The sequence below is a fragment of the Lytechinus variegatus genome, chromosome 13, assembly GCF_018143015.1.
Source record: "Lytechinus variegatus isolate NC3 chromosome 13, Lvar_3.0, whole genome shotgun sequence".
Classification (NCBI taxonomy): Eukaryota; Metazoa; Echinodermata; class Echinoidea; order Temnopleuroida; family Toxopneustidae; genus Lytechinus; species Lytechinus variegatus.
The window spans coordinates 19,696,512-19,762,360 of record NC_054752.1 but is presented as its reverse complement, the minus strand read 5'-3'; the positions used below and the strand labels follow the sequence as shown (position 1 = coordinate 19,762,360).

Here is a 65,849-nt window from a genome sequence, read left to right as displayed (position 1 = left end):
ATAGAATCTAACATATGCTTTAACTCTGATCTTCACCCAGTAATTTAGTACAGATGAAAACAGGATTTCACTATCATCAGAACTCAAGGACTCACACAAAACTTGCCAGCATCGTATGACATTTTCATTACTTGATACGGTTTTACAAAGGACATCTTTCAAGTTTTCGTTTTTTGCGATAATCATATTCAAAGTTTTTTGTGTTTCAATTTCCACGGCCCGAAATAGTTTGAAGACCTTGTCATTAACTGTAAACAGACCACCTCTGTTCACTAAATTTGTCCACGTGCAGGTATATTCCAGAAAGGACTCTGCTTCAATGTCCTCTTGTCCACTTTTCCAGCTTTTGAGAATGCTCAAAAATTTCTTTGCTTTTTCTGATGTTTGTTTCTGATATCTCTTCACAAGAGCATGAGGAATATATCCTGCCACATATCGAATAACGTTTTGGTCATGGTCAGTTAATGTCGCTTCTCCTCTAGCTTGGTCACTATCCTGCTGTATCCTCCTTTTAGTAATGATGAACAATATCTTTCTCATCAAATATTGTTGAGTGAGACGAATGACGTCTAATGGCACAACTAAAGTGGTTGCAGAAATGAGATCCTCCCATACTCGGCAAACTTCTGGATCAATTCTCAAATTGTGGAAGGTTGAGCACATCTTACTACTGGCGAAGGAACCAATGCGAGCGTTGTCTCCAGCACTTGCTGCATCGTAGACCTGTTCTATGATTACTCTTATGGATGCAAGAAGTGTTGTCGTACTCAAGATTAGCAGTATTCCTCGACAAATCCTCAAGACACTTTGCCCACGCTCTGTCCCCTTCAAATGCTCCTCTTTCTCAGCTGCATGCAGTGCCTCTTGGAATATTGCAGTGCTGTCTCTCAGCAAATCCTCCTTGGACATTTGGACCTTTGACCTTTGTGCTATAATAAGAACACAAGTGAAACACAACATTAATGAATAAATTAATTACATAGCAAATATAAGGCATGTCGAATTTCACATGTAACTTAAAAAAGGATAAAAAATAAATCTAAAAAAAAATAATTCATACTCTATGTACACTTTAAAATTAATGCTATCTGAGATTGCCACCAGCCCCCCAAAACATGTGATAATGGTGGTAATGACAATAATAACTTAATGATTATTTACTGATAATAAAATATGAATAATTAATGAAAAAGGTCAAGAGAGAAAAGAAGATCAATGTTGCCACAATAAGATCAGAAAATAATGCATCTTGCAACAAGCCAACATCATCTCTCCTGTTGCAGCGCTTAATATCCCACCTTTGATACTAGAGATGTAAATAATAGAGGGAACAAAAATGTGCACAAGCCTGTTTTATTTGTTCTTTGATCTGGACATATCATGGACATAGACTATCTGTAAGAGGTGTTCCTTGAGCATAACTATTGCTTGAAGCTGTACTTAATTAGACTGATTCAATATTAAGATCTACTTACAAGGAATTTTCACCCTCTTCTTTCCAGTTGTGGAGGTGCCTGCATGGGACCCATCATCAATTGCTGTATTTTGCTCAGCTGTCGGTTTTCTTTTAGGATCTGTAGCAAAATAACAGAAGAATAAACAAATAAGAAAATGTTACTGCTCCGTTAACTACATGTATATGTGAAAACAAAAATTGTGCACTTATCACGATATGGATGAAGGTCTATTGTATGGCATTATCCTGGCATCGAGGCACAGACTAGAACCTAAAAAAAAACAATGAAAAGTTCTGTCGCGATTATTCTCCTTCTACCCCAGTCTCGATAAGCCATTTTGTTATGAATTTTGAAAAAAAAATTAGGAGGTACGTATCGCAAAACAACTTTTCGTTTTCTTGAGGTTCCAGTCTTTGCCTCGATGTCAGGATGCTGTCGCACGATAGACCATCATCCATATAATCGTGGTAAGTGCATAATTGCTGTTTTCGCATTTTTAAAGTAAGTTATTGAGAGTGAGACCCCAATCTACTCAAGTCCTGTGTTTATGTCTAATTGCTCTGTGGACTCCTGGGCTCTGGCCCTGGGTTTCATTCTGGGGTGGTCTTGGGATACAGGGAGTGTCTGTAGCAGTCTTTATTTGATCTTACATGTAGAACGTTATTTAAGAGTTCCCTTTAGTCTAGTTTGATATCCCACTCTGGAAACAATGAGTAACATGTATCAAACTTCCATTCATCAGATCAGTGCCCTGGCCTGGGAACAATTTTTCAAGTAAAGGGGGTGCCGGTTTTCATGAAAGCCCCCCCCCCCAAAAAAAAAAAATGAAAATAAAACTTTTAGAAGAATAAAAAAGATTCCACTACGTACATGTAGAACCCAAGTCTGCGCACCAACCAATTTGAGTGAAGATTTAACATGAATTTCTTCTTACATGTACATGTATTTCACAAAACATTTCAGTTAATAATGTTCCTTATATTATTTTGAGTAAGCGTACCAAATTTCTCATTAAAAAATGAAAGAAAATATACAATTTCCTTGAAGAAACCTCGGGCTGTCATTTTCAGATTGAAAAAAAAAATGTAACCACATGTCTGCACACTCATTTACTATGCACATGATTTGGGGATTTTAATGAGAAAGGCTGCACTTTGAGGCCGTGACACGAAATACCCTAAATTCATTATTTTCCCATTATTTTGAGTCGAATTTTTTAATCAATATCTGTCATGTATTGCGTGTGTAATGTTCGTGCTCGTTGCATCTACTTTTACCAGAATAGCGCAGATAACGCATGTGCACAGACAAGGGGGGACTGCGCAGATTTGGGGGAACTTGCCACAATTTAGTTCTGGAGAAAAAAAATTGACAAGAAAAACAATTTCTGGCCCATTTTTATTTTAATTTCTTGTAGGAAGTTTTTTTTTAAATTCTGCTCTACTCTTGGAAAAACAAATAAGATTCTGAACTAGATCTAAAGCTGAAAACTTAAGCTTTTGCTTAGATCCTTCTTGGTTTTTTCCAAGAGTTAAAGAAAAAAAATCCTAGTTCATATGAGAAATTAAAAGAAAAAAATGGGCCAGAAAATACATGTACTAACATAACGTAGATCTCCTACGATCAGACCATATGTGAAAGTAAAAATACTTTTGTTAGTTTATTTTAATGTAGATAAACCTAGTAAAAATTTGATCATGACAATTTCAGAATTTATTGGATCAGATTCAGACATGTTTGAAGTCATAGTCCTATAATAAAAGTGATAGCATCCTATTCCTAACGTTAACTTTAGTTAAGAGAGCAAAATTCAATTACCGTCAGTTTCAGTGTCCTTGGCATTGGAACAAAATTCGCAATACCATGACCATAAATTCCGCTTCAATGTCCCCCGCGTCGAACCACTTCGGCTCCCAATACCAGCCGCTTTCCCCGCCTTGGCCATAGGGGTCCCGGCAGCGGAGCTCTCGTCTTCAACTCCGAGTTCACTGTGACCCTCGGCGGGATCACAATTCAGCTGAAGTCCGACACACTCCGCATGATACAGGCCTATTGGGCAAGTTTCGGACGAACAAGCAATCAATTGATCTGTTTTCGGCAGAGAACAGATACAAATGCCCTCATACGCCTCCGTTTCCCAGTCCACTGCATCCAAAATAAGATTTTCTTCGGTCGTAGAATCCTCCATTTCACTGACACTCGGTACACTAGTAAAAGCCGCATCCATGTTTGTTTACGGAATTCACAGTCCCATAATGCATTGCGCGGTATCGCTTCCGCAAGTTTTACGAGCGGCAGTACCGCCGCGGGAGATTTGAAAAGGGATTTCGCCAGATTACTTTTCCTGCTGATAACGATCGCGGCATCAGAGTCCAATCAAAGGAACAAGATGCGTTGTTCCTCCATAAAACGCGACGTGAACATACATCCAGTGGTTATCGGTCCATACCAATCAAGTTTCCGGACAGTTGTCCAGCCACCTTATTTATACTTTCAATTTTATAAGAATTACAACCAATATATTTAATTTATTTATGGTAACAAAATACTATAAGGAACAAATATCAATCAGAATCAGCACAATTTAGGCTATACTTTCAAATTATTCTTGAAAGAAAAAGAATACAAGTGCGAAGAACTTTAAGTGCGAAGAAGAAGCATTTTGATATTGTGGACGAACAACGAATGCCATGGAATAAGCTTATCTGAAAAATTAAACAAAAGGAAAGAGATTTTGTTACCTTTCACTGCCTTCAGCTTTGCAGAATCAAGTGCAGGCCGTACCGCATGGTCTTTGTACCTGTTGCACGTCTGCCCAGTTACAGAACTTTCCCTTAAAAGAGGCGTTCCAAACACTGCTACTGCGAGGTTTTTCACCATGAGGCTATTCTTAACCTGCCCAGTGATCGCTTCCATTTTTTCTGCAGGTAGGATTATACCTGCTCCTAAGGACACCTTGAAATGAGAATGAACATACAGCAGGAGTTACCTTGATTGCAAACAAATAATAAATTTAATACCTATCATTGTTACTTGATTTTAAATTCATTATAAGCCTATCCCACTTTAAATAATTTTTTACATGAAAGATTGCTCCAACCCTCATATCTGAATCTGAATATGCCATGTGTAGTTAGGTCATTATTATCAAAGACATGATAACTTTAGTAATAAAAGCTTGCATGTTACACTTTACACATTATGGGCTTGACGCCAACATCGGCAGTCAGTAGACAGGTCCTCCAAAAGTAGCTTCTTTCATCTACGTGATATTCATGACTAACAAGATCTTTAGTATAACTTGGTCATTGCTGCTCTAAATATTTATCAAATTTCATGTTTCTGGTATCTTTGTAAAGAGGAAGAATTATTCTTTCAGATGATTTGTTTGAGTTTATTAATAAAAATGTAATACTATAAGGAACAAATATCAATCAGAATCAGCACAATTTAGGCTATATACTTTCAAATTATTCTTGAAAGAAAAAGAATACAAGTGCGAAGAACTTTAAGTGCGAAGAAGAAGCATTTTGATATTGTGGACGAACGACGAATGCCATGGAATAAGCTTATCTGAAAAATTAAACAAAAGGAAAGAGATTTTGTTACCTTTCACTGCCTTCAGCTTTGCAGAATCAAGTGCAGGCCGTACCGCATGGTCTTTGTACCTGTTGCACGTCTGCCCAGTTACAGAACTTTCCCTTAAAAGAGGCGTTCCAAACACTGCTACTGCGAGGTTTTTCACCATGAGGCTATTCTTAACCTGCCCAGTGATCGCTTCCATTTTTTCTGCAGGTAGGATTATACCTGCTCCTAAGGACACCTTGAAATGAGAATGAACATACAGCAGGAGTTACCTTGATTGCAAACAAATAATAAATTTAATACCTATCATTGTTACTTGATTTTAAATTCATTATAAGCCTATCCCACTTTAAATAATTTTTGTCTCACCTGCGAAGCAAAGTGAGACTATAGGCGCCGCTTTTCCGACGGCGGCGGCGGCGGCGGCGGCGGCGGCGGCGACGGCGGCGGCGGCGTCAACATCAAATCTTAACCTGAGGTTAAGTTTTTGAAATGACGTCATAACTTAGAAAGTATATGGACCTAGTTAATAAAACTTGGCCATAAGGTTAATCAAGTATTACTGAACATCCTATTAGAGTTTCATGTCACATGACCAAGGTCAAAGGTCATTTAGGGTCAATGAACTTAGACCATGTTGGAGGAATCAACTTCGAAATCTTAACCTGAGGTTAAGTTTTTGAAATGTCATCATAACTTAGAAAATATATGGACCTAGTTCATGAAACTTGGACATTAGGTTAATCAAGTATCACTGAACATCCTACATGAGTTTCACGTTACATGACCAAGGTCAAAGGTCATTTAGGGTCAATGAACTTTGGCCGAATTGGGGATATCTGTTGAATTCCCATCATAACTTTGAAAGTTTATGGATCTGATTCATGAAACTTGGACACAATAGTAATCAAGCATCACTGAAAATTTTGTGCAAGTTTCAGGTCTCATGATTAAGGTCAAAGGTCATTTAGGGTCAATGAACTTTTGCCGAATCGGGGGTATCTGTTGAATTACCATCATAACTTTGAAAGTTTATTGGTCTAGTTCATTAAACTTGGACATTAGAGTAATCAAGTATCACTGAACATCCTGTGCGCGTTTCAGGTCACATGACCAAGGTCAAAGGTCAATGAACTTTGGCCGAATTGGGTGTATCTGTTGAATTACCATCATAACTTTGAAAGTTTATGGATCTGATTCATGAAACTTGTACATAAGAGTAATCAAGTATCACTGAATATCCTGTTCGAGTTTCAGGTCACATGATCAAGGTCAAAGGTCATGTAAGGTCAATGAACTTTGGCCATGTTGGGGTTTTTTGTTGAATAACCATCATATCTCAGTAAGTTTATTGGTCTAGTTCATAAAAAGTGGACATAAGAGTAACCATGTGTCACTGAACATCTTGTGCGAGTTAGAGTAGTATTCAAAGTCAGCACTGCTGCTGTATTGAACCGCGTGATGCAGGTGAGACGGCCAGAGGCATTCCACTTGTTTACATGAAAGATTGCTCCAACCCTCATATCTGAATCTGAATATGCCATGTGTAGTTAGGTCATTATTATCAAAGACATGATAACTTTAGTAATAAAAGCTTGCATGTTACACTTTACACATTATGGGCTTGACGCCAACATCGGCAGTCAGTAGACAGGTCCTCCAAAAGTAGCTTCTTTCATCTACGTGATATTCATGACTAACAAGATCTTTAGTATAACTTGGCCATTGCTGCTCTAAATATTTATCAAATTTCATGTTTCTGGTATCTTTGTAAAGAGGAAGAATTATTCTTTCAGATGATTTGTTTGAGTTTATTAATAAAAATGTGATGTACATGTAAGTGAAATTTCAATCTAAATCATGGTCAAAAATAATTATTTTCATTTGACAAGTTGTTGTTTTAACACTTCATTTCTGTTCGAGCCCAAATGATATTTAAACAATGACAAAGCTGATGATCTAAGCTTTAATATGATATATGATTCAAAGATTTGGTTTAATCGGGTCAAAATCACACTTTTCATAGGCCAAACATGTATAGAAGCTTGAAAACAAGAATACTTCACTCTTTATGGCCAAAGATACCACGCTGCGCACCCGCCAAAGGTTTGAAAGCTGGGGCCTATCCAAGGTCACACTCTCAATGTAAATGTAATCTTAAATTACATGCGCCAATTGTTTTGAAACCTTATTCAACCAATCAGAATTATGGATTTCCTGCTACTCTCAAATGTCAGAAATCTTGTCTTGTATCTTGATGGAAAAGTGTGATCTTGACTCAATTAAAAGTTCCCACATATCAAGAGTGATATTGTGAGAAAGTACAGAATCTCGGCTTTGTGATGATATAAATATCATTGAGGCTCAAATTTCCTCAAAATAAAAAGCTTTACACCATTTGCAAAAGAAAACAGGGAGAGAAAATTCAGTTTTGAGACATTTTTCACACCTGAAATTCACTTATCAAAATAGTTTAGACAAAATAAATTACCGATATAAAAGAGTAACATTTACTCTTTCTAATGGTACAATACTATCTAATTTTACTTGATGATAAAGTGGTTAAATTCTTAGAAAGAAAATTTCACAATTCACAAAATTTTGTAGGGAGGACTCAGCCACGAGAGGATCTGGCCTATTTGCTCATCACAGGTCACTGCCGCCTGACTGTAGCCAGTGTAGGTAAAAGCCACATTTCACCAAGACATTAAGTCGCTCATTACTACAGTGCACATTAAAACTTACTTGACCATCTTCAGGCACATATTTATCTTCGAGAACTGTTGGTGTTGGTAGTTGTTCAGCTGGTGGGGGGGGTCTGGATTGGTGTGGGTCTAGGTTGCGGAGCCTTGAAAAGGGGCGTAGTGTGTTGTACAGAAGTGCTGGAGGGGGGCAGTTTCTTTTGGTAAGGAGCGATGAGAAGATGAGGATGAAGATGGATCAGGGTGGATTCTGAGACCAACTTTCTTTGCCAGGTTGCTGACTACCTCCTTCTTTTTCCTGGGTGACCTGGGTAGAAGTTTTTCAGTTTTCTTGGTTGCTCTTCCAAGACCCTGAGGACTCTTGTAGGCCTTCTGAAGTTGCGCTGATTCTGTTTTGACTTTATTAGCACGTGACTTTTGCTTTCTTGCAGCAGCTGCTTTGCGAAATGCAGTCAGCTGAGTTTGCGTCATTCCTCTTACGTGTTTCTTGCGTAGTGCTTCCACTCGTTGACTTTCTTTGGAAGAAAAGTCAGGATCTTGTTGCTTTCTTTTTGCTCGAAGTCTCCTCATTTTCTTGAAAGCAGTGAATACATGCTCTTACTCTGTTGAGAACTGACTCTTCTGTTCATGAATCAGGGTTGCAATATCCGGTGAAGGTCTCATTGCACTGGTATGGGTGCAATCTCCGGATATCAACTTTAGCCATTGACACATGCTAAAAGAGGTGACCTTCACCTGATGCCCTCTTCTGAAACACTCCCTTGATCATCATCAGCTCTGGTATGTAGGTCTTCTGCTCCATATTGGGTGTACCACAAATTGCTTGGTAAACTTTTTCCATCTCTTTGCCCATTTCAGTTTGCCATCCTTTGTCTCTGCCTGTTCCTCTCATCAGAATTGAAATTGAAGTCCAGTACAGCCAGCTTCGTCTTTGTGGTATAACCAACAAACTAAAATGATGATCATCAGCTCTGGTATTGGGTGTAGGTCTTCTGCTCCATGATTGGGTATACCACAAATCGCTTGGTACACTTTTCCCATCTCTTTGCCCATTTCAGTTTGCCATCCTTTATCTTTGCTTTTTCCTCTCAGAATGGAAATTGAAGTCCAGTACAGCCAGCTTCGTCGTTGTGGTATAACAAACAAAAAATTAAAATGATCTCTTTAGAGGATACATTAGAAGTGTTCAGTGAAAGGACTCCAGCTACCCGTGTGGAGGAAGTCCCGATAATAGGGCAGGGTCTTCATGAAGCGCTTTATCCATGACGATAGTTTTTCATGGGCTGGGCTGCCTGGCCGCAACCATGACACATCCTGTTCACGGTCTAATGGTACATGTTCACATGATCCTGCTCTCCCATCTAATGTAAATAGCCATTCATGTTCATTGACAATGTGATGCAGGATGGTTACAAGACTCGGTGAGGTTGCTTGCATCACCACCACATGACTTCGCGCAGTACCAATAATGGTTTCTGTGGTATACATGGCAACAATTCATGCCCACTCTTGTTTTGGACTGCAGCACTGATTTTTTTCACCAAGTTCTTGCTGCCATGCCACACCTCCCGCTGGTGTTTAATACCCTCATATTTGAGAGTGCGCTTCATCATCACTTAAATCTGGGAGAGTGCATCCGTTACTATCGTTTGAACCTCCACCTTTGTCCTCAGGAAATTCAGCCCCCTCCCAACTGCTATTCGCTTGATATTCGGATACTTTCCACTGGCTTCCTGCACCATAATGTCGTTTTGTGTGCAGGATTTTCTTAGTTCTCTCACTAAAGAAAGAAAGTTGCACTATGACCCAGAGGGTCAGCCCTTCCTTCTCCAGACGGAAAAACGAGCATTGTATTGAGGACTGCAACTTTTCTTGTCTGCTGCAGTACAAATCCTGGACAGCAGGAGCAATACAACTTCTGAATCCTGTTTAATGCTGTCCTGCTTATCATGCGTAGCTCCAGAAGTTTTGATATTGTTGCCACCTTCTGAAAACTATTTCTAGAGAAGATTATTGCAATGTGTAGATTTCCATCAAACATTCCACTGTATCTTGCCCCTAAACACCCTTTCTCACACTCCCAAGTTACAATTATTACATTACCCTTTGACACTAACCGATAGAGAAATGAGTATTGCACCTACCACAGGGCAAACTGGACTTTCTGGAGGAGTTCAACAGCTTGTTCTCATTAACGACGCACTTCTCCTCCAATAATCTCCACTGTTTTCTCCTTTGCACTGTCCTCAAAGTCCATCCCTGGCACATTCCTTCTCATCAAATTTGGTATGGTCTCTGACTTGTGAATCTTTGGTCATCTCATGTTCAGTAACTGTTGATAGCCTTTTCTAGTGAATGAAGTATGTGGGCGTAAGGGGTGCTGTCTACAGCCCTGTTGAGTTCTCTGCCCTTGTCTAGAAATATCTCTGTTTTGTAATGTTGTTTGCCAATTTCCTGGATTGAGGTCCTTTAATGCTTGTATCTTTCCTCCTGGCAGAACTTCATCACATCAACACATGTTGATGTGATTACTTGGCTTCGACCTTGTAAGTTCTTACATGATAGGACTTTCTGATCACTTGATCATTATCAAATCCAACAAGGTTTCTGAACAATGTACAAGCGTAAAAACCCTGCTTGCACTCCTTTGATGCAACCAATAATTTCTTGGTACCAACTAGTACCAACTACTGACCTGGTTGACATTTCACTTTGTTGTCATCAGCTGGTAAAGATACTTGTTTCCTATGTCATCAAGGGTAAGAGTAATTTTTTTAGGTACAATGCTCACCATGAAGATCTCCAAGCAAACCAGTCTTCTTGCTTCACAGCAAGGTAGGCCACTCTCTCTGACAAGATGTACTCGTCATTTATTCCAGCCAAGGCCTTGGTTACTAGAAGTTCATTCATTTGGTGATGAGGGACCTCCACCCAAACATTTTTCACAGAGCAAAGCTTTGTAGTAAGGATTCTGCTTTTTTGAACTTTTGACATCACTTCTTTCTGCCTGGTAAGAATGTTATTTAGGCTCTCAGATAGGTTTGTGTATGGCTTGTCTGGCAATCCAATGTGGTTACATGGCATCTCTCCCTCTTCTCTCTGACACTTTATCATGTTGTTTGCTAACATATTTTTTTCTTTTTGATGTCTCTCCAAAATCCTGAAGTAGCCTAGATCTTCTTTCATGCCCCAAACCTGCCTTTCATACATGTCCAAAGATGTTTTCCTTGTTTTGAGTATGGCCCTCAATTCAGCTGGAGTGTCACATTCAACCAGACTGTCTTTTCCACACAAACGTCAGTCTATTGATAGAAGTATGCTGGTCATGTTGTGATTGTATTCTGATTTCTCCTTGCTTCTGTTTTCAGTTTGTGTGCACATGATGAAAGCACCTTAACCGTGTAGCTTATGGAAAGCCTTTGACGAGGCTGCCCCACCGTGAACCAGAAAAGACTTCTTCCATATGTATTACTGAATGTTGTATGACTGTGATTGGAGATCTATCATTCTTTCTTAAAGGTTATTTTGTCTCTCCATCATGGCTGTCATTGCCATTTTGAAATCTGTATCCTCTCTCCTCCTGTGGTCCTCCAGGGTCATCCTCCTTTGCCAATCTCCATGATCTCCTCATCTGCCTTCTGCTGCCTTTCCTCCTGTTCTTGCACAACTTTCCTCATCTGGTCTAATGTAGCATGGATCTTTGATGCCCTGTCACCTGCTCTGCCTTTCTTTTTATCTGAAGCAGATTTCAATTGATAACAGAAATGTACAAATGTGAATTTAAACATAATAGAGACAACCATACAAAAAACCACATACAACTAATTCAATATTACCTGCAATACCTGCTAGTAGAGACATTAAAATGAAAGAAAACCAAAAGGACATCACTTGTTACTGCCTGGTTAGAAAGTTATTTAGGCTCTCAGATTGGTTTGTGTATGGCCTCTTTGGCCATTCGATGTTGTTACATGGCATCTCTTCTCTCTGAAACTTGGCACCATCATGCCTCAATTGGCCACAAAGCATTCAGCTCTCCTGTGTTTGAGTTGCAAACTTCTTCTGGCTGTGTTTTGGTCTGTCAGCTACAGTTCTTTGTCTTTCTTGTTCTACTGGGGCAACATCATGCATGCTTGATGGAATCAGGGTACTAATGGATAATTCGTTTTTCATACCCGTTCAGCGTACAGCGAAAACGGAAAATCAGTACGTGGTTCGGTCTTTGAAAACAAAAAACGAAATCACAGCGTGAAAACCCGTGCTGTGATTTCGTTTTTGTTGATCAAAAACAGAATAGGAAATCAGAAATGTTTTGGGCTCTCTCTGATTTCTCATTTTATATTTGTGTTTTTATGTATCAAAAACAAAACCAGAACACGCTCTCCGCTCCGTGATTCCGTTTGTAAATACGAAAGCAGCGAAGACGAGATCAGAGACTCCCTTTTCCAGTCCCTGCAACGTGATTTCGTTTTTCGTACAACCTACAGGCATATTAAAGAGCGCCCTCCAGGAGGTGAGGCAAGTTTCAATGGAGATTTTAATAAACTGTACCACACATATTATGTTGAAGCCAGTTTAAAAGGAGGTGAGGCAAGTTTCAATGGAGGTTTTTATAACTGTACTCTAAATTATGTTGAAGCCAATTTAAATGGAGGTGAGGCATGCAGGTTTCAATGAAGCTCAGTTATTTAAAAAGAATCAACTGTACCACACATTATGGTGAAGCCAGTTTAAAAGGAGGTGAGGCAAGTTTCAATGGAGGTTTTTTTCAAAATAATAAACTATGTAGGCCTACTACACATTATAGTGAAGCCAGCTAGTTTAAAAGATGGTGAGCTAGGCAAGTTTCAATGGAGGTTTTTATAACAGTACTCTAAATTATGGTAAAGCCAATTTAAATGGAGGTGAGGCAGGTTTCAATGGAGGTTTTTTCGAATAAACTGTACTACACATTATGGTGAAGCGGCACCAGTTTAAATGGAGGCGAGGCAAGTTTCAATGGAGGTTTTTATAACATACTCTAAATTATGGTGAAGCCAATTTGAATGGAGGTGAGGCAAGTTTCAATGGAGGTTTTTTAAAAAGAATAAACTGCATGTACCACACATTATGGTGAAGCCAGTTTGGAAGGAGGTGAGGCAAGTTTCAATGGAGGTTTTTTTAAAAAGAATAAACTGTACCACACATTATGGTGAAGCCAGTTTAAAAGGAGGTGAGGCAAGTTTCAATGGAGGTTTTTTAAAAAGAATAAACTGTACCACACATTATGGTGAAGCCAGTTTAAAAGGAGGTGAGGCAAGTTTCAATGGAGTTTTTTTTAAAAAGAATAAACTGTATCACACATTATGATGAAGCCATAAAAGTAATTGAGGCAATTAGTTTCAATGGAGGTTTTTTCAAAAGAATAAACTGTACACATTATTGTGAAGCCAGTTTAAATGCAGCTAAGGCAAGTTTCAATGGATCGAGGTTTTTTAAATAGAATAAACTGCACATTATGGTGAAGCCAGTTTGAAAAGAGGTGAGGAAAGTTTCAATGGAGGTTTTTAAAAAGAATAAACTGTACCACACATTATGGTGAAGCCAGTTTGAATGGAGGTGAGGCAAGTTTCAATGGAGGTTTTTTCGAATAAACTGTACTACACATTATGGTGAAGCGGCACCAGTTTAAATGGAGGCGAGGCAAGTTTCAATGGAGGTTTTTATAACATACTCTAAATTATGGTGAAGCCAATTTGAATGGAGGTGAGGCAAGTTTCAATGGAGGTTTTTAAAAAGAATAAACTGCATGTACCACACATTATGGTGAAGCCAGTTTGAAAGGAGGTGAGGCAAGTTTCAATGGAGGTTTTTTAAAAAGAATAAACTGTACCACACATTATGGTGAAGCCAGTTTGAAAGGAGGTGAGGCAAGTTTCAATGGAGGTTTTTTAAAAAGAATAAACTGTACCACACATTATGGTAAAGCCAGTTTAAAAGGAGGTGAGGCAAGTTTCAATGGAGGTTTTTTAAAAAGAATAAACTGTACCACACATTATGGTGAAGCCAGTTTAAAAGGAGGTGAGGCAAGTTTCAATGGAGTTTTTTTTAAAGAATAAACTGTATCACACATTATGATGAAGCCATAAAAGGAATTGAGGCAATTAGTTTCAATGGAGGTTTTTTCAAAAGAATAAACTGTACACATTATGGTGAAGCCAGTTTAAATGCAGCTAAGGCAAGTTTCAATGGATCGAGGTTTTTTAAATAGAATAAACTGCACATTATGGTGAAGCCAGTTTAAAAGGAGGTGAGGCAAGTTTCAATGGAGGTTTTTAAAAAGAATAAACTGTACCACACATATTATGTTGAAGCCAGTTTAAATGAAGGTGAGGCAGGTTTCAATGGAGGTTTTTTTTTTAAAGAATAAACTATACCACACATTATAGTGAAGCCAGTTTTAAAGGAGGTGAGGCAAGTTTCAATGGAGGTTTTTTTAAAAAGAATAAACTGTACCACACATATTATGTTTAACCCAGTTTTAAAGGAGGTGAGGCAAGTTTCAATGGAGGTTTTTATAATTGTACTCTAAGTTATGGTGAAGCCAGTTTGAAAGGAGGTGAGGCAAGTTTCAATGGAGGTTTTTTAAAAAGAATAAACTGCATGTACCACAAATTATGGTGAAGCCAATTTAAATGAAGGTGAGGCAGGTTTCAATGGAGGGTTTTTTTAAAGAATAAACTATACCACACATTATAGTGAAGCCAGTTTTAAAGGAGGTGAGGCAAGTTTCAATGGAGGTTTTTTTAAAAAGAATAAACTGTACCACACATATTATGTTTAACCCAGTTTTAAAGGAGGTGAGGCAAGTTTCAATGGAGGTTTTTATAATTGTACTCTAAATTATGGTGAAGCCGATTTAAATGGAGGTGAGGCAGGTTTCAATGGAGCTCAGTTTTTCAAAAAGAATAGGCTGTACCACACATTATGGTGAAGCCACTTTAAAAGGAGGTGAGGCAAGTTTCAATGGAGTTTTTTTCAAAAGAATAAACTGTACTACACATTATAGTGAAGCCAGTTTAAAAGGAGGCGAGCTAGGCAAGTTTCAATTGAGGTTAACTGTACTCTAAATTATGGTGAAGCCAATTTGAATGGAGGTAAGGCAAGTTTCAATGGAGGTTTTCTAAAAAGAATAAAATAAACTGTACCACACATTATGGTAAAGCCAGTTTGAAAAGAGGTGAGGAAAGTTTCAATGGAGGTTTTTAAAAAGAATAAACTGTACCACACATTATGGTGAAGCCAGTTTGAATGGAGGTGAGGCAAGTTTCAATGGAGGTTTTTTCGAATAAACTGTACTACACATTATGGTGAAGCGGCACCAGTTTAAATGGAGGCGAGGCAAGTTTCAATGGAGGTTTTTATAACATACTCTAAATTATGGTGAAGCCAATTTGAATGGAGGTGAGGCAAGTTTTAAAGGAAGTTTTTTATAACCGTACTCCAAATTATGGTGTAGCCAATTTAAAAGGAGGTGAGGCAAGTGCCAATGGAGTTTTTTTTATAACTGTACTACACATGAGTGTGAAGCCAATTGAAAAGGAGGTGAGGAAAGTTTCAATGTACGTTTCTTAAAAGGAATAAACTGTACCACACATTATGGTGCAGACAGTTTAAAAGGAGGTGAGGCAAGTTTCAATGGAGGTTCCACTTTCTGCACCATGATTTGTTTTTTTTGTATGAGCTACAGGCAATATTAAAGAGCACCCTTCACGATAATTATACACGTGAACGCAGCGCTTGCATCGAGTCAGTACATACAGTGCAGGCATTTTTTTATACTACCACGTGCGTGATTGTGAATCAAGAAGTTGACAAGAAGCTACAAGATGGCTTTTTCAAGTGTGTCCATTGAAACTTGCCTCACCTCCTTTTAAATTGGCTTCACCATAATTTGGAGTACGGTTATAAAGAACTTCCTTTAAAACTTGCCTCACCTCCTTTAAATAATACCAGTACAGTTTTTTCTTTTTAAAAATATCCATTGAAACTTGCCTCACCTCCTTTCAAACTGGCTTCACCATAAATTATTCTTTTCAAAAACCTACATTGAAACTTGCCTCACCTCCTTTTCATTTGGCTTCACCATCATTTGTAGTAAGGTTATAAAAAACTTCCTTTAAAACTTGCCTCACCTCCTTTAAAATTGGTTTCACCATAATACCGGTACAGTTTATTCTTTTTAAAAAACCTCCATTAATTGAAACTTGCCTCGCCTTCTTTTAAACTGGCTTCACCATAATGTGTAATACATTTAATTCTATTAAAAGAAAACCTCCATTGAAATTGCCTCACCTCCTTTTAAATTGGCTTCAACATAATTTAGAGTACAGTTATAAAAACCTCCATTGAAACTTGCCTCACCTCCTTTTAAATTGGCTACACCATAATTTGTTCTTTTTAAAAAACCTCCATTGAAACCTGCCTCACCTCCATTTAAACTGGCTTCACCATCATGTGTAGTACAATTCATTCTTTTTCAAAACCTCCATTGAAACTTGCCTCACTTCCTTTTAAACTGGCTTCAACATAATTTAGAGTACAGTTATAAAAACCTCCATTGAAACTTGCCTCACCTCCTTTCAAACTGGCTTCACCATAATGTGTGGTACAGTTTATTCTTTTTAAAAAACCTCCATTGAAACTTGCCTCACCTCCATTTAAATTGGCTTCACCATAATTTAGAGTACAATTATAAAAACCTCCATTGAAACTTGCCTCACCTCCTTTCAAACTGGCTTCACCATAATGTGTGGTACAGTTTATTCTTTTTAAAAAACCTCCATTGAAACTTGCCTCACCTCCTTTTAACTTGGCTACACCATAATTTAGAGTACAGTTATAAAAATCTCCATTGAAACTTGCCTCACCTCCTTTTAAAGTGGCTTCACCATAATGTGTGGTACAGTTTATTCTTTTTAAAAAACTGAGCTCCATTGAAACCTGCCTCACCTCCATTTAAATTGGCTTCAACAGAATTTGTGTGGTACTGTTTATTCTTTTTAAAAAACCTCCATTGAAACTTGCCTCACCTCCTTTAAAATTGGTTTCACCATAATATACCGGTACAGTTTTTTCTTTTTAAAAACCTCCATTGAAACCTGCCTCACCTCCATTTAAACTGGATTCACCATCATGTGCAGTACAATATATTCTTTTTAAAAACCTCCATTGAAACTTGCCTCACCTCCTTTTAAATTGGCTTCACCATCATTTGTAGTACAGTTATAACAAACTCCATTGGAACTTGCCTCACCTCCTTTTAACTTGACTACACCATAATTTGGAGTACGGTTAGAAAGAACTTCCTTTAAAACTTGCCTCACCTCCTTTAAAATTGGTTTCACCATAATTTAGAGTACAGTTATAAAAATCTCCATTGAAACTTGCCTCACCTCCTTTTAAAGTGGCTTCAGCATAATGTGTGGTACAGTTGATTCTTTTTAAAAAACTGAGCTCCATTGAAACCTGCCTCACCTCCATTTAAATTGGCTTCACCATAATTTAGAGTACAATTATAAAAACCTCCATTGAAACTTGCCTCACCTCCTTTAAAACTGGCTTCAACAGAATTTGTGTGGTACAGTTTATTCTTTTTAAAAACCTCCATTGAAACTTGCCTCACCTCCTTTTAAACTGTCTGCACCATAATGTGTGGTACAGTTTATTCCTTTTAAGAAACCTACACATTGAAACTTTCCTCACCTCCTTTTCAATTGGCTTCACCATCATTTGTAGTACAGTTATGAAAAACTTCATTGGAACTTTCCTCACCTCCTTTTAAATTGGCTACACCATAATTTGGAGTACGGTTATAAAAAACTTCCTTTAAAACTTGCCTCACCTCCTTTAAAATTGGTTTCACCATAATACCGTTACAGTTTTTTCTTTTTAAAAACCTCCATTGAAACCTGCCTCACCTCCATTTAAACTGGATTCACCATCATGTGCAGTACAATATATTCTTTTTAAAAACCTCCATTGAAACTTGCCTCACCTCCTTTTAAATTGGCTTCACCATCATTTGTAGTACAGTTATAACAAACTCCATTGGAACTTGCTTCACCTAGCTCCTTTTAACTTGGCTACACCATAATTTGGAGTACGGTTAGAAAGAACTTCCTTTAAAACTTGCCTCACCTTTAAAATTGGTTTCACCATAATTTAGAGTACAGTTATAAAAATCTCCATTGAAACTTGCCTCACCTCCTTTTAAAGTGGCTTCACCATATAATGTGTGGTACAGTTTATTCTTTTTAAAAACTGAGCTCCATTGAAACCTGCCTCACCTCCATTTAAATTGGCTTCAACATAATTTAGAGTACAGTTATAAAAACCTCCATTGAAACTTGCCTCACCTCCTTTTAAACTGGCTTCAACATAATATGTGCGGTACAGTTTATTAAAACCTCCATTGAAACTTGCCTCACCTCCTGGAGGGCGCTCTTTAATATGCCTGTAGGTTGGAGGTTGTACGAAAAACGAAATCACGTTGCAGGGACTGGAAAAGGGAGTCTCTGATCTCGTCTTCGCTGTTTTCGTTTTTACAAACGGAATCACGGAGCGGAGAGCGTGTTCTGATTTTGTTTTTGATGCATGAAAACACAAGTCACAGAGCGAAAATCGTGTTCTGGTTTTGTTTTTGATACATAAAAACACAAATATAAAATGAGAAATCAGAGAGAGCCGAAAACATTTCTGATTTCAATATTCTGTTTTTGAGCAACAAAAACGAAATCACAGCACGGGTTTTCACGCTGTGATTTCGTTTTTTGTTTTCAAAGACCGAACCACGTACTGATTTTCCGTTTTCGCTGTACGCTGAACGGGTATGAAAAACGAATTATCCATTAGTACCCTGATTTGATGGCTCACAATTCCCTCAAATGACTGGTCTGTTCGCCTTGCGAGCCTCTGCCTGTCTGCTCACTTGTACAACTTTTTCCAATGTCAGATCATCCTTTGCCTGCAATTGATCCGACAAGCCATCCTCTAATACCCCCACAATCACGGATCAATTCATCTTTTATGTTTATTGTACTCAATCTTTTGATGTCTCTCCAAAATCCCGAAGTATCATCTTTCATGCTCAAAACCTGCCTCTCATACAAGTCCAAAGATGTTTTCTTTGTTTTGAGTATGGCACCCAATTGAGCTTGAGTGTCACATTCAACCAGTCTGTCTTTCCCACGCAAATGCACAGTCTGTTGACAGAAGTATTGCCAGTTATGTTTTGATTGTATTCCAATTTCTCCTAGCTTCTGTTTAAGATTGTGTGCACATGTCGAAAGCACCTTAACCCTGTAGCAAATAGAAACCCTTCTTTAATTGACTTCAAAAGAATAGGGCATAAGATTACTCTTATACCAATTCATTGGTTCCACGTGAAAAACACAAGTATAACTTTTATAAATGATATTTATGTATTTATTTTATGATCAAGAACAAATTACAAAATATTAACAAGTGATCAAAAATTAAAGAGACAAACACAATAACAATACTAAAATTTTAATTCGTCATGAGGATGAATTAGGTGATCTGTCTCTGATTCTCATGATCAATACAATCACCATGTTAATTTAGATTAATATGATCATCATGATGAAAACTAAACTGTCATTCTGAAAAGAATGTGTTGATAACTTGAAAAACGGGAAAAGGGAAAGTTATGTGACAGATATATACACACATGTATTTTATATTTTAATATGCAATATTTTAACTTTTATACTGAAACGGGGGTTGGTTATATGATTGAATGACAATATCCAAGCACCATTTACCGACTTTAGGCATGTAGACAAATCTAAGTAGAAATCCTCCAATATATTCAAAATGTTCCAATTATTGTACGATCCTTATATTTGACACAAAACCACCAGATGTTATAAGAAAACTGACTTGACTAGCACAAACGTTCTTTTGGACTTTTCTCTTGGTGAATAACAGAAAAAACGGTAGTACAAAACTTGTATATGAGATGAGGTGGAAGATACATGTGGGTTATTCCACGGTTACTCACGTTACATTTGGAGACACCTTGACTCATACTTGGAGCTGTAACTCCATATTGATAGGAACTAAACATCCCCTTATCACAACAAAGTACATGTACACAGTCTGACTATCCTTTGTATAAAAACAAAACTTAGACCATGTTGGAGGAATCAACATCAAAATCTTAACCTGAGGTTAAGTTTTTGAAATGTCATCATAACTTAGAAAATATATGGACCTAGTTCATGAAACTTGGACATAAGGTTAATCAAGTATCACTGAACATCCTGCATGAGTTTCACATCACATGACCAAGGTCATTTAGGGTCAATGAACTTTGGCCGAATTGGGGATATCTGTTGAATTCCCATCATAACTTTGAAAGTTTATGGATCTGATCATCTGATTCATGAAACTTGGACATTAGAGATCACTGAACATCCTGTTCGAGTTTCAGGTCACATGATCAAGGTCAAAGGTCATGTAAGGTCAATGAACTTTGGCCATGTTGGGGTTTTTTGTTGAATAACCATCATATCTCTGTAAGTTTATTGGTCTAGTTCATAAAAAGTGGACATAAGAGTAACCATGTATCACTGAATATCTTGTGCGAGTTAGAATAAAAGTCATCACTGCTGCTATATTGAATCGCGTGATGCAGGTGAGAGGTGCCAGAGGCATTCCACTTGTTTATTCTTGCCACAGCTGTTTGCACAAATACAAAGTAATACAAAAAACAAATCTGAAGTTGTAGCCTTATAAATTTGATCCAAAATTTACAAATTCTACTTTATACTAATAATGAATTAATGATAAAATTATTGTACTTTTCTCAGTAAACCACATTAATATCTCATCCCCCTTCCATCAAAGAAACTATGCTGATGAAGTGGGGGTTTTTTATGTAGGAATAATGGATCCCTTTTTTCATTAAGAAAAAAATTAAATGTAATAATTGAATTTGAATTACAAGATTAATAAATGAGGGGGGGGGGGGGGTTGCCACAGTTTGGGTGCATGTGACATTTCAATAATAAAGTTTGTTAATTCAAATTATCCTTCAATAGTCATTGAGATTATAAAAAACTAGATATTTTGGTGTAGGTTCCTTTAAGAAAGGGATACACTTAATGACAAATGTACATACCCACTATCTCCAAGAAGCCACTCAGCACCATCTGCCCTTGCCTCCAGCTGTTCCTTCTGAGAGCTCTCATTGAAAATCCGGGAATCATGAGTTCTGCCAGGCCACCTTGCCACAATACTTTTTCCCAGCAAGATCACAAACTACCTATTAAATTTGAAAAATAGTATACTTATGTGAATCACACATTTACATGTACATCGAACTTCAAGCTTTGCAGGTAATTTAACTGCACTTCCTTTCCTGATTATTGCAACATATTCTTCCAAATGTGTAATTTGACTCAACTGCCTGCGGTAATCTCCCACATATGAATTCAAATGAGTCTTGGCAAATTATATTCAGTCTCCTTGCACTTACATTCTTTAACATAAACCAAACAAATAAATTACCCTTTCATTATCACTGGCAGGGTAAGAAGTTAATAGTTTAATAACTTCAATTTTTGCAATATTGAAATGAAGGGTATAAATAGATGACATTTATAATATTATATTTAAGAATTGCAAGCTAGTATTGAAACATGGCCTAAATCAGGTATTCTCATATGGTGGTATGCACGCCACTTGTGGCGCCCAGAGCCCTGCAGAGTGGCGCATGGGAGTTGGTACAAAAAAGGTGAAAAATAATAAAAGTTTGATCTATTATTAATTTGGAATTGAGGTTAATTTACAAAAGCATGACTGTATTTGAAAATTCTATGCTTGATTTCCTTGGAATTTGTGTAATCTAGCATTCGATAACCCTATTATCGAGGATCAATCGGATGGTTTTCCTCTTATCAGAGATGCCAACCAGTACGATTTTATCGTATTTAGTACGATAAAACAAGTAAAATACGACAGTACGATTTTGGCCATCAAAAATACGATTTCCCGACTTTCTGTCATAGTCCTGTTTTTGTCCCATATATGTGTGTTGTGTATGTATGCGCCCGCCCGTCATGCCCGTGAGTGAGCAGTGAAGCCATATCATATGTAATTTAAATATCTGAAAAGCCAAAATCAAGTAACTTTCAATTTACGATAAAGCACAGTTTCAAATTGTTAAGTGCGTGTTTTTTTCAGTACCATAAAAAGTGAGCTACGTCCGTCTTTTTTTCCTGTAATACATGTACGTACGTGCTTCCAATAGCGGTAACAGTTTTTCCCTACTTCACCATGTGCAATTTCTAATGCACACAGTTCCAGTCAGGATATCACAATTCTGTGATATAGTAATTTGAATTGCACAGGAGATAAATCCCCGTTCACAACACAGGATATGCGAGTCTTGTATCCTCACAGTCGCCGACTTTGCTTGTCAAAACGGAGCCTTATTAATCCAAAGTGTCAATAGTTGTGAATTATAGCTTTTTAATTTCTTTCTTGGTGAGGGGTAAATATCAGACAATAAATCATCAAACAAGGCTCCATTAAAAAAAAAAAATAGGAGGACGCCGTGCACGTGAGTGTGGTACTTGGATGCTGGTAGCTAGCCAGTTTGAGCTTATATTCTCTGCCAGAGCTCTGGGTGAGAATTCTGTCAGTAATGGCCTAAGTGATGGTGATTTTCTGTTTCAGATAGAGTTTAGATTTCATGTTAATTTTTGAAAACTGTAAAAAAAACTTCATGATTTCTTCATTGTGATGAATATTTAAGTTATTAATGAATACATTTTTGTCTCACCTGCATAGCAGAGTGAGACTATAGGCGCCGCTTTTCCGACGGCGACGGCGGCGTCAACATCAAATCTTAACCTGAGGTTAAGTTTTTGAAATGACATCATAACTTAGAAAGTATATGGACCTAGTTAATGAAACTTGGCCATAAGGTTAATCAAGTATTACTGAACATCCTAATAGAGTTTCATGTCACATGACCAAGGTCAAAGGTCATAGGGTCAATGAACTTTGGCCGAATTGGGGGTATCTGTTGAATTCCCATCATAACTTTGAAAGTTTATGGATCTGATTCATGAAACTTGGACATAATAGTAATCAAGCATCACTGAACATTTTGTGCAAGTTTCAGGTCTCATGATTAAGGTCAAAGGTCATTTAGGGTCAATGAACTTTGGCCGAATTGGGGGTATCTGTTGAATTACCATCATAACTTTGAAAGTTTATGGATCTGATTCATGAAACTTGGACATTAGAGTAATCAAGTATCAGTGAACATCCTGTGCGCATTTCCGGTCACATGACCAAGGTCAAAGGTCAATGAACTTTGGCCGAATTGGATGTACATGTATCTGTTGTATTACCATCATAACTTTGAAAGTTTGTGGATCTGATTCATGAAACTTGGACATAAGAGTAATCAAGTATCACTGAACATCCTGTGCGAGTTTCAGGTCACATGATCAAGGTCAAAGGTCATAAATTATGTTAAAGAAATGAAGAAATGAACAATGAACTTTGGCCATGTTGGGGTTTTTTGTTGAATAACCATAATATCTCTGTAAGTTTATTGGTCTAGTTCATAAAAAGTGGACATAATAGTAACCATGTATCACTGAACATCTTGTGCGAGTTAGAGTAGTTTTCAAAGTCAGCACTGCTGCTATATTGAACTGCGTGATGCAGGTGAGACGGCCAGAGGCATTCCACTTGTTACAGAATTTAGACTCTCCCAGAATGAAAGGCATTTTCTGTGAAGATCTGCGTTTTCAAATAACTTGTGAAAAACTTAAGGTACATGTACATGAACCTACAATACATGTACATTTAAAAATTTTCATGTAGCCTGTGGCTATGTGCTGGAATTTGAATAGACTGAGTTAGATATTGATTAAATTTCTTCATTTCTTTAACATAATTTATATGCAATCCAAGTGCACCTCACAGTCACAATCATACACAAACAAACACCCACACCCGTGATTCTAACCATAAAAAACACCTTATAATTTTTTTTTGTAAATTTATTATTTGATCTGAATTCTCTATTTTTTATATGTTTATTTTATTCATTTATCTATTTTTTTTTTGGGGGGGTTCATTGTTTGTGGTTCATTAAAGATGAAAAGTAAATAAGCCCATGTAAAGGGGATGTGGAGTGAGGCAAAACACACTTAAACATTTAAATCTGATTTCTTAGTTGTTTGAATAAGCCTATTACTTAGCATGCTATTTCTGTACTAATTGAAAAATTGCAGGAGCTGCGCTTACTATAAACAAATTTGAAGTGTGGTTCACAGTTATATTCTTTTTTTTTTAATTGCCCCTTGTTCCAGAAAATTGCCTCCGGTTCCTGTAAAAAAGCTCGCGAGCCGGGGCAATTTTAAAAAAAAAAATTGCCCCCGGCCTGCAGCTGCTTAATTCAAGGCTTGCACTGGTCATATTGAGTTTTCGTGAAAATCTGATTTTTCACTAAAAAATATGATTTTTTAGGATATTCAGTCTGATTTTTTGTGTCAAGAGGTTGGCATCTCTGTCTTATTCGGTTTTAAAACATGAATCTCAATAACAAATGCAGAAACATATGTAACAACCATTCATTTGAGGAAGCCATTAATCCTTTTTATAAATATATTGTGTAGTATGTTGTGATTTTTATTTCTTTAATTTCGAACCCCTCTTTGCCATTTAAGAAGGCTTCATATTTCAAGCGTTTCAGGGAGCTATGCATCCTCGCCTTCCCTCCCACCACAATGTTTAGCTCGTTACGTGTTGACAGTGGAGCAGTCCAGATTTTTGGAGCTTAAAAAAAGTAATTGAGCTGGCCTAAATAGTATTGCATTATTCACATAATTCTGGAGCTTTTTAGTTGAAAATTAATTTGATTTCCCCAAAAACTTTAAATTTCGGATGGGAAATTAAAATTCCAAATTTACTAACCTGAACATTGACGGAATGCCTGTTCTTCCTGTTCAAGAAGTACATGGCTTGCTCACCACCGGGACTATGGATGTAGACATGAGTCCCATCAATTGCACCAATGACCCCTGGAAATCTGCAGTAGTCATAAAATTGGTGCTGGGTTGTTTCAACTTCTTCTCTCGATGCAGGAAAGGTCATGAATTCCTTCTTCCTTCATGCAATAGCTTCTGACACATCTCTGACCATCAGATGACTGTGATTCTGTTGCCTCATCACCATGCATCCTCTGGAAAGATCCTATGTTAAAAAGAAAGTGAGATCGAATCAATATTCATAAAAAAATCTAAACGAAACTTCGCAAGAAATAGTTAATGTCATCAGCAGTAATAATAATAATGATAATCCTTATATTAATCACAATATGAGTAATTTAATAGCCGTATCAAAAAGCTATTCAAATCTGAAAACTAAATATCAGAAAACAAAAGAATAGATTGATGGACCAAAATTCAATTAAGGAAATTCATCACTTAAAGCGAAGCCCATATCATTATGACCAAACTATTTAACTGAATAAAATATAATTACAAGATAAGTGTAAGCCTCTGTAAAACCCCATGATTTCACATCTAATCAGAATGCACTTTCAGTCGATTTCAAATCAATGGAATAGCAAAGCAATCTTTATTTGCTCAGAAAAGATAAATTTTTGATGTTATATCAATGTTACATCAGTTACTCACCAATGGCATAAAATCGTAGAACTGTCAAAACCTGTAGACCGACAGGTAGAGGATTGTTCCTCTTCAAGTCTGCTTCAAGCAGGTTGATATAGATGACACTTTCTTTGGAAAAACGATATCTGATCCTGAATGCTTCTTCATCATACAATTCAAAATGGTCCTTCAGGTCCCGTGGACCTCTTTGTGGTCTTCCTTCTGGATTCTGTGTCCATTTAGGGGACAGTTGCATGTCATAGAAATATCTTTAATTTGTTCAAATAATGTGAATATATGAGTTCATAGATCTAGATTGCCAATGAATTCCAAACTTAAAACCAGAATAGATCAGGGTATCAGGAAGTTCTTAAAGACAATTACAGGTGAGACAAAAACATAATAAATAGTGAGGGACATCTCGACTGTCTAGCACATTAATGGTTCATAGATCAAATACAGGATTGGTGATCCGATATTCCTACGGCTACATGTATACAAGACTTTAACTCCCAACTTCCTGAAATAACCACAACATGAGATACATGTTCATTACTGTTACTAAGAGAAAGGAAAAAATAAATTACACCATGCAACTTTAGCATCTGCACAGCACCAAATGGAAATTGAAGCTGATCCTGGAATGAATATCACTAGATTTTGCAGTGACATTAAAATGACCCAGTTTATTTTTGTAAACCCAGATTAGATTTCAAGCTGTGAAAGACACTCTAAATCTAGCTTTGAATGCTAACACCTACATCGAACTTGAATCGCCAATTTTATCATTGCCTATAAAGTGGTGAGCATCGATCGTGGAATGTGTTGGTAAGTTCACCAATAACTATTTGTAAATGCACAATTTAATCCACTGCAGCAGAAACAAGTCAAGCCACCATGCCTTCAGTGAAATCACAGTCTCTCTTTCCTTTAACATGAAATCTTGTCTTCCAGTCCTTGTAGACATGTCTGGCAAATTCCAGGACACATGCTGACATGAGTGGCCACTTCTCAAGCAGCAGATTTCCCTTACCAGTAGACATCTGTACATGGTGTCATAGTCTTGCTCAATCTATGTTATAAAGATAGAGAGAGAGACATACGATCAACATACAAATTAGTATTATTTTAAGTTCGGAACCGAATAACTAGCACTAGTATTTGCATCAGCATGGTCTACCTAATTAGTCTTTTCCCCATTCAGATTAAATCACTTATGATAACTAGCTGAATATAATTCAGACAGATAAAAAATTAAGTCACAAATGGCTGAAATAGTATAAGAAAGTGCTTCGAATACAGAAGGAGAATCCAAGGTTGCAATTAATCTGGATTAAAAATTAACCAATATATCCTGCAGGCAGTTTCCCTTGTGAATCCCTTAGCTTTGACATCTGTAACTCTCTGAAGTTGGTGTTGAGCCATAACACCCTCAGCTTGGTCAGCTGTTTCTCCATGATGTTGGACACCAGTCACTCCCTGAAGTCGGTGGACAGCCATGATGTTGAACACCCGGAGCTTGGTCAGCTGTTACTCCATGATGTTGGACATCTGTAACTCTCTGAAGTTGGTGGTCAGCAGTAACACCCTGAACTTGTTAAGCTGTTAGTCCATGATGTTGGACATCTGTAACTCCGAAGTTGGTGATCAGCCATAACACCCTGAGATTGGTCAGCTGTTATTCCATGAAGTTGGACATCTGTAAAGGATTAAGAATAAAAGATGAACAAATTTTTCTCAAACCTTCGGCGATATTGTTTTTTTTCTGCTATTTCTACGATAATTTTTTGTCAGGGTGAACTTCCCCCTTAAAAACATTCATTATTACCATTACATAAAAACATAATAATAAGAAAGATCTAGTATATTACACAATAAAGCAACACAGTAAGCAACAAGAACAAATAATTACATCAAGTACTTAGAGATGCTAAGGTTGATTAGATCTAGAGCCTGGCAAAATACACATTAACATGAAGTACTCCAGAGTCAACATCAAAATTGCTCAAAGAAAACAAATCACTTTCTAATGACATTTATGCCCAAATTCACAAAAAGAGGTTTAAGCAGATGTTTGTACATGATTCTGCTTATTTCATCACGTATACAAAGAAAAATCCAATTCAATGCACACTTTTAGCAAATTAATGCGCACAAAGTGAAGCACATAAATGAAATAAATCTGCATAAACCATGGTACAAGGGAAAGCTCTTTTGTGAATTCGGGCCTTATTTAGTTTAGTTAATTTAGGTCTAAATATCACAAAGCTTTGTTGAAAGTAAAACTGTATCTAGAGTAGATGTGAAGTTATCCATGGCAGGAAGCATGTCTGTCTAGACATGAACAATCATCTTTTCTGGGGTTTTATTAATGATTTCTATCGTTAAGTACGTGAAGCCAGCATAGTTCAGCGGAACGAGCAAAGGTAAAGAGACTGAAATTTCTGGTCTAACGGCTGGTCTAGTCAAAGCCTAAGCATAGCTTAAGCATACGGAACAAAACAAATAGTTCTAGATCTAGTAATAACAGTTAGTCTACAGTAACACTAACACTGACTTAGACCGATATTATCTACACTCTAACACTCGAGATAAATGTCAATCCCATCAATAAGAAGCTCCCGAGTGTAGATAGGTCATTGATTATCGGTCTAAGAGAAGATTTAACACTTCCAGGCCTAGCCTATCTAGTAGATCTAACATGAGGCCTAGCCTGGCTGGAGACTTCATTTCTTGCAAGGCTGGGTTGAAAAAAAAAAATTATTTAGTCTAGAATCTATCACTAAAAAGTTGTAAGAATTAAATCATTATACCATTGCTATATGACTTTGACCCAGCCCTGAAAATGAGTACCAGAGATTGACTACCATAAAAACGCGGCTAACCGAACGTTGACGGGCCAACTTCGGGGGGATTTAGGATAAGACAAGAAAACCCAACGTACAATGCATCGTATGGGTCTACACACTAGTACTACAGTACACTATCTTTGGGAAGATTATTTGTTAAAACTTAACTTTAATTGCTTTGATGCATGAAAATTAATCATCTTGCAAAGGAAGTTACATGAAATCTACCACACTTAATAATAACTTTGTACTTTTGAATGATTCTAAAACCGCAAACGAATCCTCCTGGCTCCTGTGCCAGTTCAGGGGGCCACTAAATTTTTTCGTTAGCGCCTTACAGGCTGGTTTCTACACTGACCATGAACCGACACAGCTAGTCTGCGCCAGTTCGTTTGTGACGACTTTTTGCAATTCCTGTATCTAAAAAAATATCAAATATCATGAACCGAAATTTTGTGAAAATGTAGATTTTGGTATGACCTATCATGAAAAAATCTCAAAATGCAAAATTTACACATAAAATGCCAGTTCGTGATGTCGGTGACGAATTGTGGGAGAATAAGATAAAAAATGGAAATAAAATCTTAACCTGACCCGCTGACCGACTTTATTTCAGAACATCAGAGAACAATCTTTACATTAAAAAGATACAATGTAGAGATTAAGAGGGGGGGGGGGGGTAATTTTCTTTGCCCGACATAATGCATTGAACATTATTTAGTTTACTATTATTTTGTCAATCATATATATAATGCGAACATGCAAAGAGTAAGAATAAATGACTACAACATGAAATGATCAAGTAAGTCTGCCAATCGACATGAAAAAGTTTTGAATTTCACTTTGTACCACTTTAAAAAGTTAAAAAGGGAAAACAAAGAATTCAGTTGGGAAGTGTGTTAACATTTTCTGCAGAAGAAGGCTTCATATCATGGTAATTGTGATAATGTTGAAAATGAAAGTACTTCTAGTATTAATGATACTACTAATAAAATATAACAATCATTGCCATTAAGCCTAACATAAAGCAAATGCGCTTTGTTTAAACTCTGAACCTCTTACGGCAACTTGAGATATAATGCAAAATTTCGAATAGATCATATTTGATTAACAGAGAATCTGGCAAATTTAATTCAAATATGTATCATTCAATATTTCATTGAAGCTACTTACTGAGTATTCATGCAGCTCCATCCAGTGGAAAGTGACCCACTTATACTAAAAGCTCTGACGAGATCTCCACAAGTCTGTCATTAGGGAGATACTTCCAAGGATCGAATTTCGTATGTCAAAGATGAGTTTCTCCCTCATCTCATTGGAGAGGCCAGGCACCACAGTTTCAGAGAAATACGGACGAGATGGGATGTTGTATCGAGGATCCAGCTTCCCAAGAAGCTGCTTGAACCCGTCGTTCTCGACGATACTGAAGGGTCTAAGATCAAAACCCATCATTTTGCCAATGTATCTGTCTATTTCATGGGATCTAAGGCTATCCCTCCTGTATTTGGCCCTTCTGGCAATGTTTTCCGCTAAAGTTTCTTGCACATGGCCATCTCGTGGACGAGGCCGAGGGGCCAACGGATGTCATTCACGTTCACGATTGGGTGCTTGCTGCATCCCATCTAACATGGCATACAGTGTAATCTTCCTGTCTAGGCATGTGTCCCAGTCAAAGTTCAGTTGCCATAACCTCTGCGAGAGTATCTTTTGGCATCCAAATATAATGCAAAATTTCGATTAGATCATATTAGATTAAAAGAGAACCTGGCAAATTTAATTCAAATATGTATCATTCAATATTTCATTGATGGTACTTACGGAGTTTTCATGCAGCTCCATCCAGTGGAAAGTGACCCACATAAACTGACTTTTACTCTCTTCTAAGCTTTTTGAATCTCTTGTGTGTGTTGAATCTCTCTTTATTTTCGATATTTTCAACTGAATCTTGGACTTAATTCGCCCCATTGATATGGATTGTGAGTATCACCTTTGTGAGTTTGACTTTTATTAACCATGTAACATTTTCCTTTCATCATTGGAGTGTAAACCAGGAAAAATTATGTGGAAGCAAAACCTTCTGATCTGTTGAATTTGATCTACAGTCCCATGTATATGATCTAGTGATGTTCCAGTAAACTTTATCTCTTCTTGTATGTCCTGAAGGTGATCTTCAAGTTCATTGCTCTTTTCCTCATTTGAATATCACCACTTGCATGTAATAGCCATTGTTATTATTATCTGTGCTGAACAAGATTAGTTGAGAGTGAAAGCCTAACAGTGTATTAATCCCAACACCTTGTTGAATAGAAAGTACTACGGGCTTTATTCTGAACAATGGCTGGTCCAGCTCCTGCTCCAGGCTCAATGAATACCAGACAAACAGCAGCTGTAACATGCCAAGTGATCAAAGACCTATTACAAAATGAAGAGTTCCTTAAGATTCTTGACTCGGCTGTCAGTAGAGCTGTGGATAAAAAAATGTCAGAGTTAATTGAACGCTTGGACAAACTACAGAGCTCCATCTACGACCTGCAAATGGAAATGGATTCCAAGAATAGAGAGATTCAGAATCTAACAAAAGTCACCACAACACAAAAATCCCAAATCGAAATGCTTGATCGAAGTGTTAACAGTCTAGAGCAATATTCTCGTAGGTCATGTATCCGAATCCTAGGTAAAAATGAAACACAAGGAGAAAACACAGACAACATTGTTACAGACATCTGTCAGTCAAAGCTAGGAATTCAGATTGATGTAACCAGAGATATTGACAGATCGCACCGTACAGGAAGAGCAAGGCCCCAGTCCTCAGACCATCCGCTGTCTCCGCGTCCAATAATCGTGAAACTTACTTCATATAGGAAAAGGAAAGAAATACTCCAAAAGAGAAGGCTTCTGAAGGGGTCCGGCATCATCATCGTGGAGGATCTTACTGTGAGAAATCAGAAACTGTTGAAAAAAACACGTGAACACAGTTAAGTTGTGCAGTGCTGGTCATCCGATGGTCGCATCATCGCCCTGATACCAGCCCAAGGAGGGAAGACCATGACTAAGCTGATTACCTGTGAAGAAGATTTGAATAAACTATGAATTTGAAACAAACAGAACACGAACAGAACAATACAAAAAGAAATGCATGTAATAAACATTTGTCTTCACTTCTTAAATGAATTATTATGTGGGTAATACCACACCGAACATATCTTTTACCCGGTGAACTCCATGCATGTTTTAATGATATTGCCTTTTTTCACATTCTTATGTACTTTTATGAATATTGATGTTTTTTTTATTTATTTTTTTGTTTGTTGTTGTTAAATGTCTACGTGTAATTTTTTTAGAGAATGCCTAAACAATTGCAACCATGACTTAAACATCTTGCATGAATTTCTATCGCTTGATAATTTTGAATTTTCTCCTTGTAAGAAATATTTCACTCCTGATGAGTTTAACACATATATTGAGAGTAGAGCAAAATCTACAAATCCCTTTTCATGTATCCACTTGAATTCAAGAAGTCTACTCAATAATTTTGATAATATAATTTTATTTTTAAATAGTGTGAAACTTAAACCTACAGTAATTTGTGTCACGGAAACCTGGTTCCGGGAGCACACTATACACCCTTTGTGTAATATAGATGGATATAGTTTTGAAGGTGTTAGCCGTTTATCAAGAAGAGGGGGAGGAGTTGGAATTTTTGTAAATAATAGTGTGCAATACATAAGACGCTCCGACTTAGAACACAATGATAGTTGTATCGAAAGTGTATTTGTGGAAATCGTCAATAATAATTCTGGTATTATTGTTGGTTCAATCTATAGGCCCCCAGATCAGTCAATTGATGATTTTTTTGAGAGATGCTCAAATGTTTTAAGTATTGTAAATAATGAAAATAAAATAGTTTATTTATTAGGTGATTACAATATCAATTTATTAAATGTGGGTAAAGTGCAATATGTTGATAATTTCATTAATTTATTATTATCACATCATATGTATCCATTGATTGACCATCCTACCAGAATCACGGATGACACAATCTCTTTACTTGATAATATAATCACCAATGATATACATGCAGACAAAGTTGAATCGGGAATACTAATAACTGACATCAGTGATCATTTACCGGTATACTCTATTAGCTGGAACGACATCAACACACAGCAAAATTTGGATAAACCGCTTCGAATAATCAATGACAATAGTATTAAGTGTTTTTTAAGATCCCTTCTAATGGTCAATTGGTCTTGCCACAATAATAATCCAAATGCAAATTACGTGCAATTTTTAGGTAAGTTTTTAAATGTATATAATTCATGTTTCCCCTTGGAATATTTGAAGAAAAAACCTAAAAAGAATAAACCATGGATTAATTTTGATATTCGAAAGTTGTCAAAGAAAAAATGTCGTTTATATCGACTTTATCTAAAAAATCCATCACCATATCGAAAAGAAGTGTACAGAAAATGTAGAAATAAAGTCAGTAATATGATTAAAGAAGCTAAAAAATATTATTTCTTGGAAAGTTTTGCAAATTCCAAAGGAAATATGAAAAAAACTTGGAATACTGTTAATTGTGCAATGGGTCGTGCAAATAAAAAGTGCAATATTGATTTTTTGAAATGTAATAATCAAGTATTATATGATACCTCTGATATTTGTAATGTATTCAATGAATATTTTATCAATATTGTAACTGAAATGAATTTTCCTGTTGATCAGGGTAATAATTTAAATTTGAATTTTTGTAGATATTTGGATAGAAATCCAAGGACTTGTTTTTTCAAACCAATCACTTGTACTGAGATAATTGATATTGTGTCAAACATAAAAAATGATTGCAGTCCTGGGTATGATGATATAAGTATCAAGGTTATAAAAAAATCAATACATATTTTATGTCAACCCCTTTGTGCAATATTCAATCAATGTTTAGATCTCGGTATATTTCCCGATGAATTAAAGATTGCTCGTGTTGTTCCTGTATATAAAAATGGTCCAAGTGAAAACGTTTCAAATTACAGACCCATATCAGTCTTGCCAATTTTTTCTAAGATTTTAGAAAAGTGTATATACAATAGATTATTTGATTTTATTAACAAGTGCAATATATTATCTCTCCATCAATACGGTTTTCGTGCTGGTCATTCAACATCTTCGGCTCTTATTGATTTTGTCCATACTGTTACCAACGCACTTGATGATAAGAAATATTTGATAGCAATGTTTTTAGATTTGAAAAAGGCTTTCGATACAGTTGATCACGCTATTTTATTGAAAAAACTCGAATTGTATGGCATAAGAGGTAATGTACTTAAATTATTTAAAAGTTATCTATCTAACAGAAAACAATATGTTGAAATATCCAAATGCAAATCACAGCTTCAGATTATCTCATGTGGGGTTCCTCAAGGTTCTATTTTAGGACCGCTGTTGTTTCTCCTCTTTATTAATGATCTTAGTAAAGTATCCAACTTGTTACATTGTATTATGTTTGCTGACGACACTAGTCTGTTTTTATCTCACACAAACTATCATGTTTTACACAATTTATTCAATTCTGAACTTGAATTAATATCTGAGTGGTTTTATGCAAACAGAATGATAATTAATCTTGCCAAAACCAATTATATGATATTTAGTAATTTATGTTTACCAGATAGTCTTTCAATTAGAATGTGCAATACAGATATTAAGTGTGTATCGTCAGTAAAATTTTTAGGAATAACAATAGATAATAAGTTTACATGGAAAAATCATATTGATAATCTGTGCAATAAGCTTGCCAAAAATATAGGGATTATGTATAGATTAAGATCATTTCCCAAGGAGATATTAAAACTGATGTATTATGCTATTATATATCCATACCTCAATTATGGTATTCTAGCCTGGGGAAGTGCAAGTAGCATTCACATTTATAGATTATATATTTTACAAAAACGTGCAATAAGAATTGTGTCTCATGCTCCTTATCTTGCCCATACGAATCCTCTATTTGTCGAATTGAATGTATTAAAATTTTGTGATATTCATGCATTTCAAATTCTTATATTTATGTATTTATGTAACAATAACCTCTTGCCAGATTATATCAAAACATTTTTTAAGTTCAATAGTGATTTCCATGGATACAACACAAGAAATGCAAAGGATTTTCATCTACCTAAGCCAAGACTCTCATCTTTTAAAAACTCAATTTTATTTCAAGGACCACAACTCTGGAATTCTGTTTCTGTAGATATCAGGCAATCAGTTTCATTAAATGTTTTTAAGTCAAAATCAAGGCAAATTATTTTAAATAGTTATTCATAAAGTTTGTTTGTATAAATTTAATTTAGGCATATTAGGCAACCCCCACCCCTTTTATGTTGTAGTTTAGTGATTTTTTTTTCTTTGTTATTAAAGTCTTTGATTATTATGTTATAGGGTCAGCTAATCACAAGGCTCGTTCCTTTCTTGCTGTCCCTCTCATATTCAATCCAATGTTTATTTCTATTTGTTGTTGTTGTTTTTCTATTTTGTTAATACGATGCTTTGTATATGTTGTGTTTTTGTATGGATTTTTATGAGAAAATAAATTGAAATTGAATTGAATTGAAATTGAATGCTCTGATGAGATCTCCACAAGTCTGTCATTGGGGAGATACTTCCAGGGATCGAATTTCGTATGTCAAAGATGAGTTTCTCCCTCGTCTCATTGGAGAGGCCAGGCACCAGTTTCAGAGAAATACGGACGAGATGGGATGTTGTATCGAGGATCCAGCTTCCCAAGAAGCTGCTTGAACCCGTCGTTCTCGACGATACTGAAGGGTCTAAGATCAAAACCCATCATTTTGCCGATGGATCTGTCTATTTCATGGGATCTGACGCTATCCCTCCTGTATTTGGCCCTTCTGGCAATGTTTTCCGCTAAAGTTTCTTGCACATGGCCATCTCGTGGACGAGGCCGAGGGGCCAACGGATGTCATTCACGTTCACGATTGGGTGCTTGCTGCATCCCATCTAACATGGCATACAGTGTAATCTTCCTGTCTAGGCATGTGTCCCAGTCAAAGTTCAGTTGCCATAACCTCTGCGAGAGTATCTTTTGGCATCCAAGAATTCCTGATAAGATGCCGAAGATATCATAGAAGCTAACTGTCCCAGAATGTTACGTTTTGTTGAACATCTTTATGTGGGTCGACTTATTTAACCTTTAGTGTGTCTTTGGTGAGATCTCACTTGGTCCCAAGTACAATAGCATTGCTATCATCTCTAGACTCGTCACAGATCACTTTGGCATTGGATTGCCATTTTCTTATAGCAAATTTACCCTTCCTGGGAGTCTCAGTAAGTTGTACTTTCAGATCAGGATCAGTAGGCTTCTCACGGAACACAAATCTGTGAAAGTGGGCATCATCAGGTCCTATCTCGATTGCTTGAAACATCTTAGAAATATCTGGCTAAGCAAATTTAGTAGTTTAGTAATTGAGTAATTTAGTAGTCTTTGTCGCAGCCACTATCACTTGGTCGGCGGCCAACATAAATTCTGAGGTCGTCAGTGGAGATCCTTTGGGCATGGGTAAAGAGACTAGTAAATATGTAGTTTTATGAGCAGGCTTTTCCTAGAAATGATACAAAAATTCAGTTGACCCCACTGACATACATCACATCTACATGCCTAAGGTATTGAGGGAGTTGAAACTTGAAAGCTGAAAGTAAAATCATTGAAGTCTTTCATAATTTGTGCATTTCCATTGAAGATCAAGCTACTGTCCCAATAGGAATTAAATAGAAATTCAAGCTTTATGGCCAACAGTATCAGCAGTTTCCAATTCATCATCTCCCAAGACGTTGATTGGCAATCCACTCTTTACATATACCGGAGGTACACAATGTCCAGATCCCTGTTGCTCACATCTGTAGAGGAATCCACCAATATGCTGACATATCTCGCATTGTATCCTTGTTCTAGTTCTCGTTTTTGAACGCCCGTGTAGATGTAATCTGTGAATCTTGAAAATAAAAATAAATAATTAAATAAATCATCAGCGGAATATTACATGGTATTTATTGAATTTGCTTGCCAATCAGAAGTGAGGATTTTCATTTTGTTAAACCATTTTTTTTGTTAGTTGGAAGGCCTTCATATCCCCACCAGTCATTCAATTTAACTTGTGGGGTGGGAATTGCAGACAAAGCAATCATAATCAAAAGTTGATTATTATGGCAAATAGAATAAGGAAGATAAATGAGGAGGACACCTGTCCTGCAATGTCTCAAGCCCATTTAGTATCACACTTCTTGTCTGCTTCTTTCTTCCCCCCTGCATTTTAAAGAATATATTTTTAAATTAAGTTTTTTTAAGGAATGCTCTCCTCAAAGGCGTTATTAAAGAGAAATTCCAGTAGTTGCAGTAAACACTGATTTCATGAGAAAGTCTGTAAAACAAGGCTTAATTGTCAGTATATCATCGAGGATCTAGATCTGGTACAGTTACATTAACTGAACTTTGTGAAATCTTGAAATCTACGCGGAAAAATGTTCACACCGAAGATCCCCAACACAGATAAGCGCACGTGGGACAATGTATAATTATTGCTTCGGGCGTCGGGCCCGACGCCCTACCCGATTCCTGTGCTTATTTGCTGATTTCTCAGCAATTACACAATTTCTTCCAGAATTGTTTGGCACATGCGTTTTATTTATACAAACAAACACTTTGTGGTCTTTTCATTGGATTCTGTACGAACTCATTTTGATATCGTTACCAAAACTAGCATTTCCCTTTAAAGCAATCCAGCATCCTCTAAAAATTAAGGACAGATAATCAATAAATTCAATCATTCATATCGAATATATTGTTTGCATGTATTTAGCCAGGCTTAGCGAAATATATACAATCTCTATATAGTACTGCAGAGAATTAAGTTATTCAAACATGATTCAAAGTTGATAAAAGAATTTATCATAAGACCATATACATTTTCCTGTAAAGTTTGAACTGAAAATACGCATTTGAAGTACAATCGATAGACCATGATATTTTTTATGATTAATTTTGTTCATCAGTTTTGAATAAAAATATGAAAAGTTAAAATAAAAAATTGGCTTACCTCCGACAAGCTTTGTCGCTAGAATAAGTGGAGCACAGATCCACACCATTTGTTTTTTGCAAGTTAAGGATTCCATGATAGATCGTAAATGGTAATTCCTACTTAACCACAAAGTAAGCAGTGTTGAATATCTTCACAAGACACTGGTGTGCTGTAGCATCCAGTCGCAGGATGTGTTGTGGAATCGTAGACGGCTGTTGCGTAAACCCACGATCACAAAGTTTGTGAGCCTCTTCACACTCTCTGTGGTGGCGAGAGCTGTGGTGCTGATCTGAAGAGACTGCTTACGAAAGTTCCTACTTCCTGTAAAAAGGGAACCATTCTCATCAGCAATGGCTGGAAATTTCCTGCATATTGTGCAGAACATGCCAACCTCTTCGTTAAAATCGAGCTATATGAATTCTTCCTTCCATTGCACGTGAAATTTTCTTGACCGTTTTAGTTTGTAAGCTCGTTTTGAGTTATCCTGCCGAACTGCCCGTGGAGCTGGAGATTCGTCTTCCTGTCTCGTGCCTGGAGCTGCAACAGCGCTGGTCGAGGCTGTTTTGGGAGCTCATCTTCTTTTCCGTAAAGTTGAGTGTCTTCGTCGTTCTCATTGTTTTTATCCTCATGTCTTTTCCTTTTGGAAATAAAGCCAAAGGTGACCAGACTAATCAGCATTCTCCCTTCTTAGAAGATATCTATGGCAGATCTGACTCTGCCAAATGTCAATTTTGTCCAATTTGTTGACATGCCTACTTGAGTTGATTGATGAGCCTCACAGTTGGTCTTGGAAGTTTCAACTTTCTTTTTAAGTCAAACATAACCTCCAAGAAAGACAGTGTGTTTTGCAACTCTTTATGATATTCCCTATCGTATCTAAAAAATAAAAAAATGCCACAATGAGAAGGCACCATACCTCCGGAATATCTGTTGCCACAGCGACTTCAATTTCTTCACACATGATCGAATATCCATCATTGGCACATTTCACTTGAATGTGTTTGGATGCATCATTAGTTTTACCTAAGCAGCCTGAACTTGCTCTGGATCAGGCTGGATCATGCTGAATATCTTTGAAGTGTCAATCCAAACTTGAGTTAATGTCATACTTCTTTCTGATAACATAATCACATACATCATTTGAGTGAGAGCTTATGATTTTCTTTTCGGAGCCAGAATTCACCAAATATCTATACTCGAACTCCATGATTCACGAATTAATGAAATGAACTTTACACACTTCCAGAAAAAAATGTAGCCAACTGGTAAAAATTTTAACTAACAGTTGGTTTCCTGGTGCCCTGACCAACTCTTGGTTAAAAGTTTAACCAACCCCAGTTGGTTAAAGTATTAACCAACTATTAATTTAAAAAACTTAAATATATTTTTTAAAATTTTTTTACCAACCCTGGTTGGTTAAAGAAATTAATCAACAGTTGTTTAAATCTAAGCTTAACCACACACAAACTTTGCATTCATATCACGTTGAAATGAAAGACACAGTAAATGAGTAAGTCAGTGAACCAATCTTCGCGTTTGAATGGATTTTATTTGAAAAAGCGTACAGCTATTCATTACCATGGATTAAAAACCAAAGTCAAGGCCTTGAAATATAAACATTCTTTACATCAAAATACAAGTTCTTTGCATTCATAACAAATTCCTCTGAAAAATTTGGTTTGCATGAAGCTTTGAATTTATAAAGAGGTTCCACTACACAATGATATCTCTTTGTACATAACGAGGTCCTTGGGACCATGAAAATTATCTTATAAGCCATTCGTAGTTCCTTTCTGCGCATGATCAAAAGATTCTACGCATGATCAGAAGAAGGTCATTTACACTAAAGTGACATGGTGCTTTAAAATCTAATGAGATAAGCACCAACTTTGATGTCTTGATTATTCATATATTCTTTTGAATTGTCGTTTTCATTTACATCCACAAAAAAACAACAATGCTTCCACGAACGACTGGTATTTCACAGTTTGTCAAGTACATTGTGCAACATGCTAAGATATGCATTCAAAGTAGGAATGCAACAAATACCTTCAGTGTTCATTGGTGTGCTATTCTAGTCACCTGGTCTATTCAATTTCTTCATCCTGCTATGTAAGGCAAGCTTACGTAATATCTTGCTTTGAAATCTGCCTATCATGATGAAAGAAATGAAAGGTCATTTGACCAAAATTGCCCATGAAGTAACTACGAACTGGTCTATTACATGTACCGTAAAACGGGGTGAATATAGGGACAGTTTTTGAAGTTTTTGTATAATTTATCGTTTATGTGACATTGCCAATCGAAAGGATTTTTGTACAACAATATGTCCTTCCATGATGGCGTATCATTGGTGACAATTTTTTTTCAAACAATGATAGAAATTGTAAGCATTCATGGAGATATGACTTCACCCCGACTGTGGGGTGAATAGGGACAGTTTGCTTTCCCGCTTGATTCTAAAGCACTTCAAATAATGGAGATGGGAATCTTAGCAATCCTTACTAACCCAGATAAACAATAGGCTCTCAGGCTAGAGTGGTCTGTTAAAAGAAACCAAAACCCAAGAATAGAAGCAATCTTATTGGAAAGAGTAAAATGAGAGGAACAATTTAAAAAAGTTTCATCAATATATGTACGGTACGCGTCTGAGGATAATTACTGCAAAAGTTTTCTTCATAAAAAATAAGAGGAAAGAGCAAAGTAAGGACAGGAATCATGTCACTGCAATTTTGAAATATTTCGCTTACCATAATTTTAACGGGGCCCGAGTTAAACTGAAATTCAGAATACAGGCCAACATTTGAGTAAGAATTTTCTGGCACTAATATTTCTACATCGCGCTTCCATTTAATTTTCAAGCTCAGGCGCTAATAATTATATCAAAATTTTCCCTTGATTTTTGACCTGTAATTGCCGACAATTATTCCTAAAAGCATATATGGGCCCTGTTGCATAAAAGTAACTTTGCCATCCAATGGTAACTACCATGTTAATGATCAACAGCCAATCAAAATCAAGGATCCAGATTAATTACCATTAGATGGCAAAGACATCATCATGGAAAATTTATGACTGAGATATAATTTGTTTACATGGGGTCCAAAACAAGAAAGAAATCCCGAAGGAATGAAATCCATTCAAGACCTTTAATGCACTAGCAGATCCAAGGGGGCACAGCCAGCCCATGCTCCACACCTTGAGAGGCAAAATGAAAATTTGTTTGGTCAAAATGCTGTTGAAAGTGAAGACCTTTTTTTATTTTGCTTGTTGATCGAGGGAAAAATTGCCCCCCCCCCTTGGAAAATCATCGATCCACGCCCCTGCTTTGAAGCTTACTTGCATCAAACTATTATGCAGATGTGTCTTTATTCTTCAAAGCGATAAATGTATCAGGCAAAATGAATGGTCACTATTTCATATAAATTGATTTTTCAGAACATTTTTAATAAAACTAATAAATACTTTCACATACATGAGTTGCTGACAAATTTTAGGGTGAGGCAGTTCTTTGGCAAAACAAAAATATTAAAGAAATGGTTTGTGGCAAGAAAATAATTTATACAATACTGACTTGGTTGGTGGCAGCATTATCCATCAAAGAAAATATCTAGATGTGAAAAAAAAACATCTTTTTAATGGATTTCCTTTGAATTACAGTCGTTGATATAGAGCATACAATATAGGCTATGGAAAAATTTGGCCCCAAAAATAGAACTGAATACATTTATCTACATGTAGATACTCCACACACATAATGTAATTGGAGGTAGTTAAAGCCTTGTTAAAACCTATCTTGCACCTTGTAAATAATTGAAAGCAAAATGTTATTGCCATGAACACTGGAATACTTCATATAAATAAAATGTATCTTTCTCTTATTTACATGCATCTCCAATAGAGCCATTCATAAAAAAAAATACAGAAAGCAAAAAAAAATCTACAAATTCATCTCCATTAATGGTGATAAACTGGACCTTTTTCCATGTACTGTCAAACCCACTGCTTACTCAATAAAAAAAAATATATATTAATCTAAAAATGTAGCCCCCAATCTAATATCTGTAACATAGCAATGAATAAATATAGTGTTCCCTTAAACTAAACTACAAATTAATGCGTTTGTGTAACTACAATTTCAAGAGTTGACAATAGAACATGTATTTAAACTTCCCAAAATAATGACTTTCTACTTAAAAACAACACTTAAAGATAGTTGCCAACATTATCAATGTTAAATTCATTTTCATCTCGATGAAATTATCCTAATATCCTTCTAAGAAAGTATCACCTCTAGTGTGGATAAATGACAATAACAAATGAAATGTTCACTTAAAATAATCTACAAATCAATGCTTTCATGTAACTACAATTTCTAGAGTGCTGACAAGCTCCCCAAAAAATAATTTTCTACTTTAAAAATGAACCTCTTAAAGACAGTTGCAAACTATATCAATGAAATATTCATTTTAAACACGATGAAATTATGCTAATATTCTTCTAAAAGAATGTCCTCTAGTGTAGATAGATGACAATAACAAATGAAATGTTCACTTAAAATAATCTACATGTTTTTCTATCCAACCAAATATAGTGATTTTCTAATGATAATAATAAGCCCTCTACAATAATGCAACATAATTACCCTGGCTTTAGCAGAGCAGCTGTTACGTGTGCTGCATTTCAAAGAATAAATTCCTACTAGGTACCTTTAAATCTCACCTGGGTTGAATGCAGCAAATTGTGAAGGAAAACGTGCCATGGCTAGGAGTCTAACTTAGTCCCTCAGATTGAAAGACGAGTCATGACCACTTAACCAGGACCCTCACTTCTACAAAAACAATCTTGAAGAAAAAAATTCTGGACAGTAGACAGTATCATTCACTTAAAACAATTCACTCCTTACAAAAAAAAACCCATCTAATGTATGAACTACTTTACTACTTGGGCAAAAAACTGCAAAGGACTAAAGCTAACTAAACATCTGATAACTTTGAGGGAGACACAACATTCATTGCCGGAAGCACAATTTCTTCACCCTGAGCTCAGACTACAAATTCACATAGTCCTTGTCTAACTCTGACTGCTGTGGGTCCTGAAATAGTTGTTGGGATGTGGGTGGGTATTGTTGATATGTGGCATGTAGGGGTCCATGACTGGCATACGATGGTCCTGGTGTCATGTCCCCCATCATCCTTGCAAGCATATTATTTTGGCGTTCCATGATGTTCATTAAGGCCATGTTGAATGCTCTTGACTCTCTCCTGTCTTCCAATACCATAGCTCGATCCTCCCTCCTCCTACGCTCTTCCACTTCCATCCTCCTTTCCCCAATCTCTCTCCCTCTATTGACACTCCTGCTACCTCACTTCTTCATCAGCCAGGTGTTGTCTTTTCTTCAGTATTTCTATTTGAGCCTTGACTTCATTTTGCGATGTCTCTATAGCAGCTTAGCTGCCAAGTTCGATATAAACATTCAAGCAACGCACATACCTCCTCTGCATCAAGCAAGCTTGCTGGTTGAACAAATTCTTGATCAAAGATCTCTACTCTGAGCATAACATTTTGTTTCAGCTGGAAGGCACAGCTCTGACCTACTTGATGCTTCTTTGCAACAGTTTTTGATATGTTTATGTAATTTGATGACATCTTTGCATATTTTTTGCACGGTTTGTGTTTACCTTCAAACCAGATTGATGAGAATGGTGAGAGAGGAGGGCCAAGTAACCGTATTGCTCTTGGGTAATGTATCATGTGATGCTGCTTTGGTGTAAGAGGATACTCAGGAAAAATTTCCTTAAGTGGTGATGTTCTCTGATTTGTGCTTTTAGTAGGAAGGTAGCCTCCTTACTAATACTACATGCTGTTATTGTTTTATATATGTCAAGTAGAATTAACAGTAATTCCCAAACATCACAGATTTCATCTTCATCTACCTTATCCCCTATTATAAGTGGAAGATAAGTAAACAAGCACAGCATTTGTGAAGCTGTGTGTCCAGTAGGCCCCTTTGGCTTTGCTAACGATGCAGCTGATATTGGATATGGCTGATTCTGCGCTTGTCTACAAAACCGTAACTGAATGATGCAATCCTACTATTGAGTTCAAGTAATGTAAAGCAGTCTTCATCAATCAGCGAGTTGATCACCAATTTAACTTCCATGGGAATCACACCCTCCAGGAAGTCATGCATTGAATCAAACATAGTATTCAATACTACATGGTAGTAGCTCAATTCATTCAGTACACCATCTCTGGAAATTCCGGTTTCAGACAAGTTACCGATCTCCACATCTCTAGCAAAATTCTCCATATTTCTTAAAAGACCCCCATCTTCCTCTTCTTGTTCTTGACATAGCTCTCTTGGAGCCTTGCACTCCCGACATGGGAAGTTAGCAGTAAAGCCACCAGCAAACCCCAGAAGTTGATGTACACCTAAGTTATCCCCACAGATCTGAAACAGCTTGGGCTTAACATGTCCTTGGAACTCATAAGGACTGTTGATATACACCCCATCATCATACATCTTTTGCAAGTCATCAACTAGTACTTTGAGAATGGCATCAATGCCATATTTGGAGGCCATTTTTGTTTCTGCAAGTGCCACCAAGAATATATGATCAAGATTACTTTGAAGTTTCCTTGGAATATTAAGAAACTGCATATAAAATGCCCTTAGTTTATGTTGGCCTCTTCTTTGACCTAGTGTGGATTGGCTGGCTCATATATCATCACTGTAGATCAGAATAGGAAATACAAGTGCTTCTTCATTTGCTTCAGTAAAAGTTTCTGTAAAGAACTGACCATCTCTATATGACTACAAAATGATTTCATCTTCATCTTTTTTGTAGGATAAAATTGCCTGCATCATCTCTGGCTGCTCAAGATAAGCTTTTACCAGATCTGATAATGGGAATACTTTACTGGTTTGCACACTTGAAGCTTTCTCCCTGACTTATTTAGCTTTGATTTTGTTTCATACCCTAAGATTTTGTCAACTGGTAGTACAAGTGCTCCCTTTTTGATCAAATACTTCTCTTGTTTATACTCTGAACTAAGGTTTTCATATGGCTTCCTAATTAAGGTACATGCTTGGCTTGCTTCTTCAAATGATAATTCACAATTTTTACATTTTAGAGGTACTTATGTAACAGTAAAGATTTCATTTTTCTTTTTAAAGTATTCAGTGTTGGACTCGGTCTGATTGTAATCGGTAATTAATTCCACCTAAATAATAACATTTAATAATAATAATGATAAAAATGATAGTTCCATCCTTTATACTTTGCACACAACTACGGTACATGTAATACGATCGAAATGATGCAAAAATGACCGAATATCCCGGCTCCTGCACTAAACGATTTCATGAAATTGATTTGAAATTCTGTAATTTCATCAAGCGTGCATCGCGCATCATGTGCAGTGTCGATCATGATGTTCAAAGTAGATCCACTGTTTAATGTATTTTGACTAAATAACAGACATAACTCAGGGAGTGAAGCGCTCAAGTTAAGACAAAGTCTAAGGCTAGAGGCTGATGAGCTCCCCGGGCCAAGTAAAGCAGACGGCGCATGCCTACGGTACGTTACTTAGACCATACCGGTACACTTAGTACACATCTAAGTTAGATCTAGGGCCCGTTGCAGAAAGAGTTGCAATCAATCGCAACTCTAAAAATCATGCGCAACTTGATTTTCAACCAATCAAGAGCGCACATTTGGGACTTGCGATTGATTTTTTGACTTGCGTTTGATTTTTTGACTTGCGTTTAAACGCAACTCTTTCTGCAACGGGCCCCTAGACTACCGTACCGATACGTCGTGCATCGCCTTCGATGATGCGACTTTTAAGTCTACGTATTCTGTTATTAAAATGCTATAAGGTGGCAACTGTAAATTGATTTCTAGAAAAATGATGAAACTTACCTGCAAACGTTGAATTAATCCCTCGAACCCCCATTCAGTCAAAAGCTCTGGGACTTCCGCCATGGTGACCGGTACAATGCATGCGCTGTGCGCTTGCGTATTTGACTGGCACGTGACACATGACGTCATTTATAAACAACGTTGTTTACTATTTCGCGCCAATCCGTGTCATACACTTTGTACGCATTCTTTACATTTTAAACAGTGCATGTTTTAAGAAAAATCAATTCATTTTGAACAATGTTTTTCACATTTTGTGCAACTGTTGTGTTAAAGTATTCAACAACGGCGATTGAAGAGCGATCTTCTAAACAGCGTTTCTCTGTGTACAATAAAACATTAAAATAGTGTAAATATACCATTTTTGTATACCTGATCATATTTCAATGATTTCATTCGACATTTTTGCCCATGAAAAGACAAATTAAAATGATGACAATCAGACCCAAACAATAGATTTTGAATACAAATGGCCTCCATGGGGCACTCTCCCTATTCACACCACCCAGGGGTAAAAAAATTAGAAAATGACTAAAAATCAGCATTTTATTCAACACCAAAATTCACCAAATATTGTTTCTTTTACAGTACACAGGAGGCAATATTTGTGAGGTCTTGGCCAATATTGAGATTGTAACCCCTTCTACATTCAAAGATACAACCAAAGTTTTGACCACACCCCAATTTAACACATTTTACAACACCCCATATTTTCTTTCATGCATGAGTAGTTATTCATTATTTGAAGTCAAGTTGGCCATGACTTGGTAGAACAAACATGTATTACCCATGTGTAAGAAAATGAGAAGTCGAGTATTTTCACTTTGAGAAATATAAAACATTAAACAAACCTTTTATGTAAACTGTCCCTATTCACCCCGTTATGTGGTAAATCAAAAGTGTACTACTAAATCAAGTACATGTATACACAATAAGATGAAATTTCTTTTTGAACTAAAAGTTGTGCTTTCAACATCCATGTTAGGAATTGAGTATGACAAAGATGTGTGAGAAAAACAGGGCCCGTGCTAAATAACACAAAATTTTCACCAAGAACATCCCTAACCAAGTTTGATGTAAATGTTTGAGGTAAATTTTAATGTTTGACATAAAATGACCGTTAAAATTACCATGTGATGCAACAGCACAATAGCATGAATGTATCCCCAAGTGCATCTACCACCAAAATTTGGTTGCTATTGCAGCAAAATATGCCAAGTTATGTGTCATAAAAGAGTCTTGTAGGTAAACTTTAATGTTTGAAATGAAATGACATGTGACATTACCATGTGACCTCCAATACTACTGTAACATGAAGGTTCCCCATCTAAGATCTAAGGTTTGTTGAAAAGTGGCCAACAGTTGATAAGTTATGTATCATGAGAGAGTCTTGCAGGTATACTTTAATGTATGTAACAAGTGTCTTGCATGGACTCTATAACAATATGACCTCAACATGTGACCTCCGACAGCACCGCAACATGATGGTACCCCTAGTGCATCCACCACCCAAGTTATGTTGGAATTGGACCAGCAGTTGCCAAGTTATACTTCATAAGAGAGTCTTGCAAATAAACTTTAAAATTTGTGACGGACGCCATTTGGATACATAAGTCTCGCCTTCACCTCTGATGGGCGAGACAAAAAAGCATATTGTATATGCTGTATCATACCTTCTGATAAATCCTTGATATCCACAGACAGACCGATTTTTTTTCTTCCCAACTTCTGCGGGCGTCTACATTGGTGACATATTCAATAATTCGTTTGGACATCTCTGGCCATGCCAACAGCAGCCTCTTGGAAGCTTCTCTTGAGATAGTCATCTGAAAATCCTGCTCCACCTGAAGCAAAAAAACACAGAATGCATAATGACCACAACTGAGCAAAAATCAATGTACTGCAGGGTTGGCAAAAATCGTGATTAAAAAAACGGATTTATTTGATCTAAATCAGATTTATTTGATTTAATTTGATTTTTTTAAATATATTTTTGGTTATTAATAACTCCAAATGTTACAAGCTCTTTGTCATGAAGGTATAAGTAGAGGTAATTACTAAAGGAAAGGTTCACCCTGATGTTGGTTTGTATAAGCAGAACATGAATGAAAGAAAATCCAACAAAGATGATATCAAATAAAAGTCTATGTTGTAAAAAGTGGACATAGTAAAGTTTTACCTATTTCAATACAGTTCTTTACAAAAATATCTAATCATCATCGATCAATCAACATGAGGTTCCAAATCACTGATCCTTCATCAGTCCGTTTCATAACGAGTTTAAGTTGTAAATATTGAACATTAAACAATTTTCCATTTTCAATTTCTTCCCAAATACCATTCACTTGAGGGTCCAAATCACTGATCCTTCATAAGATAAGATAAGATATTTATCGTCTTTCTGTCTGCACATACATTTATCTTACAAGTGTGATTTCACATTCTACAAACGAAAATCAATTAACCATAAATCATTGTTACAGTAGAGAAAAAAAAGAAACACAGCAAATAACTAATTACGTATTGAGAGAAAGACAAGGAGAACCCCTGAAAAGCAAGGCTTGTAAGGCTAGGGTCTCCTTTGTTTCAAATACATGACTAAATAGTATTCAGTGTGTACATGTAATATCCTTAAAAATAAAAGAGAAACAAAACAACTAAAAAAAAGCAACAACAATAAAACACACAAGAAAAAGAAAAACTAAACTAATCAATGACAAAAAACACACTAAAAAAAAAAAATAGAATACATTGCTTGAATGTACAATTATGAAGTCTAATAAACTAACAACAATATGATATAATTAAGGGATATATGATGGAAGAAGAAATAAGTATGGATAACATGGCATGAAAAAAGAGGAAGATCGTATGTAAAATAGTAAAGTAAAAAAACAAAACATGACAAAGGTAAAAGATACACAAGAAAAGAATAGGAAAAAAAAAACATGGGCTGACCCTCTGCAGAAGAAACCAGTTAGACAACATACAAGATAAATAAATATTGATATATCATAACATTCTCCAGTCTTATATACAGTTTTTTTATAGGCTCCAAAATTAAATAATAACATAGTATATAAAAGCATATCTTAACCTAGAGCAACTCACAAATAACAGTTAAGAAGATAACCTTTAAGTACACGCTGAAAAGTATAAATGCTTACCGATTTTTTAATATTTGAATTGAGAGAGTTCCAGAACCTGGGTCCTGTATTTACAACTGTCCTAAAAGCAAAACTTGTATGTAACTTTGGTAAGTGGAATGCAGAAGCATTTCGTGTATAATAGTTATGTATGTCACTATTTTTCATGAACATTGTGACCAGAGCTGGTGGCATGATGCCTGCATTGTATGCATACATTAGAGTACCAAGTTGAAAATCATAGATATCTTGTAATTTAAGAATTCTATGCTCATAAAAAAGTGGGGTAGTATGCGAGCGATAGTTAACATTACAAACAATTCTTAAAGCTCTTTTCTGAATCAAGTACACCCTTTCTAGATTGGTTTTAAGAGAATTACCCCATGCAAGAACACCGTAATTGAGATAAGGGAGAATTAGTGTTGAATACATCATACAAAGAATATCAGTAGAGAAAAAGGATTTCAATTTGTATATTACACCACAATTTTTTTGATAATGTCTTACATAGATGATTTATATGGGTTTTCCAAATCAGTTTTTCATCTATATGCAACCCCAGAAATTTGGTCGTCTTTACTCTATCTATTAACACATCATTGAATATAACATCACCTGGAACTTCTCTAATCCTGTTGCTAAAAAGCATGTAATTTGTTTTCTGCAAATTTAGAGATAATTTATTTGCTTGAATCCACAAAGTGACTTTCCTCAGTTCACTATTAACTGTTTTTAAAAGGGTCTCAGGATTTCTGTGGGAATAATACAAACTTGAATCATCTGCAAATAAAATGAATGATAAAATATCAGAGGAATAGTGAAAATCATTAATATACACAATAAATAATAACGGACCAAGGAGGGATCCCTGGGGAACACCACAAGTGACATTCTGTAAACCTGACTCAGCATCCTTTATCGAGACAAATTGTTTCCTGTCAGCTAAGTAACTCTTGAACCAGTCCAATGCTGTACCCCTGATACCATAATGTGATAACTTGCCAATCAAAATATCATGATCTACTGTGTCAAAAGCTTTCGAATAATCAAGAAATATACCAATTGTATGCATCTTTTTGTCTATGGATTGTGATACTTTATCAATAAAATGTAGCAAGGCATGGGTGGTGGTATGTTTCTCACGAAAGCCAAACTGAAATTTAGAAAATATATTACTCTTGTTGAAAAATTTCAGAGTTCTAACATAGATCACTTTCTCAAGAATCTTTGAGAATGCAGTCAATAGAGAAATAGGTCTGTAATTATTCAGATATTGAGGGTCCCCTTTCTTAAAAATGGGTACGACCTTCGCAATTTTCATGTCAGTAGGAACTTCCCCACATGACATTGATAGATTAAAGACATGAAGTAGGGGTTGAATAATTCCTAAGATAATTTCTTTAATTAAGTTGTTAGTAACCCCATCATAACCGGGACTTTTCCCGTTTTTAAGAGATTTCACAATGGTAAGCAGTTCTTCCCGAACTACTGGTAAGAAAAATAAACTTTTACTATTTCGCTCTTTCATAAAATCTCTGTAAGTCTGCTGAGAAAGTGGCACTGCCCGTGAAAGTTTTGGACCAATGCTGCAAAAGTAATCATTAAAGTTGTCTGCTATAATATTCCTTTCTTCCACCACATGACCGTTAATTTCAATACTCTTTACATGTGATATCTTTTCCTTTGACTTGAATACTTTCTTAATCACTTTCCAAGTTCTCTTGATATTGTTTCTTGTTGCTTGAAATCGAGTGCAATAATATGATTTCTTTGCAGTACGAAGAACTGAAGTAAGCGTATTTTTATAATTTACATAACGTTTACGTGAAGATTCAGTACCACGCACTTTATACGAATAATACAGCTTGTTTTTCTTGTTAATGGATCTCAACAAAGAAGTACTAACCCATGGCATAATAGGAACAGTTTTACAATTTCTTCTACTTTGCTTTACAATTGGTACATTTTTATTATACAGAGACATGAATTTTTGTAAGAACCTTTTAAACGATATGTTCACATCATTTTCTTTAAGAACTTCACTCCAGTCAGTTTCCATTAATGCTGCCCTCAGCTTTGCGATATTAGCGGAAGTGTTTTTCCGAATTGATTTGGATTCTTGTCTACAGCCTCTATCCAAGTTTAGACGAGCGAAGATTGGGAAATGATCTGAAATATCTGATACAATGATCCCTGAGGATGGAAAAGGTTGTCTATTACAGAAAATGTTATCTATGAGCGTAGATGAAGCTTCAGTTACCCTTGTTGGTTTAATAATTAATGGCATTAAGGAAAAAGACAGCATCATATTAAGAAATGCATCATAATGATAATTTTCATCACACTGAAGGAGGTTTATATTATAGTCACCCATTATGAAAATTGTTTTGTTTACGAAAAGTGGGTTTGAAAGAATACTATGCATTTCGTTCACAAAATTCTCTAAGTTACTCTGAGGGGGTCTATACACAACTCCAAATAAAACATTTCTTTTTCCTGGAATGAAGCACTCTGCAAATATTGATTCCATATGCTCAGCCATCATATTAGCTCATCCCTTAATTGAAAGTCCACTGAATCTGGAATATATAAAGCGACTCCACCTCCTTTTTTAGCATATCTATGATTAGAAACAAGATTATGCCAGGAATATGATAAAGATTTGAGTCATTCTCACTCGAGAACCACGTCTCAGTGACTCCAATCACTGTTTTACTATCTTCAAATTTGTCAATTAGTGTACTAAATGCATCAAAGTTCCTAGGCATACTTCTCATATTTAAATGCAAGACAGTAGCAATTTCAAGATTGTCTTGAAAACTATTAATAAACTGATTTTCTGAATAGTATTGACAGTTAATTGCAGAAGCATGTCCTAAATCATCAGTATCACTAAGCTCTAGTATTCTTGAATTATTTTCTAAGGAGCTACAAATGGCTTCTTCTATACTAATCATTTGGATGTTGAGTATACAATTTCAAGTGAAATCTAACTGTTTGCGCCATAAAGAACATGTCAGCATGAAAAGGAAGATTGTCAAGATGCACACATAATATATAAGAGAAAAACATACAATAATGTATATAAAATAAAATGAACATATTATATAACTTACAAAAGCAAATGAAAAAAAAGCAAAAAAGATGATTAGAGATTGTAATAGAAATAACAATGAAAGAAAAAAAAACACAAAGGAAATTACAAAGGAAAGTTGAATGGAAAAAGAAAAGTAATTTTGGGTTATCATGGGATTTGGCTTGCAAGGAAATAACCTTTTTTTTCAAAGTGGGCATATAGGTCAGCATGATATCCTACAATAGGCATTAATTATAATTCAAAGCTTCAAAATATCATCATCACATGTGATGAGTTTTTTCGTAAGTCCGCCTCCCGTGTTCTTAATTCCAGCGAAAATTTTTCCATCGTTGCTCCAAGACCGCTCAACTTTCGGTGAGTGACGAACATTGAAAAGTAGCTTCTGTCTTGTGGGAGTCAGATCGTCGTTAACAAAGATTTTTGAACCCTTCAACTTTGATCTGGCTCCCATAATACGAGCTCGGGTGCGGAGGCTGGAAAACTCCACTAGCAGTTGACGAGGAGAACTTCTCCTTGCTCCTTTGTCTACTGGAGGACCCAGTCGATGACATCGGACAAAGTCGGATGAACTCAAGTTGACCCCCATCCTCCTGCCAATGTCAAGGACAGCCTCCTCTGGATCCTCATCTTTCATCTCTGGCACTCCTTGGATCCTGATGTTGCGTGACCTGGATTTTTGCTCCAGGTCATCAATTCTTTGCTCCAAGACTGCCATCTTTTCCACTGATTTCTTTTCTGCCTCCTTATGTAGTTGAATCTCTGACTCCTGGGCCTTTATCCTCCCCTCAAGATCCATGATCCGGCCCTCCTGCCTCTCTAGCCCTCAGTCAGTTCTATCACTAGTTTTAGTTGTAAATATTGAACACAATACAATTTCCTGTTTCCAGTTTCTTCCAAATGTATTGTATCATCTTCATACCATTCACTTGAGTGTCCAAATCACTGACGTTTCATTCGGCTGTCTTGAAATGGTAGTAGGCACGAAATGTTTCTACTGCTCCAAGTTCATGCTCCACCTACACGTCGTATACCAAACTGTCAATAAAATCCAAATACCCTGAGTCTGTGAACAATATTGGAAGTTCAGGATTTAGTAGATCTTGTATGTCAGGTCCACCGCTGCAGTCAAGGTTCTTGTCTCGAGGGCTCTCATTTCCACGCTGTGAATTGTTGTTGGGGTTTTGCGATGGTCCCTCCCAAAGCTAGGATAAAGGGCTGGCTTCTCTCCCGCTCATCTGTCTCCTGGATATATCTATCCACAAGTACTCTTTCCTGAGAAAAAGACCCTGTCAGGTGTAAAAACAATCATATCAAAAGAAAGGTAATGATTCATAGAATACAAATATAAAAAAAATATTACACATATCTCCTTCCATTTCTTAAAAATGTTAAATAAAAATCAAAGAATTTGCTCCTCCAAAGTACGCTTCGATTGAGCACCCCCGCGTCGCCTTGAAATATCACGTTGTGTCTGGAGGGTTATGATTCCATAGATTTGTGTACAAAAAGCATTGGGTATTTTCTTCCATTTCCATGTTATATGAATCCATTTTTTTTTGTTTTAGATGAAAATGGCACTCATAATTATTCACTGTTCAATTGAATGGAAACCTACAACTATTCACTATATACGTACTAAGTCATTACAATAGAATATGACTACTGAATTTATAAAGGTTCCTCGATTGTAATTACTTCACAATGAGCTCTCTAAAACTAGAAGACCATGAACCATTTACTGGCATGTTACACCATATATTTAACACTTATTTAGTTTACACATGATAATGGTAATAAGAGTCCTCAACTACAACTATGATAAAAAAAACCAAAAATTTATATCAATGTAGTTTTTCCCCCTGTAATATCTTCAAAGAACATGCATTCTTGAACAACTTATGCTCTATAAATGGCGATGATCAAAATTGAGGTGTCAATAAATACTGAAAGAATCTCTTAAGGCTAAACCTTAATAAAAAAAAACCTGTTGAAACAAGGTGCATTAGTACGTTTTGAATTATAAACAACAACCAAAAAATATATGAAAAACAGTTGAATGCCTATATTGGTCTTTAAGTGTTTTCTGGAAAGCCCTGAACTCTCTGACAATGGGACATTTTACTTGGCCTGGCATTTCATACACAATGCTTTGAATAAATTCCCAAGTTGCTTAGCGTTGCGCAAGATATTCAAGATTGTAGGCACAGCAAGCTTTGAAACACAGATCAACCGCATCAGTGACAGTTTTAGTACCATGCTCGTACACAAAAGCACGTTAAATGTGTTGTTTTTCATGGTAGGGCGATGTACACGTGTACGGTGAAACATGGTTTCATCCTCCTCAGATATATGATTTTTGTCCCTGGAAGTTTGGGAGATATCTCCATTCTCTGATGAAACTTTGTCAGCATACCTGATAGTTGTCATGGTTTCATTCTCTTCTGGTAGCATTTCCTTGTCCCCGGAAGTTGGGGAGATTTCACCATTCTTGGATGACACTTCGTCATCATCCGTGATAGTTGTCATGGTTTCATCCTCCTCAGATACCATTTCCATGTCCCCAGAAGTTGGGGAGATTTCTCCATTCTTGGATGACTTCGTCATGGTTTCATCCGCCTCAGATACAATTTCCTTGTCCCCGGAAGTTGGGGAGATTTCACCATTCTTGGATGACACTTCGTCATCATCCGTGATAGTTGTCATGGTTTCATCCTCCTCAGATACCATTTCCTTGTCCCTGGACATTGGGGAGATTTCTCCATTCTTTTATTGATACTCCGTCAGCATACCTACGTAGTTGATATCTAACATTTTGTTGGACTTGAGTGATATGGTTGCGAAAAGTCATGTCCTGATTTACTACACTGCGCTATACTTACCTATACCATCTCATCAAATTGCTATTCGTTACCCTGACTCGAATAGCCACCGGTAAAAAACTCCCCGAAAGAGGCTAACTGCAATCAGATAGCCTGGGAAACCCGTCACGGGACGAGACCCATAAAACCCCCTCGCCACATATAAGCCTCCTCTTTCGTTACCGCGACGTCGTTGAGTACACTCGAAACGTTTAGCCACCGCGCAATTATTTTTTTTATGAATCACGATGTCTGAAGAAATAACTGAAATAAACATTATTTTCCAACCCTAAGATCTCAATAAATAGGGGAGATCAACTCGGTCAAGATAAAGCCGAGGGCCATTATCTCGGTCAAGACAAAGCCGAGAAATAATAACAGCACGATGATAAGGCGGCCAAGATAAAGCCGAAGAATAAGAAGTCTAACACTTGTAACCCGGCCAAGACAACGCCGGCTAATGACACTACACAATCAGACACCCAGCCCCTTAGGCGGGAAGTAGACAAGGGTACGGATAAATCGGAAGAAGCTGTTTACACTCCTTCCGATCGGGGTAACTAAAACTTCTCATCAAAGAGTATAGGGCGGGCAAGAAGAAGCCTCGCGATGACCACTCGTGTTCTAATGACAATCAGGCTCGAGTTAACGACCCACTACAACCCCTATATTTTATAAGAAGCTTCGACTGGCCCGGGATTGTGACCGGTCAGTCCATTCATTGCCAGACCCCGCCGAGACGGGTCATCATCAGTTATCATTACAGTCCACCAGGTTGGTGTATCATCGTACTTGTAGAATTGTGCAGGAGTTCATTCAGTGCTGTGGAATTAAGATCTATTCTACGTACATGCGGTTTAAATAATAATTAAGAGAAATTATTAACAATTGTAGTAGTTGGATCTTGGAAGCCTTGCAGGCGATCCTCCCCCATCGGGTGCTGCAATCGACCCATCCCGACCCCTAGCCGCCCGAGACAATGAGCTAATGAAAACTCGACTCATTCTAGACCATAATTCAATGCTCTAGACGTAGAGAGAAAGAGGCCTAGATCGCCTCATACAGATCGCGGAGTTGGGGCTAATGATAACTCGCCTCGTACTAGCCGTAGATAATAGTTTTCCATCGTGGGAGAATCTGATTCGGAATTCGATTACCACCGACCCAATTCATGAGAAGAGATTGGGGGCGTTTTCCCCAATCAAATCCTTATACACTGTAAAAAAAAAAAAAAAAAAAACACCGTGATTTTACAGAAAATAAACAGAAGATTATGCAGAAAGCAATAACAGAATCATTCTGTAAATTCATTAAACAGGAACTTTTCTGCAATTCTACAGAACAGGTCTGTTTAAAAAGGGGAAAAAGGGTGTTTTATTCAAGGAAATATGTAAGTCTCCATACACCAAATACCAATTTCCTGTAAGATTACGCAATTCGCTAAGATTACAGGTGTTCTCGAGACTCTGCTGCAGGAACTTCTTTTATTTTAAGGATAAATTTTCTAACAGTGTAGCAGCTCCTTGCATTCCCTGAAAGCTGCCCAGCAAATGGGATTCGATCGAGAGATTCACCATTAGGGGTACGAGAGAGTTCTGGCTTACTCAAACGTGATACTCCGACTAGTGGGAACATGCCTTTTAAATACTGCCCTCATGTTCGGGCCGAAAACAGTATACCAGTAGCGTATACGTACGTAGCGAATAATGAGTTGAGCGAGAGAGAAGTCAATCTTCCGCCTGAACTCGTCCGTCTGCGATCAAGATGGACGTTCCGTATATAGATCCTGCTTTCGGGACGTCCGCTCCCAGATAAGCAACACTCTCGGCCTATACCCATCAGTAAAGAAGTCTCGAACTTTATCGGTTTACCGCTCAAGACTTTGAGGATTTTTTGTGCATCCCTTCGGCCCCGGACGTTGCTTTCCGTGTCGGGGATGCGGGAGCGAGGAAGACTAGATCGGGCCGTAACCCTCGCCGCGGCACTGGTTACCACTCAGCCGACTATCAGCTTACAGTTGCAGCGCTGGACGTGGCCGCCCGGAGCGGTATGGTTTTCGCGATGTACTACTAGGGGTATCTGATATCCGCTCGTAGTGAAGCTGAGCGGCTTGGACTGAGTCTCTACCAATGACAAGAACTTATTGCTAGAGTCACAAAATCGCTGATCTCCAGTATGAGCAAGCAGCAATCAACACTGCTATGCACAAGGGCAAGGAGGGCTAAAGACTAGATGCTCTCAAGATGATTGAGAAAGGGGCAGCTACTGAGCTGGACTTCTCATTCTCAATAAGCTTCCTTGCGAAGGTAAGGACTTGTTTATGGACACTTTCATGAAGTATTGCACAATTCTTTTTCAGCCAACACCACAGCTGACAAGACTTATTATTAGCTCTCCTCGAGTAGACCTACACATGTAGTCCGCCAGGCCCTAGTCCAGGGCCAGGCCCAGACCAGAGACCTCCATACGCTAGCTCTAGCTCCATACCCTAGACCTATAATGAACTTAAAAGGTCATCCCCCTCTTCCCTTGCTCTGGTAGCGACGCCAGGAATGAAAGGGGCCGCTGGGAAAGTCATAGGAATCCTCATGGTGGGGAACGGGGCCGCCAGGCGTTCTTTCAATGCACCATATTTCAGGGCCCCCACTCATAACCGGGACTTATGACAATCTAACACTAACCCTTCCCCACAAGCAGTAGGGAGAAGACTATTTCTTTGCCTTTACTTTTCATTATTTGAAATCTGTTCCAAGTCCTCAGCAATATGTAATATTGAGGTGTTCATGTGCCAAAAAAAAAAAAAAAAAAAAAAAATACCCTTTCATATCAGAAGAATGTAGAAAGGAGGAAATAGTGGTGATGGATGAGGTTGTCAAAATCATACCAGGCAAATCATACAGGCATAATGGTAAAACTTGCCAAACTTGGGTTACTTACAAAGTTGCGTTCACTTGTATAGAATGTAGACCTAGTAATATTCTTGATAATTTTGTGGCATCTGAGGTGTATATCTACACTATTTTTGGCTTACAAAGCAATGACAGAAGTAACTTGTAGATGTGGTTTATGGAGTGGTCTTTGGATGCTCAGACAGTCTTGAGATCTCAAACCAAGGCCTGAGGGTAGTGAACCCTTAAGAATTGCTGCTATTGTCCATCAGTTTCTACCACACTTGCCACAATGATATCAGCTTCTCCTTGGAAATATTTATGACATAAATCTACTGTGTGTTCCAATGATAAAGATTCCCATACAATCCCAGGGTTTTCAATCAGGGATTGTGATTAAGATAATATTTTAATGTTCGTAATAGAAATCTGAGTTAAGAAATATTCCATAATTCTCTTTACCCAATTTATTGTGAGCCCGGCAGCCACTGTGCAGCTCCAGACCGATGAGGCTCTGTACTCTAAATGTTGAACGCCGAACAGGGTGGTAGCAAATACCCCCCACACCTGTTTGTGAGAAGTACATTCTACCAACTGATCCAACTAACTGGTTCTGGAAGTGTACAAGGGGTGGTCAATTTTTTGCCTACATCAAATTGAAGGCCAATATGGTATCTCATATATTTTGCCTGCAACTTTCATCAGGAATTGGTTAATGATAATAAATCAGTTCTTGTTTAGCACATATCACATTATGTCCAATGACCTGGATATTATTACCCTGGGTTTTCGAGGAATAAAGTCCTGCCAGGTACCCATTCATCTCTCTTGGATTGAGTGCTGCGCAATGTGGATAAAAAAAAAAAAAAAAAAGTTGGAAGACTAATCCACAGGGCCACAATTCTCCACATCATCTGTACGATATTCATTAATATGCAAATGTCATTGGTTTGATCATGAAATTGAAATCCATCAGTGTCGTAAATTTTTTTTTCTACAGGAAATTTGCATGTCATTTGTAAACAAGAGAAGCTCATTGAAAATTTAAGGAAACAATGAATGCATGAATATACATCTTAATTAGAACACTCATGATTCTAGACTCCAGAGATACTTCAGATGGTGTGGCATTACAAATTGATCCAATTTCTGCCTCGTCAGATAGCAGATTTATTTCCTTTATTATTTGATGAAGGTTTATCAGTCTCTTTTATAAGGGGTTACTGGTCAACCATAGCAGCCATTCATTCAGGCTTCTATAATAGGGAAACTACCTCAACTCAGCTGTCCTTACCAGACTAACAAGACCCTTCTTAACAGATTCCTCCCAGCCGAAGACTCTTCCCCAATTGGAACCTGCCAAGAGTCCTTCGGTGCCCTAGCCAAATTCCCCTTTAAACCCATAATTGCTCCCTTGATCTTTCCATTAAGACAGCCTTCTTGTTGACTATAGCTTCAAGTCTAAGACGTAGTTTGCTTCATACACCACGGTGAGACCGGGTCATATTCGTTGGGAGAAGGACAGAGTCCGCTTGATCCCTAGACCTGATTTCCTAGCTAAGAAATAGAAACCCCTAAATCCTGTGATGTTCTTCCAAGGGGGATATCATGGCTGAATGGATAACGCACTTGACTAGCGTCCTTGGAGTCCCAGGTTCAAGTCCTGGGGTGAACAATGTGATTTTACAGTCTCTCGTCAGTTTCCGAAGATAGGTTATTGATTGATTGATTGATTGGCCGATATGGGTCGATTGGCCGATATGGCCTTTGTTATGTTGTCCCGTACGTGCCTTAAAGTGGTACATTGATTAAAGTACATTCGCACTTCCCACCAACTGTTCATTAGTTCAATAGAACCTCACAGCCCTGTTAATCCAATTACAATTTCTCGAAGGTTAGTGCAGGGGATCAGGTCAGATGGAGAAAATGCCATTTTATCAGGATCCTTTAGAGCCCACGATTCACGGGGCATAGCAGCATCTTGAGCACTTTTCAGGGTACCTCTTTGGAGGAGATCCTCCAGGCATCCTATTGGACCTATTCAATATCTTGTATCTTATTACTTATTTGATGTAATAGCCAAGACACAGGTTTTGCCTTGGCGGTTCTTGTCTTGTCCTAATTTTTCCAAGACTATTTCCAGTTGATATATTTCATTAACGTGGTTGATGATTCTTATCCCTTTATTACAAGAGTAGCTTCTCCAGTTGGGAGACTACTCAATTTTATAGTAAATCAGTTTCTTTATCATTGTTTTGCCTACTTGTCTGGAAAGGGTCTCGTTTCTGCCCCTCCTCCAGTTTTTCCGTGCTATTCTAGCAATTTGATGAGATGGTATAGGTAAGTATAGCGCAGTGTAGTAAATCAGAATGCTCAGTAGTGAGCATATTATTTACTAACAAGCTATACTTACCTATAGCTCCCCTCCCGTCCTCCCCAGCAGACCTCGCCCCTCCTTGGCAACGAAAGAGGAGGCTTATATGTGGCGAGGGGGTTTTATGGGTCTCGTCCCGTGACGGGTTTCCCAGGCTATCTGATTGCAGTTAGCCTCTTTCGGGGAGTTTTTTACCGGTGGCTATTCGAGTCAGGGTAACGAATAGCAATTTGATGAGATGGTATAGGTAAGTATAGCTTGTTAGTAAATAATATGCTCACTACTGAGCATTCTGATCAATTATAACCCAAAGGTTACGGGCTGTTTTAGACGGAGTGATACAAGAGCTACCAAGATGGACATGTCATGACTGAAAGTCAATTTTTCTAAGCATAAACTTCGATCCAAGTATTAAGAATTCTGATTTATCATCATTCAGTTTCAGGCAGTTAGATACAAGCCATGTCTTAAGGTCTTGTAGACATGCTTCAAGTTTTGTGATAGCAGAGTTCAATGCAGACATTGAGGGTTGAAAAGACAAGTAGAGTTGTCGTCGGCATAACAATGGTATTTTATGCCATGTTTACGAAATATCTTGCTGAATGGTTGCATATAGAGGGAATAGAGCAGTGGACCTCCATGTCCACTACATGTATTTGTATATGAACAGGGGATTATATTGCTCAGCTTTGTATGGTGTGGGTAACAAATCAGCTTTTAATCAATGTATAATTGTCCAATTTTACATGAAAATATGTACTTTGATCAAAATCTCAATCGAAATAATCATTCAAAATTTCCCTTGCGTTAGAAAAAAAATATTTTTTTAGAAAACGATGGTTTTAATATTTGGGTATAATTTTGTTGGAAGTTTTTCATATTTTAGAACATGTGTAAGATGAAAAATATTCAACTGGTGTTCTGAAAAGAAATATATGATAGACTGAGCCAATGAGCCGTTACTTTTAATTATAATCGTGGTCACAAGAAAAGTGGATTGTAAGGCAAGTGATATACATGTATTGAATAGGTCGATTCAGATAGATTTGTGGTAAATTGACACCTTGTCTACTAAATACATGGTCCAGCATCATTCAGTCTGCCATTTTGTCCAACATTCTAAAAAATATTTGGTTAAATAGGCAGTTTGTCATATCATCAGTTCATTTATGGCTATTTTTCTTATAAGTATTTAGTCTAATATTCACCCAATTAAAACTTAGTCGAATAAGACAACATACTGTAGTATTCTAAATGGCTATTGGACCAACTGAAATGGTGAATGTATGAAATGGAAATTAGACCATGTGGATAGTGGATGACATGGACAAACTCGCAGTAGATCAATTGAAGATAAACCTTTACTGTTATTGTTGCATAAAAAAATGTACGTTTTATCTTTAATCTCATGCGTTTTAAAGTTATATCGATTGCTCCCTATCAATTCCTGCTCACTTATTTTAATTAAATATTCGCTCCTTCTGGTTTTCTGTGGTTATGTTGAACATAAATCGGTTCATTTTTGTGCAACCTTCTTGTTTTATACTATCTTGTTATTCCATTTTGGAACTCTATTTTATGTATTGTAATGATCTTTTTTCATCCAATCAGGTGTGGGAGATATGGCCTGTGGGCCATAGCTATTGAGTTAGCTTATTCCCTACCCCGGCTACCTGGTTGGGTGAGCAAGGGTCTACAAAATATTATACTTTTTTTATTCTTCCATTGTACATGCTGTCTTGTTTTTTTTTCTGAAAGTTCCAAATAAAAATAATAAAATAAATTTTAAAAAGTGGTAGAAATCAATCAAATCATCTACTGTAGCCAGCAGATTGGTTAAAACATGCATGTCATTCGTGATTCGTTGCATATCCTATTATGTATATATTAGATTTCTTGTAAATTGGAAATAAAAATAAAGGATTTGTTCCTCCTTGCACGTGCAACTGTAATCTTATATACATTAGATGTAGGTATATTTTAGGTATATGAATTATGTATCATTGCTCCTATGTCACATTGTTTAATTGGCTAGTTGTATATTAACCATGCCCACAACTTCCACCATATATGTTTGTATTTTTGTGAATTTCTCATACATGTGACATGTCATATTATTTTGACCGAGATTGATCTCATGTATCTTACAAAAAATGTCTTGTAAATCTTGTTTTTATAATGTAATGGGCGCTTCTGCATAAAAGTTTCTGTTAAAGTAACTTTGACATCCAGTTGTAACTACCATGGTTATGCCCCGGGTTATGCCTAAGTGACCAATCAGAACCAAGGATTTCATGGGAAGTTACAATATTAGATGGTAAAGATACCACGAAAGTAACTTTTATGCAATATGATCAGGAATGTGTTTTTTTTTTGGTTGTTATGCCATGGTCACATTTGTTCTACGGCGGCCGTACGGCGAGTCGAAAACAGCCGTTTTAACATTTTTTTTTATCCAACTCCATATAGGTGGTTTGAATCAAAATTGATAAAACGGCTGTTTTCGACTCGTCGTACGGCCGCCGTAGAACAAATGTGACCATGGTATTAATGTGCAGTTACATAGGGTCTACATTATCCTTGCCTTCATGGTTCTATGTTCCATTTTGAAGAATAAACGTATGTGCTTATGAATGTAATTGAATCATTTGAATGTTTCTTTTTTTTCTGATTTCATTTGAATATAAATGAGAGTATGTGTGTAGAGAGAGAGAGGGGGTGGGAAGAGTGATGGAAAGCAAATTAATCCAAATCTGAGAATTAATTGAAAATCAATTTTTTTTTAGGTAATGATCAAAGTTCAATCTTATCTTATTTTTAACACGAACCCATCCCCTTGATCTCAGGAGATTACTAAATAAGCCTACATCCAGAATAACAAAACACTATAACGGCATTTTCTTTACAAAATTACCATGTTCCTGTAATTGATGGCGTCACTTTTTGTAAGAAAAAGATTAGTGTTTGATCCAACATTATAACGTAAGTATTTCGCCGCGAGTACAAAACCACCCGTCTTATAACGTCAGTCTTAAAGCAGCTCTTTGTGGGTCTACTGCGATTCAATGGCAAACATAGGATGCAAATTCCAGATATTTGGGCATGACTGGATAACTTCAGAAAGCACATGAACATGTCACGCAACTGTGCATCACGGACAGTATAGGGAATTCTCACAACACTGCGCAGACATATTCTTGAAATTAGAGAATCTATTGTCAAAAGCACTTAAAGGGGAAGTTCACCCTGAAGAAAAGTTTGTTCTAAAAATAGCAGAAAAAATAATGAAAAATATTGGTGAAGGTTTGAGGAAAATCCGTTAAAGATTGAGAAAGTTATTAGCATTCAAAGTTTTGGATTTGTGACGTCATATGCGAGCAGCATTCCTACATATAATTTTTTTTTGCTATTTTTACAACAAACTTTTCTTGAGGGTGAACTTCCCCTTTAATGACAGCAGTTTTGTCCGCGTCTCTGGACAAACCTCAGCTTCGAATCTTAGGACGATCTGCCCTCCCGGTTCACCAATTTTCAACAAAAACCTCTCAGCTGTTCAATGTGATTTTACGGGCATTTTCAATGCATTTACTATGTTCTAGAATCTGTCCCCGTTGCGGATTGCGAACAAAAAACTGGCTATTGTCAACGATGACCGGTTGATCCCACGTATGCCTTCTAATCCCCCCGGCCCAACCCCTGTAATCAATCCCTTTTTGTCTGGGATTTTTTTTTATTTTTATTTTTGTTTTGCTAACATTACACCAAACCTGGAGGAGCTTAACCTGACATAAACTCAACCGCATGAGAAGAGAAAAGAGGGGGGGGGGGTGTTATATTGTGTGATTTTGTGTTGTGGCATTGGTTAATGCACTTCACCTTGGCGTCTAAAGCTCAGCATTTCACAAACAAGATCATACCATGGGCGCGCAGGCAGTGGAGTAATCACACATCCGTGACGATCTGCATCTTTAACGCTGGGGGACTTGTCTTTGGCTGATGATTTATTGAAGGTGCGTGAACCACAGGAAATTTCGAAAATGATTAAAATGGAATTGGTTTTCGCAATTTTGACCGCCCTTTTCACCACTGGATTCGCCAGAAATGTGACATTTCACAGGGTTCCTGAACCAATCGAAGACCACTACATCGTTGTGATGAAGGTGAGAAAGTTAGGGAATAATCACTTTCTTATATAAGGACTTGTGGTAATAACGAATGATGTTTCTATAAGTTTATTTCGCCAATCAAATTGAATGATTATCAGTAGCCTTAGCCCTGATTTTGAGTGTTGTTAAAATTTTTGTGAAACGGACCCGGATTTGGGGGATGAAATATGGGATCCAGAAGAAGGTGGAAAATTAAATGACACCTAGCCCCACGAGATCTGTGGAGAGGAATGAGATGCAAAGGCGGAGGCCTAAGCGGGGGCCTAAGACATTCATTGGCTCACTAATGTTACAATTTTGCACATAAAATTATATGTGTACAATTATTTAAATTCAACAGTCGTAAAAATGTTCTTCTTAACCTTTTTACTGGAGAATCTATAGATAAAAAGGCCATCGATCTTGTGTCGAAACATCTGTATAATTATCAAAACTCATTATACAGAGATCTAGATCAAATAAAAATAATCTTATCATTTAAATGATGGTGATTATCATCTCCCACAGTCAACTCAGTGTGCAAAATTTTAATGAAGATGTAATATGAAGTTGGAAAATGCTAAATTATAGAATCCAAATGTTGCGAGAAAACAAATTGAGGGATAAACAATTGCGATGTCTAAAAGGTTAGTTCAACCCAAACGTAAAGCGAACCCGAGTTGAAACAAGAAAAATCAGACAGGCTCAGTAATTAAGATTTCATCGAACAGGGATGTAATATGAAAAGTTATGACAAAACGATTATATGCACATGGCGATTTGCATGGATAGAGCTGATCACAGTTTAGAATGTTGCACGGGATCTTGAATGTTATCATTTTTATAAACAAATTCCGCTTGACGATTTCACTTTTTTAGAAAACAAAGTTTTCTTTTTCTGAATAGCGGGAACTTCCTCCGGTATAAACATGATGAAGGGGCATTACCAAGTTGCCTTCTAAAAAGTATTATGTTATCACGGTAAGATAAGTTATCTAGCGAAGTCGACTTATCAACAGTTGTGTTTCGACATGGCAAGATACGCTATATTGCCAGGTCGACTGATAAATAGTTGAATAATTTTGATAGACTATATACTCGAAACACAGTTATATTCGGAAACTTTGAAGTTTCATCCGCTCTACAAGATCGCAAGATTTTAATGTAATGTCGACTTAACATTTCTCTTTCCAAGAGAAACGTATCTTGCCAAGTCGACACATAGAAAGTCTTGACGTAAAATTGGCAAGAAGATATAGAATTTGATGTTTTAGTATTTATTTTCTATTTCTATTTGAACTTTACTGATGATTCAATTTAAATATCAATCTGAAATTTCAATTTGTCACTGAATTTAGCCGAAAGAAGACGTGGTCGCTGTCAAGAAGCTAATCCAACTAGATCGGTCTGGAATCTTCAGAGACTCATATATCAAGCACACCTACACAACGGCCATTAATGGCTTCTCCGCTAAACTATCAGAGAGAGCTCTCGCAAAGGTAGGGTACACTTCTGCCCTCCTCCGCAAATTCTTTTCCTCTCACCCTCCCCCCCCCCCCCCCCTCCGTCCCATGGCATTCATTGAATCACACATGCGTTTTCACGAATAAAGTTTCAGCACCTCCAAAACTTAATAGATAAGTTTCTTTGTATTATATCACGCGACCCCCCTCCCCTTCACCGGACTGGTGCCAGGATTGGTCCAGGGGTTCAATGCCATTTGCTCCGGCGACAATTACTCCTCTGTAAATTACACACACTGATTGAACGACCCTGGATGGAATCGATATCATGTCATGTAATTTTCCTTTTATCGATGGGTAGACCACCATAATATTTTTTTTACAGAAGATTGCAAAGATGTCAACATGACTGACAATTGTTGGCCAATAATGTTTATGATACTATAACGTATACTTTAGAACATGACGCCCTCTAGCTAATACAGCATTAGTCATTTTGTATCAAACGGGTTTATCTCTTTTTTTAATGGTTATTAAAACGATAGTCAGGGTTAGTTTGATTTAGGATT

General features: G+C 37.0%; 1 protein-coding gene and 2 pseudogenes across 1 annotated transcript in view; 1 reads left to right on the top strand and 2 right to left on the bottom strand.

Annotated features, from left to right (window-relative positions):
- Nucleotides 1-8,894: 8,894 nt before the first annotated feature.
- On the bottom strand, nucleotides 8,895-9,422 carry LOC121426698 (annotated as a pseudogene).
- Nucleotides 9,423-20,419: 10,997 nt separating this feature from the next.
- On the bottom strand, nucleotides 20,420-26,222 carry LOC121426814 (annotated as a pseudogene).
- Nucleotides 26,223-63,718: 37,496 nt separating this feature from the next.
- LOC121426697 (aqualysin-1-like) overlaps nucleotides 63,719-65,849 on the top strand; it is an 8,269-nt gene continuing 6,138 nt past the window's right edge. Inside the window, exons 1-2 of the mRNA XM_041623071.1 lie at nucleotides 63,719-63,832; nucleotides 65,176-65,316. Of these exons, the coding sequence (XP_041479005.1) occupies nucleotides 63,719-63,832; nucleotides 65,176-65,316 (255 nt within the window). The remainder of the gene's footprint in view (nucleotides 63,833-65,175; nucleotides 65,317-65,849) is intronic.